This window comes from Phoca vitulina, unplaced genomic scaffold (genome assembly GCF_004348235.1).
Source record: "Phoca vitulina isolate PV1807 unplaced genomic scaffold, GSC_HSeal_1.0 scaffold40, whole genome shotgun sequence".
Classification (NCBI taxonomy): Eukaryota; Metazoa; Chordata; class Mammalia; order Carnivora; family Phocidae; genus Phoca; species Phoca vitulina.
In genome coordinates, this window is record NW_022589743.1 from 9159985 (window position 1) to 9232073 (window position 72089).

A 72089-nucleotide genomic window follows, 5' to 3' on the forward strand; every position below is an offset into this window, starting at 1 on the left:
AGCCCATCGTGGGGCTCAGATCCCAGGACCCTGGGATCATGACCTGAGCCGAAGGCAGATGCTTAACTGACTGAGCCACCCAGTCGGTTTTTACATTTACATTTTAACTAGAACATTTTATGTCAGAGCTTTCATTTTGTTGTATATTTACCAACTTCTACTATTTAAGTTTTTGACAATTTAATAGAAATGAAATGGTGTGATTTATTTTGCATCTCCCCAGTTATGGAAGTTAAACAATTTTCCATGTGTTTATATGCTGTTTGGATTTTTTCCCTGTTCATATTTTCAATTGCATTATTTGGGTTTTACTTATTGATTTATAGGAATTCCATGTATATAATCAATATTGATCCTTTGTTGTCCATGTAACAAATGTCTTCTACCAATCTGTGTGTTGGGTTTTGATTTATTTATAGTGTATAGTTGAACAGGAGTTTTTGCTTTCTAATGTAGATCAGTTAATGTTTTCTTTCATGGTTTGTGCTATTTTATGTTTTTAAGAAATCTTTTTTTTTTTTTTTTTTTTTTTTTAAGAGAGAGAGGAGAAAGGGGCAGAGGGAGAGAGAGAGAGATTCTTAATCAGGCTCCATGCCCAGTATGGAGCCCAATCCTGGGCTTGATCTCACAACCCTGAGATCATGACCTGAACCAAAATCAAGAGTCAGACGCTTAACCGACTGAGCCACCCAGCCACCCACCCACTCATTTCTTAAGAGTTAAGAAATCTTTTCTTAACTCTTAAGTCATAAAGGTTTACCTTTATATTGTCTTCTGAAAGTTTCAACATTTTGACTTATGCAATTAGTTCTTTATACATCTGTAATTCACATTTGTGTATGATATGATAATGGAATTTCATTTTTGTTTAAGGATAGTCCATTGTTCAAATATCATTTTTTTCTTTACCATTTTTTGTGACTGAAGTATAGTTGACACACAATGTTACATAAATTTCAAGGGTACAATGTAGTGATTTGACAAGTCTCTGCATTATGCTCTGCTCACCGCAGGTGTAGCTACCACCTATCACCATACGGTGCCTCCAATACTATTTTTTTAAATTGTCCATTCTCTCTCACATGCTAAGTTTCGGTGTGCGTATGGATTTTTTAGATGAAAAGCTGTTTCATTATTTATTTATTTTTCCTAGTCGGTATTACCATATTTTCTTTATATTATCCTCATATCTGATAGGGCAGTTTTCTCCCCCCCCACACCTTAAAAAGTTGCTTTCCTACTTTTTCAAATTGCTTGATTCCTATACCTTTACTGTGAAGTTTAGAATTGGTGTGTTAGGTTCCTTGAACACTCTTAATGGAGTTTGGTTTAAATTTCATTGGATTTATAGTTTAAATTGATAGAAATGGTCTTCTTCAAAATATTAAATATCCTAATCTATGAATAAGATATCACACAGGAGTAAGGACAGAAAACAAGAACTCTTCCAAGGTGTTTTAAGCAGAAAGGAATTTGATGCAGAGGCTTAATTGCTGGCTAGGTTCCTAGAATAAGTATGTATTTGTTTTGTTTGTTTAGTTTTCAAATATATGGGGGCAGGGATTAGCTATTTTTTTTCTTTTTTCTTTCTTTTGCTTTTGCATTGTCATCAAAGAATGATATATATTCTTTAGTGTTTGTTGAAAATATCCTCTGTGGCTTACAGGATCAACGATTTTAATGAATGTTTAATGAGAGTTTGTGAGGTTTGATGGAGGGCTCAGTCTCACCACCCTGAGATCATAACCTGAGCTGAAATCAAGAGTCAGATGCTTAACTGACTGAGCCACACAGGCACCCTGTAACTTTTAAAGAAACTGTCAATTTTCCAAAGTGCTTTTATCATTTGCATTCCGCCAGCAGTGTATGAGAGTTCTATTTCTTTCTTCCATGTTCTTGCCAATATTTGCTTGGATCAATCTTGTTAGTTTTAGCCATTCCAGTAGGTGCATAGTGGTATCTCATTGTGATTTTATTTTATTTATTTAAAGTTTTTATTTAAGTAATCTCTATACCCAATGTGGGGATAGAACTCACAACCCAGAGATCAAGAATCGCATGCACCTCTGACTGAGCCAGCCAGGTGCCTCCATGTTTTCATTTCTTTCTATCTCCCTGTTGCTTTCTAGAGAATTGCCTCATAGCCACCTTCTTATCCCTTTATTTGTCTGGAACAATTTTACCTCTCTTTTAAAGTTCTAATTTTAGTGACTATTGTATTTTCATTTGCAGAAGGTTCTTTTTCCAATTCATTTCTTTTTCTTAGTGTTCCATTTCTAGACCTTCTTGCTTTAGTTGTCAGAAATGCATATTGAAAATTACTCATATTGGCCTGTTGTTATCTGTAGTTCTTTGGTTCTGATAGTCCTGTTTGCACATCAGCTAACTCTCTCACGTGGAGAGTTGTTTCCTCAGATCTTCATAACTCACTTAGTGTATATACATCTTCCGTGGGTGTTGTTTTCTCCTGGGTAATTCCATGTGTCTCAGTTGTGAAAGTGTCCCTGGCTCTGATTCCCATAGGATCCATTTCAATGGTCCTGAATCAGATTTGGTGTTAATTTATCTCTTTGTGGCTCCCATACAGTACAGGTAACATGAATTTAGGTCCCATCTCTGGCATACACTTGGGGTTCAGTTTCTCCCACTTGTCTTTTTATTTCTTTCTGCTTAAGGCTTCAGGAAAAGCATGAGCTTCCTTGAGGCCTCCATGGTGTATAGGCTGGGGACTTTCTGGTTTCCTGGAAATGGAAGGGGCAGATCTTGAGGATCTGAGGGATCCAAGCTTTATTTTTTATTTTCTTTAGAGGGAGCAAGGGAGGAGAGGAGAGGCAGAAGGAGAGAGAAAATCTCAAGCAGACTCCACACCCGGAGCATGTGGAGCCCAACTCAGGGCCTGATCTCAGGACCCTGAGATCATGAACTGAGCAGAAACCAGGAGTCGGATGCTTAACCTACTGAGCCACCCAGGTGCCCCAAGGGATCCAGGCTTTATGAAGGAGTCCCCCATCCAACCTCCCACCACTTACCGCCCACTGGCATGTCTTCAGTCCCTATGTGAGTATTAGAACCCCAGCCCCAGCCCCTAGAGCTTCTGTCTGTTTGGAACTTAGGAAACTCCAAATTCCTCTCTTCTCCACCTGTGTTCTGAATCCATTTAGATAGATGGGGAAGTCTGACAATGGAAATGAGCATCTCACCTTTACTACAATGAAGCCGTTTATAGAGTAGAGGCAACAAAAGAATTACAGCACTGCCTATAACCAAACTTGGCCTCCAGGCACAGACACCATGGCAAAGTCTCAATTCTAGTAGTATAGCCTACACTCTTGAGTTTACTGTATAACCTAGGGCAGATGAGAATGCACATTTTCTATAAGTGGAGAGGTACCAGAAAGGAGCAGCCAGAAGGGCTTGATCCAGACATGCCTAGCAGTTCCTTTTTTTAAACTCATAAATCACCCCTCTTCTCACGAGAAGGAAGGAGCCAATGAGTGAGGCCAAGAGTATTACTCTAAAGGAAGGAAGTTCCTCCACTGAGAAACAAGGTGGGGGGGTGTGGGGTGTGGGGGGTAGTCAATCCCTTCTAAAGATACCCAATGTGCATGTGTCCCTGGCTTTCATTCTCTCTTTCCTTTCTGAAATCTGGTGTATACTCTTTATTTTCAGCTAAACTGTATATTTAAGACTATTTTTGGTATATTTTGCCCAGAATTTCCATGTTTGGGGCCAGGAGCTTCAGCTGTCATGTTGTTGGAAGTTCCTCTAGAGAGTGTTTTCACAAAGGAAACAGGATGGCCTATTAAAATAGGCAAGTGCTAAAGGAGACCAGGCTGATCTAGACCTCTCTCCAAGTGTTTTCTAGACCTCGGAGGTTGCACCAAATAAAAGCTATTTGCTAATATGATTCTTTCCTTTATTAACTATAATAAAGAAAATATGGGTATAGATCTCAACATACCCAAATATATGTGTATTGACTTGCTGAGTCTAGTAGGTAAACACACTTTTAAACATGTATAATGCATGCAATTTGAATTTCTGCCTTATATGTCATATCTTGCACAGTGTCATTTACACTCTCATGTTGTTTTCATTAATCTATTGTTATACAGTGATAAAGGTGCAGCTTCATCAAAGCATATCTTTATAATGGGATTCCTTGAAGATATTTGAAAATAGTTCATAGCCCATGGGTTTTGATGAAATTGCCTTATTCAAGCAATTGCATTTTAGTTTTACTACAGTTTGTATAAAGAAGAGAGAACTTAAAAGGCATTATAAAAACAGTAGGAAAGTATGTCTCTAATCTCTTGTGCATTTAGTCTAGGAAAATACCACATCCCTCCTCTCATCCTCATAAAGCAAGACAGAACCAGCACTGAATTGAATAAAAGAGTAACTTATCTATGCTGCCACATCTGATCTTATTTCTCTTCTTGGAAATTGGCATGAACATAGTTTGTCTTCAGGTTCAAGTCTAAGTTTAGAAGGAGAAACATTTCAATACAGTAATGTAAAATAAGTGGAAATTTTTATTGAACATTTAGTTACTTTGATAGGCATTGCCCAAACATGTGCAAACATGTTCTGTGTTTATTTTATGTAGTCACTTCCTCAATTCTCACTGGTTGCACAGTTCTTACCCCATTTTACAGATTAGGAAACATGAGTTTTCAGAATTTATTGGCGCCCATGTTATATTGTTTAAACTACCTCCTTTATCCAAAGCCAAATACAGTGTGCTGGTAGGACATATAGTAATACCCAAAGGACCTGAGGGAACAAAAAGATCTTTGAGCATTCAGTTTTAGCATCTGACCCTTGAATAGCATTCATGCTAGCATCTAGCATGCTTGAGATTTTCAAGCATATCTGCTCTGTCCATCTCACCTCCAGAGTGTACCCATCGCCTCAGGGACTTTCTTTCCCTGCCTTCTTCAGAGAAGGTAAAGGAGGGACAGACACCCAAGCAGGTTTGGAGGGTATGCAGGTGGGGAGGAGTATGAGATGGGCCCTGGAGAGGTTTCTGAGGTGACATTAGTTTCTTCCATTTCCCTTCCGTCTAGAAGCCTCTTCACTTAAAGACTAGCCCCTCCATCTTCCCCCATATCAAGTCCAATTTTTTCTGATTTTACTTCCGTTCCCAACCTGGCTGCTCTTGATCAGCCCCGCCCACCTCTCTGAGCCCGCCCCTCCGTGACCACGCCTCCCTCTAGGCTCCTTCTTCGCCGTAAGTCCCAACAGCTTCCCGTCACGCCTCTGTTCCCTGCCAATCACGCTGGACCACCCTCTCGGCCCGCCCCCGAACACATACCCGGCAGGTCTGAGGCCTCCCCTGCAGGCGGAGGAGCCCGGGCTGTGGAAAGATGGAGCGTGCGTCTGGCGGCTTCCCCGGGGAGGAGTTCCAGAAGGCCTGTGAGGAGCTCCAGCAGTTCGGGCGGGTCGGGAACGACTGGCAACTGCTGATGGAGCACGAAGGCTTCAAAATCTACAGGCGGCTGGACGAGGTAGCTTCCGGCCCTCTGGAGGACGCTGGGCTGTCACTCGCCAGGGCCAAGCCTCCCGGGGGGAGTGCGGGGCTGTAGCCCTGGAAGGCAGGGCCTGAGCTGGTCACGCAGAGCTGGGAGGAGCGAGCGCGGGGGCAGCGCCTGCAGCTGACTTTGCTCCCTGGTTGGGAGGTCATCCAGTTCAACCTCGGTTCTGAGGGCCAAGGTGGGAGTGGACTGTTGGAAGTTAAGGATAGAGTTCAAATGTGGTCGGCTGACTCTTGGCCCCCTGTACTTGCGTGCAAGGGACGTGGATCTCCCGGGTGGGTGCCGCTGGTGTGTGTGTGTGTTGGTGGGTAGGGCGAACCTTAGGGTTTGCATACAGGTGGAGAGGAGACTGGGCTTTTCGGAGACTAGGTTGGTGTGCAGGGTGACAGTGTGAGTGCGGAGCAGCGTGCCTGAGAAGGGAGCTACTATCATCTCATTTTAGTGGCTTCTTTTCGCAGCTGCCCCTTCTTTGCAAGGTGCACTTTATAATTTAGTCTGAAGCTTTAGGGAGAAAGATTAACTTCAAGGGTAGAAGGAATGGAGTTGGTTATTAAGGGAGGCATTCTGAACGCGTGTGCAGCAGAGCCACCGGGTGTGACAAGATGACAAGAAGCTCACAGCCCAGAGCAGGCAGAATTAATTTCTGGGTGTAATTTCAGTTGTTGCCTTGGTGCAGAAGTGGACATCTTTTCAGACAAAATCCTTTATTCTTCTGACTATTCCATTTTCCTTACCAGCCACATCCAGGCATTTGCCAGGTTTTGTCAATGCGACTGCTCAGACATGGCTGATGTCTGGCCCCCTTCCCTTCCCTTTTCTTTCCTTTGTGGCCGCCACTTTGGATGGTACCTCTCACCTAGAATTGCAGTGACCTCTTTAACTAGTTTCCTGGCCTTCCACCTCTGATCCCTTCCCTCCTACACGTTACAGTCTGCTCAAGCCCCTGAAGGAGAGGCTGTGGTCTTACCACTCCCCTTTCAGTGGCACTGTTGGTTGCAGAATTAATGCTAAGAATAACTAGTGTCATAGCTCACGCGTGGCCTGCTTTCTTATGTTCCAGGCACTGCTTAAGTGCTTTACAGGTATTGACTTACTCAATCGTCACGTCAGTCTTTTTATTTTTAATTTTTATTTTATTTAAATTGGAAGTAGTTAACGTATGGTGTATTATTGGTTTCATGAGCGGAATTTAGGGATTCATCACTCACATTCAACACGCAGTGCTCATCCCAACAAGTGCCCTCCTTAATACCATCACCCATGTAGCCCATCCCCCTACCCACCTCCCCTCCAGCAACCCTCAGTTTGTTCTCTTAACTACAGACTTTCTTATGGTTTGCCACCCTCTCTGTTTTTATCTTATTTTTCCTTGCCTTTCCCTTTGTTCATCTGTTTCGTTTCTTAAATTCTCATGAGTGAAATCATGATATTTGTCTTTCTCTAACTTATTTCGCTTAGCATAATACACTCTGGTTCAATCCATGTTGTTGCAAATGGCAAGATTTCATTCTTTTTGATGGCTGAGTAATAGTCCATTGTGTATATTTACCACATCTTCTTTATCCATTCATCAGTCGATGGACATTTGGGCTCTTTCCATATTTTGGCTATGTGGATAATGCTGCCATAAACATTGGGGTGCATGTGCCCCTTCCCATCAGCACTTTGTATCCTCTGGATAAATACCTAGTAGCCTCACGTCAGTCTTTTTTTTTAAAGATTTTATTTATTTGACAGAGAGAGACACAGCGAGAGAGGGAACACAAGCAGGGGGAGCGGGAGAGGGGGAAGCAGGCTTCCTGCCGAGCAGGGAGCCTGACGCGGGGCTCGATCCCAGGACTCTGGGACCATGACCTGAGCCGAAGGCAGACGCCCAACGACTGAGCCACCCAGGTGCCCCTCATGTCAGTCTTAATGTAAGATACTGTAATGATCACCTTTTTACCTCTATGAAAGCGAGTATGTGGAGAGGTTAAGTTGATTGCTGAGGGTTTGAATTAGGATCAGAGCTCAGCTGTCCACTTCCAGACCTGTGCCATAAATAGGCTCCTTCCTGTGTTCCCTCTCTGAGAGAAGGCAAATGCTTCCAGGTAGGCTATACAGATCTTTCTCACCTTATGATGGGTCTACATCCCGATAAACCCATCATAAGTTGAAAATGTCATAGGTCAAAAATGCATTTAATACACCTCATCTACTGAACATCATAGCTTAGCCTAGCTGATCTTCACTGTGCTCAGAATGCTTTCATTAGCCTACAGTTGGGCAAAATCATCTAACACAAAGCCTGTTTCATACTAAAGTGTTGAATATCATGTAGTTTATTGAATAGTATACTGAAAGTGAGAAACAGAATGATCATATGGGTGCAGAACAGTTGTATCAGTTGTTGACCCTGTGGCTCACTGTCCCTGCCCAGCAATAGGAGAAGGTACCGTACCACACTTCACTAGCCCTGGGAAAGATCGAGATTCCAAATTCAAAGTACAGTTTCTACTGAATGCATATGGCTTTTGTGCTTTTGTAAAGTGGAAAAATTATAAGTTGTACTGTCAGAAATTGTTGACTTTCTGTACTGAACTAGTTTGGTCCCAACTTACATTTCCAGCTTTATGTCCCTGACTGATCTGCACGCCCCCTGTCCTCTAGCCAACCCAGACTCCTTTACCCCTCCAATGGACCTGTGCTCTTTCGCTTTTGTGCCTGTGAGCTGAGACAGTGACTGGCTTTGTACTGTGTATTGTTTTCATTGTGTATTTTTATGTAGCAGGCCCACTTCTCTCTGGTGGGGAGGACATGAGTGGTCTTCAGAATAGTTCCCACCCCTATTAACCATACTATATGTCTTATTTCAACCTGTTCTAGGGATGAAGGCAGTCATGGTACACTGATGTAAATTACAGGTACTCCCAGATAACTTCTCTAAGTTTAAACGGCCATGGGATTCCAGTAGGTGTGCCCTTGAGCCTCAGCAGCTAGGATGAAGGGCCATCCAGGGCCACTTTGATTTCCATCTGTATTAAAATGTCAAGAGGCCCTGTTGGGTCAGGGTATGAGCCCTTTCCTAGAATCCATACTGGGTTCTAGCTTTTTCCAGCATTATTTGCTGCCTGGCCCACTTTGCTAAAGCCTCATTTTCTTTCCAGGTTGACTCGAGTCCCATGTTTTACCTTCCTCCTGGAAGGGAATTCCCTCTAATTTCTAGTTAGGAAATCTTTTCATCTGAATACCACACCTTATCAAATGTGAAATCAACTTGTCCCACACTCTGTGTAGACCTGCACCTATCTGACGCAAAGCCCTTTATCTGTCTTATGGTCCAGTGGTGTTTAATCCACCCTGCATGTTACCATTATATGTCTTTTCTTCCACCCACCCAAACCATTTTACCCACATGAGTGCGTATGGCCTTGGGTCCTCAGGTCCCCAACTGGGGGTCACACCAGAAGACTGGGGCCCCTCTGTCATCAATCTTCATCTTGATTAATCTACCTGACCATTTGTGCAGGTGATTCCAGGTGAGGTTTCTTACTGACGTCTTTGCTTTCTGGCTTTTTAAATTCCAACAACTGGGGTAAACAGAGTGGACTTATCTGGGACCCTTAACGTTGAAGGGCCACCAGGGGGTTCCTAATTTTCGAAGGTACTGCATTAAGGCTTTAGCCTCACCCCCATCAATATCTTTCTGCTTCATTCATGCTATTTCTTAATAGCCATCTAAAATTTCAACTCTATTGAGATGAGTGCCTTGGTCCCCCCCCTCTGTCTTTCCCCATTTTCTTGTTAATTACTCTAATTTTTCTTGGCATCTGTAAGACCCATAAAGGGAAAATGAGACTGGTAATCTGGTAAATCTTCTTGGATTACTTGAGTTTTGCAGCAGTAAGTTTACATGTAGTGCCCATGTGAAAGGGACCCTCTTTATAAAAGTATTTACCATGACTTGTGGAAGGAGCATATTCTTTTTTTTTTTTTTAAAGATTTTTATTTATTTATTTGACAGAGAGAGCGCACAACCAGGGGGGAGCAGCAGAGGGAGAGGGAGAAGGAGGCTCCCCGCTGAGTAGTCAGATGTAGGGCTCGATCTCAGGACCCTGGGATCATGATCTGAGCCGAAGGCAGACACTTAATGGACTGAGACACCCAGGTGCCCTGAGGACCATATTCTGTAGATGAATATCCCCATCGTAATAAAGCCAGTCCTACATCTGGATCATGTATAGCCATATATGTTGGTCCTTGGTGAGCTCTGATGATCATCTATTATTACATGTTTTGAAAAGATTGAAATAAGTATAGAGGCATTTGAGTTTTCCACTGTAACAAATAAATTATATTTTAAAATTTAAAAAGGTTGTAGCTTTCTTTTTTTTTTTTTTTAGTAGACAGGTAATTCTGAATCATGTTCTTGGACAGATGGCTACTTTTGATATATAGTATTTTGATACTTTTTCATTTTCTCCTTTCCTATTAAATCACAGAATTTTTGGACTTTGAAAGTTTCTTTGAAACCATTCTGTCCAACACCCTCATCTTTTCCGTTCATTTCTTTGCTCTGCTCTGTTTGCCTGCTCTGTTTCCATCTTCTCTTTTTTCCTCCTCATGTTGTAATGTTAATAACTTACCTTTACATGGTGATTTAATTTACAAAATGCTGTCACATATAAGTTTCCTTTATCCCTATAAACCAATCTGGAAGATAGGGACAGGCTTATTTTCCTATTTTACAGATGGAAATAAGACCACGAGTTGTGAAGTAAGCCACACAAGACCTCAGAACTAGTAACTAGACATGAACCAGCCTGCTTTGATAAGCTCAGCACCAAATTTACAGCTTGCTTCAAGGCAAGAACTACTTTCTCTTTCTGGAGACTAAGGAAAACTAGCCCAGAGCTGCCACGTGGTATTATGGGAAGAACACGGGTTTTGGAAGCAGGTCGTCCTCGGTTAAAATCTCCACTATTTCCACTATCATTCATTTTTTTCATTCAGAGAATATTCATCTAATGCCTCCCATGTGCTGTTGCCCTCACAACACTGGGGATAAGCAGTGAACAGGAAGATGCACCTACTGTTTCAATGAATGAGTTCTTAAACAATGAATGACATTCACTGATGAGAATAAACCCATAGTATATAATGAAATGTTGGGTGAAAAATGCTATGAAGAAAGTAAAGTGGGATGAAGGGATAGAGAGATGGTATGGCAGTGGTGGCCAGGGGTGATGTGTTGTGTTTTAGATAAGGGAATCTGGAGAGACCCCCTGCAGAGGTAACATTTGAGTGGAGATAGAAATGAAGTGGGAGATGGCATCATGCAAATATGGAGGAGAAATGTCCAGAGAGTGTTTGTCAAAGCTCAAGCACATTAGAATCACCTGAGGAGCTATAAAGACATGACCAAGCCCTATCCTAGAATCCCAGGTTTAATTGATCTGGGTTGGGGCTTGGGTAGTCCTTTTGAAAAACTCCCCTTTCATTATAGGGGTTGATCTACTTCTGTTTTCCCTACTTTTGTGTGTGTTTGAAATGTTTCATAATAAAATGATTTGTTGTTGTTGTTTTTAATGTTATAGCTTCCCATGAGATTCAAATGGACATGCTGGGTTTTAAATCACTGTAGTAGAGGGAACGCTGAGTGGGAGTCCCTGAGCCAGGCTGAGCTTGCCTTGTTTTCCAGGAAGAGCCAGAAGGGTACAGGACTGGAGTAAAGCTAGGGTTGGAGAGTAGCCAGGAGCCAGTCCCCATTTATTAGCAGGGTGATAAAGTTACTTTTTCTTGATGAAATCTCAGCTTCCTCATTTTCAAAACAAGGACAATAGTTACCTTTCAGGATGATATTGACCTCTCAACAATTGTGAAATGAAATGATATATGGCAGTGTGGTACCCAGACTTAAGCATGAAGCAGAATCACCCACAGGGCCTGTTAAAATTCAGAATCAAGACCCCACTCCCAGTTTCTGGTTCAGTGGATTGGTGTGGGGCATGAAATTTTGCATTATATTTCTTTTTTTCTTCTTTTGTTTGCGTTTTATTTCTAATCAGTTACCAAGTGATGCTGAAGCTACCAGTCCAGGGACTATACTTTGAGTATCACCGATGTATGGGAAGCATCCAGCATGGTGCTGGGAGACGGAGGGCGGGGGTTCTGACGTCGAGAGGAGGGGAGTGCCCTAGAGAAGCTGTAGAAACAGAAAGGTAAGAGTGGAAAAAGGAATATTTTAAGACAAAAGCAACGTCCATTTGAAGGCTCACTCTTCTTGATTTTTAAGTTAGGGCCACTTGGGAGTGAATGTTGACCTCTGAGTTGTGCTGAGAAGTCCCCCTGGTAAAGAAGGGCCACGGGTCACTTACAGAAGCATTCCCAGTGATCTACAGTCAGATCTTGTTGGAGCTTTGTGCTGTGTTACCATCCCAAAAGACCCTGTGACATGCCAACAGTCTGAAACCAGCCTGCCGAGCTTCACATCCTCAATTTAGACCAAGTAAATAGTGGTCTGAGCTGATCTGGTTAATGGCTTAACTTAATATTTTTAAATCTGAATGTCTGGCACTGTGAGAAGGGATTGCCTTGCATTGTGCTTTTGTCCTTAATAGGGTCTTCTAATCAAAGAGTGTGGTGAGGAGCAGACAGTTCTTTTCCAGGGACTGTTCTTTTCAATACTGTGCACTTACTGAAATACAAAACCCTGGTACTCTTGGGAAAATTGTGTTTAGCCAGGCTGGGTAACAGAAAGTTAGGCCTTTAGGAGGGAAACACAGATTTAACTCCCATGAGAACAGATTTACCTCAATGAATGAAAAGTTTCCAGTACCACCCCCACAGGTGAGATAAACGGATTTGCGTCATGAGTGTCTTCTTTCCCAGATTATAGGACAGTTCTGCCCCCTTCTCTCACCCTTCTGCCTCTCTGCCAAGAGGAGTTACCAACATGAGTGATAGAACAGTTATTGAACCTGAGACACTTCTCAAGCCATATTTTACTAGTGGGCAGGGCTGCCATGTTGAATGCCAAGCACCCATGTGTGGCACTCTTCTACCTGCCACAGATGGAGACTAGCTCTTCGGCTCTCTTGCTCATATTGTCTCTCTCTCCCTCTCCTTTTCCATCTTCCTGAGCACACAATGGGATGGATATGTCAGAGCCTCAGGTCTTCCCCTCCTCACTTCTCTCTCAGGAAGAGCATGTGGTATGAGGCTGTATGAGAATGTTGGTCCCAAGATTTAAAGTGGGGGACTGAGGGGAGAGGGGTGCGTAGGACCCCCCCCCACTCTGTCTCTGGCTATAAGCCAAGCTTCATGCCTCATCTTGTCTTTCACCAAGTTCCTACATGGGGTTCACAGGAGGTGACTATTAATAAAACAAAACTCTGATTGTCATTGGGCCTTGCGGACACTTTGAGAGGGGAAGTGACTTGTCAGTAAGGATTTGGACATTCTGGATCCTTGGACATGATACCATACCAATATCAGGGTGAACCAGGGGCAGACCTGGAGCAATGTGGAGTGGAATATTGTTCTTGCTTGGTCTTCCGACCTGCTGTTGACATTAGAGTCACTATGTATGGGTGGAAGGAGAATTCTAGTGGGCCTCCAGTGGGAATAGTTTGTTACTTCACAAGCTCACTGTCCCTTGACATTATTTTGTGAGGCTAGTTTATCCTTCAGGGAAATTATGCAAATGAATATATTTTTATAAGAAAGGGAGCATCTGTGCAAATACAAACCTTTGAATTTTAGCCTGGGACTTTTACTGTGTTTTTAAGACCCAGAAAAGCTTAGAGATAGACCTAACAACCTTATCTTGCCATTTAGTTTAGGATAGACATGTTTCCATAGCTACCTTTGGGTTAATGAAAAGAAAACTCCAAATTATTTGTTCATGTACTCATTCAAGTGGTCTTTAGGACCTATTGTGTGCCTGGCATTATGCTAAGCCCTGGTGATACCTGATGGGTAAGACAAAGTTCATACCTTCAAGAAGCTTGAAGACAATAAAACAGGTACTTTCTATGTTATGTAGATCTGAGTTCCTGACCTATATAATTTTTTCCCTCCCTTTGAACATCTTTTAACATTTCTTCCATAATAGGTCTGCTGCGGATGAATTCCCTCAGTTTTTATTTGTCTGAAAAACTTTTATTTCTCCTTCACTTTTGAAGGACAGTTTCATTGGATATAGAATTCCAGGTTGGTGGCTTTTTTTTCTTTCGGTATAGTATATATTTTACTCCACTCTCTTTTTACATGGCTGGTTTCTTTCTTTTTTTTTTTTTTTTGGTGAAAAAATTTATATTTAGATTTAGCCAGCTGGACTCAGTTTTAGATGATTCCAATTTTGTTGGCAACATCAAAAGCATCATAGTCAGGAGCCAGTCGAACATATGCCTTCTTCTCTCCATCAGGCCTGATCAAGGTGTTGACCTTGGCCACGTCAATGTCATAGAGCTTCTTCACAGCCTGTTTGATCTGGTGCTTATTGGCCTTGACATCCACAATGAACACAAGTGTGTTGTTGTCTTCTATTTTCTTCATGGCTGACTGAGTAGTCAGGGGGAACTTGATGATGGCATAGTGATCAAGCTTGTTTCTCCTGGGGGCGCTCTTTCGAGGATATTTGGGCTGTCTCCGCAGACGCAGTGTCTTGGGTCATTGGGATGTAGGTGACGTGCGGATCTTCTTTATTTTTGTGACTGTGGACGCCTTACAGCACCGCTTTCTTGGCCTTCAAAGCCTTTGCTTTGGCTTCAGCTTTGGGAGGGGCAGGGGCTTCCTTCTTAGCCTTCGGCACCATCTTCGTAAAAGCTACATGGCTGGTTTCTGACGAGATGCCTGGTGTAATCCACATCTATGTTACTCTACAGGTCAATTTTCTCTTTCTTTTCTGAGTTTGAATAGGATATCTTTAAGAATTTTTGGTATTTATCTGGTATGGTGTGCTCTAGATTGACAGATTTACTCTGCAGGGTGGTCTGAGCGTACGGGTAAACACCCACGTGATGCACAATATAAATATGAATCTTATGACACAAAACTTCCTCTCTTATATGTGTCATTGCAATACCACAGGAAACTGTACTAACAGTGACTTAAAGGGGTTTATTTTTCTCACTTAACAAGTTGGGCAGAGGTCACTAGTTGCTGGCACTGGTGTAGCTGATCAGTGATGCCAGTAATACGCTTGAGTCTTTTTACTTTTCCTCCTCCTTTTTGTTACCTCTTCATACAAAATAGCTGCTACAGCTCCAAACATCCATATTCAGTCCTGCAAAGTTAGCTGTGTACATTGCCATAGAGGTTCTCTTAGCAAGAAAGAAGGTACTGTATGCTATGCCACATCTTCTGTTTCTTCTGGTCATTGTATTCTACACAAGATATTTACTGATTCTCTACCACTGAATAATTTTTATTTCATTTATAAATGGAGCATTAGAAAAGTATGCACCGTGTTTTACAACATGATAAAGAAATGGAGACATTCTTAGAAATGGTTTTCTGGAGGAGCTTCAGGAAAGCCAGTAACCTCTTGAGTAAACTTATTTGGAATCATTTACTGAAGTACTAGTAATTTTAGAGACATATATGCAGAACATTTATATTTTTAATTTTAAGGAGATCTTACAGATCAGTAATAAAAACTTTGCCCAAATCAAGCTGAGTTTCATGCTTTTTCCTATCAAATTGTTTGTATGAACACGGTACCCAGTCCTTTTGAGATGCTCCTGTGCTACTGGCAAGAGTATAAATTGGTACAAACTTCTTAAAGGCTTATGAAAAGCATAAAGAACCTTAAAATGGTAATACCTTCTACCCCAAAATTTATCTCTAAGGAAACTTTCCTAATGAAAAAATTAGAATTATGGACCAACTTGGTCCGTATGAAATGATAGAGTATTCCAGCAATATTTATATTTTAAAAATATTGGAAATGTTGACTTATGAGAAGAATTAAATTAGGTGTGATCTCTCTATAGCTTGTTAAAATCATTCCCATTTTGTAACATGTAGAAGTATTTATGTGCTTAAATATGTCAAATATTAAACTAGGTGTTTGTGGATGATGGAGTCACGTGCCATTTTTTTTTCCTTACTCTTTTTTTGGCATTTTCCAATTCTCCTATAATGAATATTATTTCTACAATTATAAAAAATTCATTTTTTTAAAAAGACAAAATAAATATGTATGTTTGCTGAGTTCCTTTTTAGAAAGAAAGAATGGGTGAAAAAATGCCTTGATCCAAGAATTTGGGTGGGCTGTACATTACTTGAAAAGAACATTTTACTGATAGGAAAGTGGTACCGAGCATTCTGTTCCTCTGGAGCCCTGGCATTTCTCAGTTCTCCACGAAGGGAGTGTATAAGGAAGTTGTAACAATAGTTCATTCTCCTGTATTCATGTAAATCACATCGTTTTATTTTTCTCTTCCTCAGAGGGCTTTCTGTTTTTCTTTTCTGTGATGTGTATAGGACTGAGGTCACTTAGGGCAGTAACTAAATTCAGAAGGGGAAGGGAACCACTTTAAGGAAACAGTTTGTCTTAATTTATCCAGATAACCAAAGTTAACTCATGTAAACTGAGATCATTATCTCAACAATTACCCCTTCTGCTCAGTCAGTGTGTACAGAAAATGGGGCCCCTGTATGTTTGAACAGGGAACTAATGGTCTCTCTTCCAAAGTTGATTAATAAACCAGTGGATATGTATAAACCCTCACTACCTTCCCCTATGTGTGAGGGGAGGGGAGAGGAGGGAAAAGGAGCTGTTTCTCCTGCTGTCTGCCCTTCCTTTGGGGTATCCATGGCACAGCCCGTGAGGGGTTCAGATCTACTAGTTTGTCATTTGCTGGTTGGAAACCCTTGGAATAAAGTCATATACTTTTAGACCTGGAAGAGTTTTATGAATTCAGTTTCAATGTCATCTTCCATTTCTTACCAGGTACTTTAACATATCTATGAAGATTCCTAAACTAGGATGTGTTTTTCCCTGGGTTATGCTTCCTGAGCCAGGAAACCCTTGCTGCCTCAAGATCTCTAGAAAGCTTCACCATGTTTACCTCTCGACCTAACGTAACTCCTTGGCATTGGTTTTAAGAGTATCGCTTTATTCAAGTTCGGTTAGCCAATAACGTTTCTTTAGCGCATGGAAGAACATGTCATTCTAAAATCATTTTTGTTTGTTCGCTTTTGCATGGAAATTAATCTAAAAACCTTTGGGTTAATCTTAAGGATAGAGCCTTTAGGCAAGGGGAGGGTCAGGAATTGTTAGCTGCAATTGGACAGAAAGTGAAATGTATAGCATGGCCCGCTCTAGCCCAGAACTCTCACAAAGGAGGATATGGCCTCACCTGAAAAAAAAAACAAAAAACGGGAACTCTCTACTTTATTTATTTATTTAGACTATGTTCTATACAACAACAACAACAACAACAAAAGAACTCTCTTGTACTTTCGCGTCTAGAAATGGTCTTTTTTCTGAATAAAGGGGACTAATGTGATTTGACACTGCTGTTTCTTCCTTTTATTTACTGGTTCTTAAGTTAAAGGAAGAAGTTGTTGAAAAATTCTGTCTTGGAATTGATAAAAACAATGTGCTGGGTTTCATTATGCCCTGTGGATGTCTAAAATAGTAACCTGTCCCCTGATTGCTAGCTGCCTATATGATACTCCCACTGGGATTTGTAATAAGCATCTGAAATTCAAAAGTAGAACTCTTGATTTCCCCAGAGCATGGAGCTCCCATTTACCTGGTTGTTCAAGCAGAGGTTCTAAGACACAGTTCTTCGCTTTCTCTTTACACACAGGTAGTCTGCCAGCACTTCCTGCCAACACTACTTCTAAATATATCCCTAAATCACTGGGCTTCTCTCCATCACTGTCATCACCTCCTTGTTCAGATCCCCATCATCTCTTATCTGCATCCATTGCACTGGTTTTCAAATCCATCTCTTTGCTCCCTTATGATCTACTTTCTACCAAGCAGCAAGAATCATCTTTTTATTTATTATTCCCCCCATTTAAAGTAACTCATTGGTTTTCCTTAGTAGTTAGAACAAAATCCTTATCCCTTACCCTGATTTACAAAGCCCTTTGGAATCTGGCCCCCACTACCTCTGAGACCTCAGCTCCTACCACTCTCCCCCATCCACAGTTCTTTGGACACTGTGCCTTTCTCTTCTTTCGGCATGCCAGTCCATCAACCAGAGGGCCTTCTCCCTACCAGGAATGAGTTTTACTTATCTTCCCATGACTGGCTTCTTCTATATTTAGAATAAGATGTTCTCATAAAGGTTATCTCTCATAGAGGCCTTTTCTGACCACCTAATTATATAGGAAACCCCACCAAACCAGGCACCACTAAATTTATAACTTTCCTTATAACCTGTTCAGATTACCTAGATAGCACTTATAGCCACTACCACCACCAATGTCTACAAGCAAATATAAGACTCACTAGAGCAGGGGCCTCATCTGCTTTTTCATCATTGTGTCACCAAGACCACAGAGGATGTAGTCGGTAATGGTGTTGCATGAACAGTTTTTCATATGCTGTGTAATCCAGTTGTCTCTCGGTTTTGGAATCAAGAGGTTGTTTCTGCCTGTTCTGTTTTCATAGCAGACTGGACTTTATGAGTATAAAGTGTTTGGTGTTCTGGACAATTGCCCACCGGCTGTACTCGCAGATGTCTATATGGACTTAGACTACAGAAAACAGTGGGACCAGTTTGTTAAAGGTGAGTGACACCTATTATTTTTTTAAAAATCATCTAGAAAGTAGAATCTATTGTTATTCTAGCCAGTAGAAAGCAACAGGTTTAATTTCTACTGTGTTTTATTTTTAATTTTGGCAAGACAGTCTTAAGTGCTGGGCTGAAACATGCCTTTGTGATTCCTTGCATACTCTCAGATGCCACTCTCCAGTTTGCTCCAAGGCCTACTTTGTTCTCACTATAAGTTTGTCATCATCCCATATATCTAGGTAGTCACAGAAGGCTTCTTGGAGGAGGTGGTATCCAAGCTTTGTTTTGGAAGTTGAATCAAAGTTTTATAAACAACAGGAATGCAACAAACAAACAAACAAACAACAAAAAAACAAAAAACAAGAATGCATATAGGTGAGAAGCTGAGAGGGTGAGGGGGTGAGTGGTTTGAGGCTATTTGAGGCCCAGGGAACAGCCTGAGTAAAGCGAGGAAGGCAAGAAACAGGTGGCATGTTCAAAAACTGAGCAATTTGGTTTTACTGGGCTGTTGGGGTAGCAGAATCTAGAGCTAGGGTGGGAGGAAGGTCCAGATCCCCACGAGCCCAGTCTGGCCACCAGGCTACAGTGCTTAGATTTGACACTGATAGCAATGGACAGCTATGAAAGGCATGAAAGAGGTGATCCTCCTGTCACTTAGAGCTGGGAGTGGCCTTTGTCATTTAGTCACAGTGGACTAGAACTGCAGAGCGAGCCCAGGGGCGTGTCAGCTCTGAAAGACTTGCTAGAGTCAGGACCCTTGTGCAAGCAACAAGAAATTAACAAATGCCAGTGTGAGAAAAGGAAAGAGTTTATTGGTTCATGCCACTGAAAAGTCCAGGGGTTTCTGACTCCCAGGACACTGCATCCAGTGTTTAAATGTTTTCTCCATCTGGACTCCGTTTTCTCCTGAGTTGACCTAATTCTCAGGCAGATTCTTATGTCATGGCAAAGATGACCCCCAGACGATCCAGGCTTATAGTCTCACCGTATAAATAACCCACAGGAACAGGAATGAGCATTCCACTTTCCTACTCATGGCAGCCAGAGTCCCACAATTTGCTGCCATGGCATCCTGTGGATGTTTGTCATGGTTTTGGTCTCTTAGTGTTTTCAAATGCCCTTCCTATCTAGGGTGAATTGTGATGCTCCTCCATTCAAGAGAGAAGCCAGATGTTCTCTGTCCCAGTCTCCTTAGCAGCCATGGTTCAGTGGTATAATTCAGATGTTGCCAATAAGACAGCATGCAGCTTCAATTTGAGAGAGAACAACATGAGCAAGCAGGCAGCATCACAATTTTTTGGTGATGGTAGGGCTAAGGTATCTGACGTTGGGAGAGACCACTCTAGAGCCTCTGATGTTTGGTACTTGGCATCAGCCATTCATGCTATCGTATCTAGTCTAGTCACAGCAGTAGTTTGCCTTCTCTGGAATAATCCTGAAGTTCTAAGCCTAACTCTGGTCCTTCTAGATATTTGTGAGTTACCTGAGAGTCTTTACTGAACCACTTTTTGGCCCAAACTTCTTAGAGTGACAAGGTAAGACCCTGGCCAGATGCACCATCCCTGAACAAATCACTGGGCCATGTCTTGCTCATTTTCCCAGCCAGAAATTAATGCTGAGTTTAATTTAAGGACTCTGCTTAAACCACATAGTCAGGAGGAGGGAAACGATGATGCCCTGAAGGAGAATTGAAATTGCTGGTCCAGGAAGGGGGAGGTGATGCTGAGCACGCAAAGGCAACATGTCCACTTCTTCCCTTCCTCTCAAGGGCTGTCTTTAGCCTCTCATGGCACCAATGCCCTGGCAAGCTCTTTAATCCATGACCTTGCTTCTTATAGATTTTCTTTCCAAAGCTGAATTAAATAATGCATTTCCTTCATCAGGAGCTCCTCAAGGGGTTCTCATGGTTATTTCAGCAGCCTTGGCTTGGCTCCTTCTCTAAATGGTTGGTTTGAAGCTTACTGCACAGCTTGGGGTCAGAGGGTGTGTATGTCATTGAATTCCTTTGCTTTCTCCAGCTGAGAGTCAGCTGCTATTTGCACACAGTAGAATGATGGAATACTAAGAATTCTGGTCTTGTAGCTATGGTAAAATGTAAAGAAACAGGAGAGAAGGAAGACATTCAGGGTTAGCCACAGTTAATGCCACTTCCTAGCTGTTTAGGAAGGACACTGCCCTCTCTGGAACCTTCTTTTCCCAGCTGAACACACTAGACTGGGTGACTCAGACCCAGGCTAGCTGTAAAAGGTGAAGAAATCTAAAGAGAGGTCTCAAAAGCAAAACTATTGGGATTCTAGTGACATCTGGTGGTTGCCCTGATTTTAAAACCTGAACATCTATTTTTGGATGCCTGATTTTGTTTTATTGCATTATGAGAATCTTGCTTGTGCTATACAATGGACACATTTCGTTGAGTTATTTTCTCTTTTACCATGTTTTTATGTCTACTGGACTCTGCCCTTGGGCAACAAGCTTTCAGCATTAATGAATCTGTCTGATTTTTTCTAGAATTCTGTGCCTTCTTAGTGGTTTATCATATCCTCAGAAGTCATCATACCTAGGCTTCTTGTTAATTGGAGCCGAGAAGTTTCCAGATACATTAACTTCTTTTGTTTGCCTTAGAACTCTATGAAAAGGAATGCAATGGAAAAACCGTGGTCTACTGGCAAGTGAAGTACCCCTTTCCTATGTCCAACAGAGACGTATCCTTCCTACTTGGCTTTCTAAATGTTTCTTGTGCCCTTTGGCCATTGCCCAATGGTGGCATGCCCAGCAGGTGTGGACAGCATTGTTCTTGATTCTTAAAAAGCATCTGCTAAAACTGTTGCTTCTTGTGTGACTTTTGGAGACCTCAGTGTGTGATGTCTGGGCCTGACCATGTGGAGCCTCTGTGATTGTGGTCACTGGAGGGCAGCTTAGACTTCCCTGAGAAGTTTTCTAAGGCTTGAAATTGTTGGACCACAGAACTGGGGACCTGGAAAGAACTATTTATAAAGAGTGTTTAATACATTCCCTCGGGGCGCCTGGGTGGCTCAGTGTTTAGCATCTGCCTTCAGCTCAGGTCATGATCCCAGGGTCCTGGAATAGAGCCCTGCATCGGGCTCCCTGCTCAGCAGGAAACCTGCTTCTCCCTCTCCCACTCCCTCTTCTCGTGTTCCTGCTCTCGCTCTCTGTCAAACTAATAAATACAGTCTTTAAAAAACAAAAATACATTCCCTCAATCTAGAGGTGGAAGGCACCCAGAGAGGTAAAGTGACAGAGGCATACGTACAGATGATTAGTGGCAGAGTGGGGACTGGACCCCAGGCCCCCACTTTCCAGCTCTCCTCATCTCGCCTCCTGTTTTATTGACCCCACAGTGATCCCTACTCGACTGTTGGCTCTGGATACTGGGTGTATGTTTCTTACCCTCATTTATCGTTAAAACAGTTGAATGGAATGTGGGGAGTTTTAGTTGACACTCCAAGGTTCTAAGAAGCCCTCTTAGTTCTAGCCTAGGAAGGGGGATGGAAATTTGAAGGACAGGCAGGGTGGGGGCAGGATAGGTGAGATTTCTACTCCCTTCACTGTCCTCTTCAATCACAGCAGCTGAGTATGTTACACACTGATTTTCCATAGAAGATCCTGTCAACAAAGGGTCTTGTGGATTCAAAAAAAAAGAGTTTGGAAACCACCAAACTGGATGATCACTGGGATCTTTTCTAGCTTTAGCTTTGTATAAGTCTGTATTTCCTAAATAATTATTCTCTTGAAAGAGAAGGAGCATGTGGCTGTGTTTTATGTATATTGTTTGTGTTTTTGTGTCTAAGTGTATGTGTTTTCTTTGGCCCCAATTAGATTATAAACTCCATAAAGGGTTTATTTCTTGCTTACATACTGCTAGGTACTTTGTACAACATATGGTATGTATTTCAACAAATTGTGGATTACTCTAACCCTTAGATTTTATGTGGTTTTCCCTGATCCTGCCAACAACTGTGCAAAGTATCATCATTCTCATTTCATAGTCAAGGAAACTGAGGCAAAGAGAAGTCCAGAACTTTGCTCTGGTTCACACAACTAGTGGGTGGCAGAGGCAGGTTTGGGACCCATGTCCAGCTATTCCCAGAGATGGTGACCTTGACCAGGGCATGATCCCATCTCTCTGACCTCACTGTGACACTGCTGGTTAGGTCTTAGGGGTAGACACTTGGGCCTACTTTAAGTTCTATATAATTGTTTTTCCAATACCACACAATCCGATAATGAGTTTCTTAATCTTTCTATATGCATGTCTCTCCACTAGTGGTTAAATTTTTGAGAACAGAGAATAGTGTAGTAGAAAAGAACATTCGTTTGGAGCCGAAGATCCCAGATTGAATGTGAGCTCATTCTCTGATTTGTTGTGTGACTTTGGAAAAGTCCCTTCACTTCTCTGGGCCTCAGTGAACCGGTGGTTCTCTGGTCATAGGCCCTATGGTAGGCTGAACCTTCCAAACTTTCGAAGACCTCTGCCAAGTTTTAATCAATATATCAGATTGGTTTTTCCTTAATGGAGTGTCAGGTGGTATCTGTCACATGAGATGAGCAAGTTTTGGGAGAGAGTGGGACAATTTTTGCTGTGAGGAAAAAGTGAAAGGTCTTGGTGGCAGAAAGCCAGAGCCAAAGCAACATCATTTCTCCCCCAAAACATTTAAGAACTTTACTTGCCAGTCCATAGAGTCGGGAGCAGTAGCGCATCCTGCGGGGTGCCTGAGTGAGGGCTGGGACCCCTTTGGGTGCTGCAGAGACTCTGTGGTGGCATGGGGCTATCATTGTTGCTGTTACAGTGAGTATATTATGTTATAGAGTGATTTTTTAAAATTTATTTATTTTTATTTTTATTTTTTGTTGTTTAGGCTTTGAATTCCTTCTAGTGTGAAACCTAAAATTCTGTTGAGGCCCGTCCAGCTATGAAAGTCTAACTAGGTTTTGGAGCCAGATCTGGGTTTGCACTCCGGTTCCAGTTGAGCCATGGGATCTTTGGCAAGTTACTTTACTTCTCTGAGCCTCAATATTGTCATCTGTAGGATGAGGATACTTACACCAAACTCACAGGGACCTTTTCAGGATCAAAACTGATGCTATATGTAAGGCACATGGTAAGGGCTCAGTAAATGGTAACTCTCATTGTTTCTTAGGAGTAAATTATCTTCCCTATTACAGTACCATAGACATAGTGAGTGCTCTGTGTTTATAGAGATGAAATGGCTTTGTTATCCTGGGTGGTTAACCAGTGTTAACCCAGAGAGGACATCTGCCTACTAAATATTCAGGTACCAATGTTTCTTCCTCTGACCACTAGGTGTAAGTAACATTGCTTGACCATCCTCTGTGCATAGAGGTCACTAACTAGAGCTTTGGGGGAAGACAGGACAAAGGGGAATGATCCCAGTGTTTATGGAGTATTTATTCTGCCCCAGTCTTTCTCCAGTGCCCCCACCAGGCGTGCCTGCTGGGGAATCTAACCCCCTTAGCTTCAGAAAGGTTGAGTAACTAATGCAGAATCACACTGCTGCTGAGTGATCAGTCCTCTAATATCTCACAGTGCCTTCTTAGAGAAAGGACGAGTGGTTTCCCGTATAATTGAAAGCATCAAGGAATCATTCACAGGTAGGTAATGCATGCTGTCAGATGAGAATATCAACTTGTATGGGGTACAACCTTGCAGTGCAGGTAGGGAGACAGGGCAGGGAAGTAAAGGAACAGTATTCGGGAGCAAGTGCCAGGTGGGAGGAATAGAATCATCTCGCTTTGCTTCTGGCTTGTGGGGTTTCCTTCCACCCATCTGAAATGCTGGCATTGGTATCATGCCTTGACTAGCAGTATAGTATGTCTACATCCGGCAGCGGCGAGACCTGGACATGGACGGGCAGAAGATCCACGTGGTCCTGGCCCAGAGCACCTCTGTGCCACAGATTCCTGAGAGGTCTGATGTGGTCCGGGTGAATCAGTATAAGCAGAGCCTAGCGATCGAGAGTGATGGCAAGAAGGGGAGCAAAGGTAAAGCCGGGGAACGTGTTGGCAAAGCAGCTGGGGCCACTATACGTAGGCCATGCTGATTGTTAGGCATGTAAAATGCATGATGCTTTTTCCCTGAGGTCAGAGAATGGGCACGGGTGTAAAACAAACAAGGGATCAAAACCTGGGGAGAGATTCAGTTCACCCCCAGAAACCTGGCTTGAGTGCATGGTGGATGGTTAAATCTGACTCAACCCATTCTTTTTTTTTTTAAAGATTGTATTTATTTATTTGACCGAGAAAGACACAGAGAGAGAGGGAACGCAAGAGGGGCAGTGGGAGAGGGAGAAGCAGGCTTCCCGCTGAGCAGGGAGCCCGATGTGGGGCTCGATCCCAGGACCCTGGGATCATGACCTGAGCCGAAGGCAGACGCCCAACGACTGAGCCACCCAGGCGCCCCTCAACCCATTCTTTATTGACTCTTGCATTGTCTCGAGGAAATCAAACCAGAAAGTTTAAAAATTCACTTCAGGCTAGTCCTGGGGATACATACATTGTGCCTGGGGGTGGGGTGGGGCAAGAGGGCTGGCACGACTATCTCTGAGGACACAGCTCCTGCTCAGCCGACTCAGGACCTGCCTGCCTTGAGTTCCAGCCTGCACAGAGAAAAGCTGTGAGCAGAGTGGGGGCAGCCAGCCCCTTGTTGTATGGGAATCAGTGTGGCCTTGTGTGTGAGGTAACCTCTGAACCATAATTCTGAAGCTTTTCAGATCTGTCACCTTGGACACGCCACCCTAATTGCTCTGAGTCTCCATGTTGTCCTTTATAAGTGGGGGTTTAATTTTACCAACTCCTTTGGACTGATAATTAATGACAGAAATAATTTTTTTTTAAAGATTTATTTGACAGAGACACAGCGAGAGAGGCAACACAAGCAGGGGGAGTGGGAGAGGGAGAAGCAGGCTCCCCACTGAGCAGGGAGCCCGATGCGGGGCTCTATCCCAGGACCCTGGGATCATGACCTGAGCCGAAGGCAGACTATTAAGGACTCAGCCACCCAGGCGCCCCGATAGAAATAATTAAATGAGAGACTATATCCAAGTGTCTAGCACTTGCCAGGCATTTAATCAGTAGCAGCAAAATCTGCCTATGGCTATGTTTTAAAAAATGTGTGTGTGTGTGTGTATGTGTGTATAACATAATATATATTATAATATAAATATATATGTATTTATTCTGTGAGGCAAGGCAGAGGACAGAAGTCCTCCTGAATCCGTGTTGCCTCCCTCCTTACTTTCGGGGGCCTGAAGATAGAGGGGGAAGCTTTGCAGGGTTTGTTGTATTTCTAACATTTTTTTTTTCTCCTCCTGAATTGTCCTTTCTTTCCCTTCTAGTTTTCATGTATTACTTCGATAACCCGGGTGGCCAGATTCCATCCTGGCTGATAAACTGGGTCGCCAAGGTGAGATCCCAGGAGGCAGGAGGGGGAAGTGTGTTTGACAAATGTTGACTTAGCCCACGGGGCTGTCAGGCTGAAGAGACACCGTGTCTCAGGCCTAATGAGGCTCTTTTATTGAAGCAGCTTGGTTGAGTGACTACAGTTAGGACTGAGGTTGCCAACATCCAGGATGTAGAGGCTGGGACAAAGGAGAAAAATCCTTAGCTGGAATGTTAGACCCTCCCTGCTAGCAAGACCCTGCCAGGATCACTCTCTGCATCCTCCAGATAAAAGCCTGCTCCTTATAGGAAAAATGAAAAATGGTGCCTTTGGACCTTGTGTCTGCTTATGACAGGCCAACCTGGCTTGAGAGACGTGTCCAAGCCTGGAAGCCTCCAGTTTTGTTATTGTTATTTTGTTTCTCTGTAAGGAGAGGGGACTGCAGTGGTGGCCAGATCACTAGAGACCCCCAGAGAACCTGGCTTTATGGGAACCATTCAGTGCTTTGTAGGAGGGCTACTTACCGGTGGGAGGGCTCAGCACATTCCCTGGGAGAGTGCAAAGCGCACAGGCTTTGAGTCAAACACATGTGGTTTTGAGTCCTGGTCCAGATTCTGTTTGTATAATCTAGGGAAGCTGTTGATTTCTTCCCTTTCGAAAATGGGGACAGGTATTACCACCCTGTAGAGTAGTGGTAAATTAAGGTGGTGTCTTGCACAATGCTCAGCACTAACTAATAACATAGTCTGCCCTTTGCCCCCCACCCTCACCGTTTCCTAATTCTGTAAAAGAAGTCCTTTCTCTGATTCCTGGGTTAGAATCCCATAGCCCAACCCAATCCCATTTCCTGTGTTTTTCCTTTTCAAAAAATGGTGTCTCAGGAACATCTTAGCTTTTTACTAGGAAAAGCCAAGATACACAACAGTGTCCCCTGTTATCTAGTCTCACCTGTGCCTTGGGTCTTCTGTCATGATCTGTGGCCATGTTCTATAGAAATCGGACAAGGGCCCTATTGTCATATTTGTTATTCTCAGAGTCATGTTTGTTTACCTTTGCCATATCCCAAAGAATCAGGAGAAATGACCATAAGGACATAGAACTGATGGTGTCCTTTGTTTTGCAGAATGGCGTTCCTAACTTCTTGAAGGACATGGCGAAAGCCTGTCAGAACTACCTCAAGAAAACCTAAGAGGGGGGATCGTGTGTCCATGGAATGATGATCTGGAAGTGCCACAGCCCGCTGATGCTCAGCTTTCCTTTCACTTTCCGTCTTCAGAGGCCTGCAAGCTATCCAGCATGTCGTTCCTGAGTGTGTTTGCCTGATGCCTGGCTTCCTTTCCCACTCCCCACCCTGGGACTGGCTGCCTTCTTCCACTATTGAATATGGATCAGATTAGGGAAACTTGTGCTTGTTTATCTTTAAAAAGGGAAGTCCTCAATAGAGAACACAGTCATTCCATTGTGCCATTTTAGGGGGATGGGTGGGTGAGGAACCACAACAATCCAAGAGCAACCGATCCCAGAGAGCTGGCTCCTTCCCAGAATGTGGCTTCTCGCAACCCAGGAGGGGCTGCTGGGAGCCCCATCCCCTTCAGAGTGGACTCTCCATGCACCAGTACTGGAAGACATGGGCTAATGGCCATTTCCCTTATGCTTTGGTGTACTGACTTGGGTGGGATTTGAGGTGATAATCCAGTGACTCTGTCTGCCATTCCTACTTGTGTAGGATCATGAGCTGTTTTGATTTCAAACCATTCTGAAAAACACTGGAGGCCTAAGCACTTAATGTGATAACCATTTCTTCTCATCATCCATGTCTGGGTTTCTCTTTCCCACATGCCACTGGGGAGAGACTGCTCGTACCTCACTAACTCTGCACTTTACTGGAAAGTGAGGCATCGTGATGGCTCTGGCAGTTAGCAAAAGTCAAGATGCTCTGCACACAGCCCTGTGATAAAGTGTCTTTCTAGGCAATAAAATGTATTTCCCTTCTAGAATGTTTAGCGACATTGAACGGATAATAGTTCACAGTCAGGGAAATATTAATTAGTGGATTAGTTGACTCTACACCTTTTTCTCAGGAATTCTACCTAAGTTGCCTGCCTCGTCTCCTACCAAAAGACTCCCAGTTTTCTGTTTTCTCCTGAATTTTGGTAAGGCAAAATATTCTGTGGCTAAAAACACAGCCTTCATGATCTCAGGGAAAAATTTTAACCACTGTGTGTGATGGTACTGAACCTTGATTAGAGGTCATAGAAATTCAGGATGTAAATCCAGAAGCAGAGGATTTATTAAAATGGGCTATGTCGGACTGTATATCTTCTCTTTGGGAAAAACAGATTGAATACCAATAAATACAGAATGACTTAAATTGTCCTGCTTACAGCTTTCTTTCTACCTTGATCCTTCTGTGAGATGGAATCAGTAAGGTCTCATTTGTTTGCAAGGCACATCTAACCTTAACTAATGAACTTGAACATAAAAAAGAATTTTAGGTGCACTTGCATGCAAGACCAGCTGTAGAGTGGCCTCATGTTCGGGTTGATACAGGTACTCAAACTGACGTTAGAATTTGGCTACGTTTGTCTTCAGGTTATCTTTGATGTTGGGCTGTGTCTCGTGGCAGGACTGCTGCTGACAGCAAAAGGTAGGCCTACATCTTCCCAGGCTCATGCTGAACCAAAAAAAGACAGAATTTCTTTCCAGTAGATCCCACACCATCCTATGACTTTCTTTCAACCATGTGCCTGTCCCTTCCCCAGTCATTGCGGTCATATGGATAGATTTATGCAAATAACTGACTACCTCATACATTTACCATTTTAAAAAATATCACTATCAGTAATGTAGCTGGCATTTAATTTTAGATAAATGAAATCTAAATCTCTCTTGTAATAGAGGGCCAGGTTGAAATTTTAAGTATAGAGTCACTGAAACACAAATACTACAATTATAGTTTTTGAGCAGAGAATCAACATGAATTGGTGTCATGCAACCTGTATCTTTAAACAGTGTTTGAGAATTTGCTAAGAACTCTGAGAACACTACGAATATGGCATGTCTAAGTAAAGTAGTTACAAAAAAAGAAAGTTTGCAATAATTAGTAGAGTTTTGAATCTTTGGCATTTATGTGTGCTAATTTGGAGAAGATCGTTTACACAGCACTGAAATATGAGGTTATGGGGGAAACGGAGAACCCATGAGCCGGTAAGTAAATGCCAGAGGTGCAGAAAATGTAGAACAAATACTTCAGAGGTTGTACCTGATTCCTTAGGGTATGCCTCTCCACAAGGGCTGGGTGTATCCTTTGGAATTTGAAAGTCAATATTGTTCACTTATTTTTTCTATGCCTTTCTCTCCAAATAGACAATAAGCTCTCTGTGGGTAGAAAGAGTTATTTCACTTTGATTACTGCCCCCTAGGGGACTGTATAGTAGGCAAATGAGTGACTAAATGATTTAGAGAAGATGGACCAAATGACACACACCCAGAAGGCCAAACCCATCCAGATATGGAGGTTTAATTTGATTACATTAAACCACCATTACTATTACTTAATAATTTAATTCAGGTCCAATTATTTCCCCAACTCATCATTTTTTGGGAGAGGGGGGTTCTAGATTCCTAAGGTTCTCACTGGTCCTTTGTTAAGGGGTGGCTTTGCTGGTGTAGTTACAGATTATTTTTTAATGTTAATAGAAATGGCACAGTCTGGACTGAGTCCAGTTGAGCTTAATCAGAATTTCAGGATTTTAAAAAATCTTTATTATTTATTTATTTATTTTATTTTATTTTGAGAGAGAGCGCACCTGAGAGAGGGGAGGGGCAGATGAAGAAGGACAGAGAGAATCTTAAGCAGGCTCTACACCCAGTAATGAGCCTGATGCGGGGCTCTATCTTATGATCCTGAGTTGATGACCTGAGCCTAAATCAACAGTCAGTGGAAATCAACAGTAAGCAACTGAGCCACGTAGGCGCCCCAGGATTTCAGGATTTTAATGCAAAAAGCAGCACTACTGTTGGAGCTAAATTTTTTCCACAGGTGAATTATTCACACTGCAAAACAATTAAGTTATTAACCACACTGAAATTGAGGGGCTCCAGGAAAAGGTCTGTTCCCTTGAAAATGTTCCTATTTCACAGTGAGAGTCCTCACCCAGAGTCCCCATCTTCAATGCTGTCCTTCAAACCTCCTACTTCCCAGCTGGATTTGGGAGAGACAAAGCAGAAAGAACCCATTCAGTTCTCATGTTTCTGGTAGCACCACCCAGTCAGCTCAGAGAATTATCCTTAGAAGCGTTGAGACATGCTTTCACCTAACAGATAATATCATGAGTCTGGTGTCCACCTGGCAAGGGGACAGACATGGCAGTTCCTGTGATGAATGAGGCAGATTTGGTGTCCACCCTCAAGGAGCTTATGGTCTAGTGAAGAAACTGGGCAGGCTGTTGAAAGACTGGTGAGCTTTGACAACGGGCAAGTAAAGGGTGCCAGATGTTGTAAAACTGGGGGCACTAACTGAGTTTGAGGGGTCAGGGAAGAACATGTTGTAGTTGGCTACATGAAGGTTGGAGAGAAAACTGTTCTGCACGGAAGGAACCATTGGCATAAAGCTCCTCCAGCAGGAGAGCCAGTTACATGTGAGGAACTACCAAAGCCAGTATGGCTGAAGCAATGGGTGTGAAGGAGAGGCATCTCACCCAGGTCTGAAGTAGACGGGCAATGGGTGATTGCAAGAGCCATGATTTTCGACTTTATATCCAGAACACCAATAAGCTTTGAAGGACTGACCTAACATCAGCAGTGACCTGATGAGTTTATTCATTCTTAATGGCTGCTCATTTCCCCCCATGGTTCTTTCTTCACCATCTCTAACAGTCCCTCCAACACCATCATGGGGTTATTCTCCGCGGTGCTTTAAGACTTGTCATGTGGAATCCTCTTCACCAGCAGGCAGCAGGCAGAGTAGCCCACACCCAAATCTAGGTTCCAAAGTGGAGCATCAGCCCCTGAAACCTAACCAGAAAAAAGAGAGGCAGGGAACATCCACACACATCCCCTCTGTCTCTCCTGGCCCATTCTGGAGTATATGACATACCCTCCAATTGGCCGCATCATGCAGCCCACATGAGCAGAACCATTTCAAGATCCAGTAAAGGGAGAGAAAAAGGAAAGGCATCAAAAGTATAAGCAGGCCTGCTTTCTCCAAAGTTTCTTTTTCTGCACTCCTCCCCAGCCACAAAAAAAGAACTTTTCTTTCTTGAGAAGACAGAAATATTGTTTAGGTTCTCAGAATTTAGAACTAACCAAAAGGGAGGGCTTCAGAAAAATTATTTATATTGCTAATCCAAGTGTATTTTTGTATGTGTCTGCGTAGGTAAACATTGTATGTACTCCATTTCATAAGATATAATAACGGAACAACTAAGTGGAATTAACATGATAAGCCAGGTTCAGTGTTAGACAGTGAGGCCATAAAGGTAAAACGGATTCTTCCACTAGGGACTTAGCAGTCTAGAGAGGAGGTGACATACATGCACAGTTCATGATAATGAGAGAAAGCGATCACCAGCATATGAAAGGAAAACATGTAGTATTTTAGGAGTTTGTGGCAAACTGCTGTTAAAAGAAGACAACAGACACCTTGCTGAAGGGAAAAGATGACGGAGGAGCAGGGGACCCTATTCCAACCGGTCCCCGGAATTTAGCTGGATATCTACCAGACCACTCTGAACACCCACGAAATCAGCCTGAGATGTAAGAAGATAGATCTGGATCTCTACAAACAGAATATTGCAGGAGGTTGGTTTCGAGGCACGAAGCGGGGAGCCGTGATTCCACAGGCAGATATCGAAGGATAAACGGAAGGGGGAGGGAACCTGGCCATGGGGATCCTACACCACCGGTGAGCGATAGCTTCCCGCGCTAGGGATCAGGCACAGACTCGCAGACCAGTAGCAACGGGGAAAGGACTTTAGAGCAGCCCTCTGGACAGAAACCCGGAGCAATGGGGCTGCACCTGAGAACTGAGGGCGGCTGGCGGTTTTAGAGGCACAAAGGGCAGAGACATGCCCCGACCTGGAGGCAAGGACTGGGAGTGCTGCTGAGGAGCACACAACCCAGGACGCTGCAGTTTATAGCAGCACAGACAGAAACGGAGATAGTGTGGCCTGGAGAGCTCACTGAAGAACAGACTGAGATCTCTCTGCTCTGAGGCAGAGGGTTGGAAACCATCTCTTCTGCTGACTCACGGAAGAGATGTGGAAACCCGCTAGGGAAAGCTGCCAGAGAAAGCCGTCAGAGAACAAAAGCCCAAAAAAACTGGTTTCCACTGAGCCCATCCCCCGCCACAGGGGGCAAGGCAACTCTGCCCAAACAGGGTTGCCTGAGAAACAGTGCTGCAGGCCCCTCCCCCAGAAGACAGGCTGGGAAAACAAGAGGCCAGCAACCCTAAGGTCCCTAGAAAACAGGTGCATCTTGCTTGGGTTGTGGTCAGTAATTTGGACTCTATACATTTCCTCAACCACCCCTCAACAGAATGACTAGGAGGAGGAATCCCCGAAATAGGAAATACTCAGAGACTATGACTTATGCCACAGATTTACAAATGGATTCAGATATAACCAAGTTGTCGGAGATGGAATTCAGGGTAGCAATTGTGAAGACAATGGCCAGATGGAGAAATCGATTAATGTCAACATAGAGTCTCTAAGGGCAGAAATGAAAGCTGTATTGGCAGAACTTAAAAATGCTATCAATGAGATCCAATCCAATCTAGATAATCTAACAGCGAGGGTAAATAGGCAGAAGAATGAATTAGTGATTTAGAAGACCAATTAATAGACAAGAAGGGAAAAGAGGAGGTCAGGCAAAAACAACTCAGAATCCATGAAAATAGAATCAGAGAAATAAGTGACACCATGAAACGTCCCAATGTCAGAATTATTGGGATACCTGAGGGGGTGGAGAGAGAGAGGGGACTAGAAGATATATTTGAGCTAATCGTAGCAGAGAACTTCCCTAATCTGGGGAATGAAACAAACATTCCAGTCCTAGAGGCAGAGAGGACCCCTCCCAAGATCAAGGAAAACAGGCCAACACCCCGGCATGTAACAGTAAAACTTGCAAATCTTAGAAGCAAGGAAACCATCTTAAGGGCAGTTAGGGGGAAGAGATTCCTTACGTACAGAGGGAGGAACATCAGAATAACGTCAGACCTATCCACAGAGACCTGGCAAGCCAGAAAGGCCTGGCAAGACATATTCAGGGTACTAAATGAGAAGAACATGCAGCCAAGAATACTTTATCCGGCAAGGCTGTCATTTAGAATGGATGGAGATGCAGAGCTTCCACAACTGGCAGAAACTGAAAGAATATGTGACCACTAAGCCGGCCCTGCAAGAAATATTAAGGGGGGTTCTATAAAAGGAGAAGGACCCCAAGAGTGATATACAACAGAAATTTACAGGGACAATCTATAGAAACAAGGTCTTCACAGGCAACATGATGACAATAAATTCGTATCTTTCAATAATCACTCTCAATGTGAACAGCCTAAATGCTCCCATAAAATGGCACAGGGTTGCAGATTGGATAAAAAGACAGGACCCACCCATATGCTGTCTACAAGAGACTCATTTTGAACCTAAAGATACATCCAGACTGAAAGTGAAGGGATGGAGATCCATTTTCCATGCCAATGGATCTCAAAAGAAAGCTGGGGTAGCAATTCTTATATCAGACAAATTAGATTTTACACTAAAGTCTGTAGTTAGAGACACAGAAGGACACTATGTCATTCTTAAAGGGTCTATCCAACAAGAAGATCTAACAATTGTAAGTATCTACAGCCCCAACATGGGAGCAGCCATCTACATAAGCCAACTGTTAACCAAAATAAAGAGTCATATTGATAACAATACGTTAATTGTAGGAGACCTCAATACTCCACTCTCACCAATAGACAGATCATCTAAGCAGAAAATCAACAAAGAAACAAGAGCTTTGAATGACACACTGGACCAGAAGGACCTCATAGATATATACAGAACATTCCAAGTTCAGAACAGAATACTAAACAACAGAATACTCATTCTTCTCGAGCGCACATGGAACTTTCTCCAGAATAGACCACATACTGGGTCACAAATCAGGTCTCAAGTGATACCAAAAGATTGAGATTATTCCCTGCATATTCTCAGACCATAATGCTTTAAAACTGGAACTCAGTCACAAGAAAAAATTTGGCAGAAAGTCAAACACGTGGAAGCTAAAGACCGCTCTGCTCAAGAATGTTTGGGTCAACCAGGAAATCAGAGAAGAACTTAAACAATTCATGGAAACCAATGAGAACAAAAACACATTGGTCCAAAACCTATGGGATACTGCAAAGGTGGTCCTAAGGGGGAAATACATAGCCATCCAAGCCTCACTCAAAAAAAAAAATAGAAAAATCCCGAATTCACCAACTAACTTTACACCTAATGAACTAGAGAAAAAGCAACAAATGATGCTTAAGTCATGCATTAGAAGAGAAACAATTAAGATTAGAGCAGAGATCAATGAATTAGACGAGATCGGGCGCGTTCAGGGTGGTATGGCCGTACACGAGATCAATGAATTAGAAACCAGAAACACAGTAGACCAGATCAACGATACTAGAAGCTGGTTCTTTTAAAGAATTAATAAGATCGATAAACCACTGGCCAGACTTACCCAAAAGAAAAGAAAGGACCCAAATTAATAAAATTATGAATGAAAGGGGAGAGATCATGACTAACACCAAGGAAATAGAAACAATTACTGGAAATTATTATCGGGGCGCCTGGGTGGCTCAGATGGTTAAGTATCTGCCTTCGGCTCAGGTCATGATCCCAGGGTCCTGGGATCAAGCCCCACATCGGGCTCCTGGCTCAGGGAGGAGCCTGCTTCTCCCTCTCTGTCTGCCTCTCCCCCCTGCTCATGCTCTCTCTTTCTGTCTGTATCTCTGTGTCTCAAATGAATAAATAAAATCTTTTTAAAAAAAAAAAAAGAAATTATTATCAACAACTATATGCCAATAAATTGAGCAACCTGGATGAAATGGATGCCTTCCTGGAAACCTATAAACTACCAGGACTGAAAGAGGAAGAAACTGACAACCTGAATAGGCCAATAACCAGTAATGAAATTGAAGCAGTGATCAAAAACCTCCCAAAAAACAAGAGTCCTGGGCCTGATGGATTCCCTGGGGAATTCTACCAAACATTCAAAGAAGAAATAATACCTATTCTCCTGAAGCTATTTCAAAAAACAGAAACAGAAGGAAAGCTTCCAGACTCATTTTGTGAGGCCAGCATTACCTTAATCCCCAAACCAGGCAAAGACCCCATCAAAAAGGAGAATTTCAGACCAATATCCCTGATGAATATGGATTCCAAAATCCTCAACAAAATCCTAGCTAATAGGATCCAACAATACATTAAAAGGATCATCCACCACGACCAAGTGGGATTTATCCCCCAGATGCAAGGGTGGTTCAACATTTGCAAATCAATCAATGTGGTAGAACACATTAATAAGAGGAGGGAGAAGAACCATATTGTCCTCTCAATTGATGCAGAAAAAGCATTTGACAAAATATAACATCCTTTCCTGATTAAAACTCTCTAGAGTATAGGGATAGAGGGAACATTCCTCAAGTTCATAAAATCCATCTATGAAAACCCACAGCGAATATCATCCTCAATGGGGAAAAGCTGAGAGCCTTTCCCTTAAGATCAGAAACACGTCAAGGGTGCCCACTCTCACCACTGTTGTTCAACATAGTACTAGAAGTCCTAGCAACAGCAATCAGACAACAAAAAGAAATAAAAGGTATTCAAATTGGCAAAGAAGAAGTCAAACTCTCTCTCTTCGCAGACGACATGATACTTTATGTGGAAAACCCAAAAGACTCCACCCCCAAATTACTAGAACTCATCCAGCAATTCAGTAATGTGGCAGGATACAAAATCAATGCACAGAAATCAGTTGCTTTCTTATACACTAACAACGCAACTGTAGAAAGAGACATTAGAGAAACGATTCCATTTACAATAGCACCAAAACCCATAAGATACCTTGGAATAAACCTAACCAAAGAGGTAAAGGATCTATATTCTAGGAACTACAGACACTCATGAAAGAAACTGAAGAAGACACAAAAAGATGGAAAAACATTCCATGCTCATGGATTGGAGGAATAAACACTGTTAAAATATCTGTGCTATCCAGAGCAAACTATACCTTCAATGCCATCCCGATCAAAATTCCAACGACATTTTTCAAAGTGCTGGAACAAACAATCCTAAAATGTGTACGGAATCAGAAAAGACCCTGAATCGCCAAAGGAATGTTGAAAAAGAAAAACAAAGCTGGGGGCATCACGTTGCCCGATTTCAAGCTATTACTACAAAGCACTGATCACCAAGACAGCATGGTACTGGCACAAAAACAGATATATAGACCAATGGAACAGAATAGAGAGCCCAGATATGGACCCTCCACTCTATGGTCAAATAATCTTCGACAAAGCAGGAAAAAACATGCAATGGAAAAAAGTCTCTTCAATAAATGGTGCTGGGAAAATTGGACAGCCACATGCAGAAGAATGAAACTCGACCATTCTCTAACACCATACACAAAGATACACTCAAAATGGATGAAAGACCTCAATGTGAGACAGGAATCCATCAAAATCCTAGAGGAGAACATAGGCAGTAACCTCTTTGACATCGCCCACAGCAACTTCTTTTAAGATTCATCTCCAAAGGCTACTGAAACAAAAGCAAAAACGAACTTTTGGGACTTCATCAAGACAAAAAGCTTCTGCACAGCAAAGGAAACAGTCAACAAAACAAAGAGGCAACCCACAGAATGGGAGAAGATATTTGCAAATGACATTACAGATAAAGGGCTGGTATCCAAGATCTATAAACTTCTCAAACTCAATGTCCAAAAAACAAATAACCAAGTCAAAAAATGGGCAGAAGACATGAACAGACACTTCTCCAAAGAAGACATACAAATGGCTAACAGACACACGAAAAAATGTTCATCATCATTAGCCATCAGGGAAATTCAAATCAAAACCACATTGAGATACCACCTTACACCACTTAGAATGGCAAAAATGGACAAGGCAAGAAACAACAAATGTTGGAGAGGTTGTGGAGAAAGGGGAACCCTCTTACACTGTTGGTGGGAATGCAAGTTGGTACAGCCACTTTGGAAAACAGTGTGGAGGTTCCTCAAAAATTTAAAAATAGAGCTACTCTATGACCCAGCAATTGCACTCCTGGGTATTTACCCCAAAGACACAGATGTAGTGAAAAGAAGGGTCACATGCACCCCAATGTTCATAGCAGCAATGTCCTCAATAGCCAAACTGTGGAAAGAGCCAAGATGCCCTTCAGCAGATGAATGGATAAAGAAGATGTGGTCCATATATACAATGGAATATTACTCAGCCATCAGAAAGGATGAATACCCAACTTTTACATCAACATGGATGGGACTGGAGGACACTATGCTAAGTGAAATAAGTCAAGCAGAGAAAGTCAATTATCATATGGTTTCAGTTATTTGTGGAACATAAGGAATAGCATGGAGGACATTAGGAGAAGGAAGGGAAAAATGAAGGGGGGAAATCGGAGGGAGAGATGAATCATGAGAGACTATGGACTCTGAGAAACAAACTGAGGGTGTTAGAGGGGAGGTGGGTGGAGGGATGGGTTAGCCTGGTGATGGGTATTAAGGAGGGCACGTACTGCATGGAGCACTGGGTGTTACACGAAAAGAACGAAGCGTGGATCACTACATCAAAAACTAATGATGTATTATATGGTGACTAACATAACATAATAAAATACAATTATAAAAAAAAAAAGACAACAGATCCAAAATGGAATTGCTTATGCTAAGCCCCACTCACCAAACGAAGATTTAACTTGATTACAGTTACGGCTTGCCCAGAAATGAACTCTTAAACGAGTCCAATCAGGAATCACCTCATCAGCACTAGTTAGGTAATTTGCCTGATAACCCCTTGCCATTCCCTAAAGGAAAGTGACCTTGCAAATAACCAACCTGCTTTGTTGTCTAGCATAACTTCCTTGTTCTCCCTCCCTTCTGCCTTTATCTTCTATTTTGTACAGCTCCTCAGAGCTCCTTTCTCTCTGTTGGATTGGATGCTGCCCAATTTGAATCGATTTTTGTTCAAAAGGCTCTTAAACATTTTAATATGCCTCAGTTTATCTTTCAACAGCTCTGGTCAGAAGAGGAAACCAAAGGAGACCCTCCACTGCCCACAGGGGCAAGGAGCAACCAGGCGCACCTACCTGCTGCGCCCCCTGAGCTGGCGGCTTTCCCGCTGCCTCTGGACGTTTAAGTTCCTCTTGGATCCTGGCTCTGCAGCTTTTGCATGAGGCGCTTTCAGACTTGACTTGAGCATTTCTTCCTCATGACTGAGTCCAGTCACCGGCTGGAGTTAGACTGGCTCTGATTTAGAAACTGGACCAGGTGCCTGGGTTTGACTTAGGAACTAGAAAAGACTGGAGGCAGGCCGGGTCCAACTTAGACCCTTGCGTGCGTCTGAGAAGACTGGGCCGGACTTAGAAAACGGAGCAGCTCTGAGCCAGCCTGTATCGGTCCTAGAAACCGGAAAGGCACTGGGTCCCACTTAGAAACCGGACCGGGCTGGGGCGGACTGGGTCGAGCTTAGATGCCGGACCCGGTGGGCGGATTGGTTCCGTTTAGAAACCAAACCCGGCGGAGGCTGACTGGGTCCCGCTTAGAAATCGGACGGGATAGGAGCAGACTGGGTCCAGCTTAGAACCTTGAGTTAGTCTGAGAAGACTGGGCCGGACTCAGAAAACGGAGCAGGCCTGAGGTGGCCTAGGTCTGTCCTAGAAACTGGGAATGTACTGGGTCCCACTTAGAAGCCAGACCCGGCTGGCGCGGACTGGGTCGGCCTGGAAGTCAGACCGGATGGGGGCCGGCCAGGTACCTTTTAGAAGCCGGACCGGATGGGGGCGGACTGGGTCCAGCCTAGAAACCAGACTGGTCAGGGCACAAACCGGCGCCATTGTGAGGCCTCAGGTGAATAAAATGTTCTGAGGCTGAACAAGCCGCGAGCCTTACCGAAGGTAATCTTGAGTTACTATGGCCACAGTGGAGAACTTTTAACCTACCTAAGCTTCTCCACTTACGAGGTGCCCTAGAGCCAGGCACTCACCATTAAAGGGCCGAGGGAAAGCTATTTTTACTCCTACTCACCGTTTCTGGTGGCCAGGATGAGACCTGCTGAGACACTCCACTCACTCCAGAGCCTGCAGGTGGGATCCGGAGAAAACTGGCAGAAGCCCGTGGAAGGTAAGAATTCCGACCAAAGTTAGCCCTCGCATTTCCATCTGTGTCTGTGGTGTCTGGTTGAGAGAAAAAGGCAACATTTCACGTTGTCCTTTCCTTTCTAAATTCAGATTGGCAAGCAAAAAAAAAAGTTTGTAAGAGTAAGGTCTTTGAATTGGGACTGTTGAACGTGTACTTCGGGTACTCATTGGTGGTCGAAACCTTCCCTCCCAGGGACGGCTATTGGCTTCTTGTTTGTCGCATTTTGTGTCCTGAGAACTTGGCTGGCGACAGTCAGGTTGGGGACCCGAATAATATGGCTGTACAGAAACGTGGGTTGTTCTCCCTTTGTGGCTGGGATCCTACCGACTGTTTCCAACTCTCAGGGCAATTGTCTTTCTTTTGGGAGTGGCTGTGGATCTTGGAGGTAGTATCTTTGCCACTTGTTTTTATGGGGTTGTTCATTACTGCTGGGAAAATTTACTGCCTGTCCAAGGCTGAAACTTGACAAGATCTTCAAAAGGATTCCTTTTTCATTTTTCTTCTATTTTAAGTAGTCCTAGGGTCAGACATCGGCCAAACTGGAAGCTGGTATTCAAAGCCTGACAGGAAATGTGTTTTAGGCCTTCTCCCTAAGGTAAATGAAACTATGGACCCAGAAAGAAGGAAGAACATTCTGGAACCTTTGTGTAAGGACTTACTAGAACATTCCAGAGACACACAGCTCTGAATCTAGAACATAGGGATCTTTTGATTTTCACCTTCGTTGAAGGTCTTCTCCCTGAAATAAAGATGCAAATTGAGGATAATGTAGTCGGATGGGTGGAGCAGTCTCCGTATCATTCAGGTTGCAACTCGGTTCTTTGAGGAATTAAAAGCAGTTGTGCTTATCTTACAAATGAGTCTTTATAAGAACAGAAATGTGGTTCTGAAAACAACTCAAAGTCCACTTGTCTTTTTTTTTTTTTTTTTTTTTTTAAGATTTTTTTTTTTTTTTTGACAGAGAGAGACACAGCGAGAGAGGGAACACAAGCAGGGGGAGTGGGAGAGGGAGAAGCAGGCTTCCCACTGAGCAGGGAGCCCGATGCGGGGCTCGATCCCAGGACCCGGGATCATGACCTGAGCCGAAGGCAGACGCTTAACGACTGAGCCACCCAGGCGCCACCATCCACTTGTCTTTTTTACCAGTCCCTAAACCTCCTGTATTCATCTGAAAAGGCTTGCAGATACTGTAAAAGATCTGGACTTAGGGAACAAGAATCCTTTTGGATGGAACTTGCATTTTTCCTCTGTGCCTATTGTGATGTAAGTATTTTAGGTAGTTTTTTCCAGGAGCCAAGACAATTTTTATCAGGAGAGGAAAAAAGAAAAGGCTATTTTGAAAACTAGATCTATGAAAAATCTTAAAAGTCTCTTTCACATTAAATAAAAAGCTAGCTGAGCAGGTAAGCTTATTCCATCTGCCAGAAACACCATTTGGATCCAGCTGTCCTTTTATAAGCTCATGTCCTTTCATAAACTTTTGCGTTTCATACCTGTCTCATGGCTAAAATTTTAAAATGAAAGCTGTAGGATCTGTTCAAACTATTTGTGTATTTATGTCTAGTTATATGTATGCTATAGATACATAGGCGGGGTTTTTTTGGTTTTGTTTTGTTTTTGTACCTCTGATGGGTATCGCCAAAATTAGTTTTTTAAAAAAGTTTTTATTTAAATTCCAGTTAACATGCAGTGTGATGTTAGTTTCAGGCATCCATTATAGTGATTCAACACTTGCACACATAACCCAGTGCTCATCATAAGTGCACTCCTTAATCCCCATCTCCTATCTTCCTCATCCCCCCACCTCCCTCCCCTCTGGTAACCATCAGTGTGTTCTCTCAGTTGAGTCTGTTTCTTGGTTTGCCTCCCTCTCTCTTTTCCCCCTTTGCTCATTTGTTTCTTAAATTCCACGTATGAGTGAAATCTCATGGTATTAGTCTTTCTCTGACTGACTTATTTCGCTTAGCCTGATACTCTGTAGCCCTATCCATGTCATTGCAAATGGGAAAATTTCATTCGTTTTTATGGCCGAGTAATAGTCCATTGTGTATATATACTACATCTTCTTTATGCATTCATCAGTCAGTGGACACTTGGGCTATTTCCATAATTTGGCTATTGTAGATAGTGTTGCTCTAAACCTTGGGGTGCATGTATCCGTTTGGGTAGATACCTAGTGGTGTAATTGCTGGACTGTAGGGTAGTTCTGTTTTTGACCTGCCAAATTTAATTTGTAAAGAGTTCTACTTAATTGGCTTAAAGACAAATAGGCGTTATATAAATATACTCTCAGAAATATAGAAACTAACCCAAATATTTTGCAAGTTCACATGATCTAGGACAGCCCTCAGGAAATAAAAGCTAGTTTAAGTTTATTGGCTTAATTAAAACAGGAATGTCTTTAGAGTTATCAGTATTAAATATAATACTTTTATTCCACCTCAGTTTACTAAGAGTCAAATAGGCTCATGTTAAATTCACATCAAATTCTGTCACAGCATTTGTCAGCAAGAAAGGTAACTTTAGATGGTTAGCTGTTTCATGTCTCCTGAAATTTTCATGAGTAATCTAAACATAATTGTGATGAACAAGTAGATTAAGTATATTTAAGTAAGACAAAAGTTTATAAGTGAACTTTTCTACAATAACTATATTTTATGATATGTCTACTTAAAATTAGTTTCCAGAATTTTCTTGGGACAGCTCAGCCTGCCTTATCATGTGAGCCAATTTCTTATGATAAATCTTGCATTTGGACAGAAATTTGACAAAACTTAGTGAGGATTTTCTTCACAGACAAAAGCAGAGGCCGGAGAGTGAGAAACAGATAGATATGGGCACTTGGGGGTATTAGCTAGTAAGGGCTACCATTTATAGACAGCTTATGAAATGTCAGGCACAGGCTTAGCACTTCGCGTACATTAGATCATTTCACCTTTGTTCATGTATAAAGACTCTGGAGAGCAGGGAACCTTGTCTTGTTCCCAGCTATATTCTCAATATGCAGAATGCAAAAATTACTCAGACTATCTGCTGAAGGAATGAATGAATCCGTGGTGGAGCAACAACCCTAAAGCCCCATGATCTCAGTTTGACCACTATGCCAGAAAGAAGGGCACCAAAAAAATTTATGCTTAATCCTGTGTTCCACCTAATTCTCACCGAAGAGTGGGCTTTGAGAAAAAATGAATTTTCAGAAATTTTTTAAAGCTAGAATTGTTTTGTCTTTCAGGGTTGTTTTTGTTTTTTGCTTTATTACTTAAAATTAAAAAAAAAAAAATCCTTTTGCTACCCATTTGGATTCAACACCCTTGAAGGACTTATACTATCTGAAAGTCTACACACTGGAAAGGTCTTATTGATTGAACCGGGGGCAGGCGGGGGGTGGTGGGGAGAGGCAGGAGGCAAAGCAGAAGGAGAAGAGAAGAGCTTTTCATTTGCAGGCCAGAATCCTGAATGTTCAGAAAAACTGTATTCCCCCAGAGACAGATATGGAGGTTGGTTGGGGGGAAGGGGCAGCATACCAAGTCCATTTTCTCCTGTCTATTTTACCTGATTTCTCTAGTGGTTCATAAACTGAGAAAAAGCCATTGGATACCAAGCAGGACAAAAATGGTACTTAGAGCTCAGTGAAGGACATACAGCAACTTTTGTTTTCTGTCAGACAGCTTACAAGGGGCTGGATCTGTTTTTAAGTGGTCATGGATTCTGCTTACCAATGAATGTGGTGGTTCATTTTCCAAGGGAAAGTGAATAATGTCCTCATCAGGAGCCTGTATTTCAGGCCTGGTACTGAATAATTACTGGACTGCTGAAAGCTTCCAAGTAGAAGTTCACCCTCCATATACCCCTTGGCTCGCATTCCCATTTCAGCTACTTTAAGCTCTTGTAAACAGCATTTGTTTTCCATTACAAGCTAGGAAATGTGACTGTGCGGCAATGGTGCTGGGTCCCTGGAGAGGGCCTGCCAGGGAGGCCGTTTCCTCACATCTCCTTTCAGCTTGTAACTCGCTGTCGAGGTTGGGTAATCACTGAAGCTCCATGTCTTCCCATCCTATTCTGTTCCCCTAACTTATAAAACAGCCAGGGACCCGCTTGAGGACTAGCGGATCAACCAGATGTTTCCGGAGCACAGACAGTGTGCATTTCCCCTTGCACATCATCTTGTGAGAGGGGAGGCCTGGCAGGGCGCTCACCCTGGCTGACATCACTGGGCGAGGTAGCCTGGGGGAGAATTTCAAAGCAGAGCAGCTTGGCCAGGGAAGAGCTCAGCTGGCAGCCCTGTGCTGGGATTAACTGACCCAGATGACTCGGGAGAAGGAATCAGCAATTTAAGTGTGTTTGTTCTCTGGGAGGAAGTAGATCCTCCATTCCCTGAACACTCATGGGCTATGGGTGGACTTCCCCAGTGGCTCCACATACACAGTGAGGATCACCTTCACTGTATCGCTCCTCATCCAACTCCTTGTGTTCCCTGACTTTTGCTTGAAGTTGCAGTGGGACAGGCTCAGTTGATTGCAGTGAATAATCACAGAATCATAGTAAATAATGATGATGATAATAAATTAATGCATCCTCTTTCCCCAAATGCAGCAAAGGGGAGCTCACATGCCAGAAAATCTATGATTTTGAATCATCTTATAGATCACCAGCTTGTCAGATTCAGGGTGGTAGGAACCAATAAAATAATTTTTTAATGTAGAAACCAACTGACGTGGTATTGCCAGCTTCCCCTCAGAAAAGTAAATCAAACCAAACAAATAAGTGAATAGAATGTGCCATTTACTACCACCACGATTTCATAAAAGAAAGGTTAGTTTAACCTCTTCTGCTCAAATCTCTTCAAGGAATTTTCTTTACCGCTTATAACTGAATCCAAACTGCCAAGACCTGAACAGTTCCATGTGACCTAGGAACTGGCCCCTGCCTGCCTTTCAAGCTCTACCTCCTTTTCTTATTTCTCTCCAGCCTTCTCTCTGTACCTCAAATTTGCCTTGGTCTTTGCATTGCTATTCCCAACATCTGGAATGCTATTCCCCTAGATCTGTATACAGTGCTCTGCCCATGGTTGGCAGCTTTTTGACAGGGCTCCCAATGATCGCTACCTCCTGGTAGTCACACCTTTGTGTAATCCTCCCCCACTGCCCTGTATGTGAGCTGAACCTTACGACTTGCTTCTAAAGAGTGGGATAGAATAGAATAGGTTTTCTCTGAAGAGTAGCAACAGTGATGGGATGTCATGTAGACCTTTGTTATAAAAGACTGTCACTTCATTCTTGCTTATTCCCTCCGGCTCTTCTCGCACACCTTTTCCAGTGAAGCAAGTTGCCTTTTGTGAGCTGCCCTATGGAGAGGCTGGTATGACAAAGAACTGAAGGTGGGCTCTTGGCCAATAGCCAGTCAGAACTGAGACACTCTTTCCAACAGCCTGGGAGGAACTGAATCCTGCAACAACCTTCTGAGTGAGATTGGAAGCAGATCCTTCCCTGTCGGGCTTTGCAATTACTGCAGTCCCAGAGGACATCTTGATGGCAGCCTTGCAGGAGCTGCCGAGCCAGGGACACCATAACCAGCTAACCTATGCCCCGGTGCAGGCACTCTGAAATATGGAGATAGTAAAGGTTTTGTTTTAAACCAGTAAGTTCTGGGGTAATTTGTTACATGCAACAGATAACTAATACACTGCCTCACTTTATGTAGGCCTCTGCTCAGATGTCTCCTCTAAAGTAGTCTCTCAGCTGCAAAACAAAACAAATGACACAAAACTAACTGCACATTATTCTCTATCGCTTTACCCATCTGAATTTTTATTCGTGCAAGTTATGACCACTTGCATTTATATTATGTGTTTGTTTATTAGCTGGCTTTGCTACTAGAATGAAAACTCAGTCAACACCCGCCGTGTCTGAATATTGAACACTTATTCATGTTTGAAGAAGATGGACATTATTTGCCCTGATAGTGCTTAAGTTTATTCAACAACAAATACTTATTGTAGGTTACTATATGCCAGGCCCAGTGATTATAGGTTATTTATTCCTGTTCCCTGGGATCTGGGCCAGTTAATTTTAGTCTGTTGGCTAACCATTTTTTTTTTTTCTTTAAGCTAAGTTGCTCTGTTTTGGTAACTTATCTTTTTGTGCTTTTACTTAAGCATTTGATAAAAATGCCATATAGAATGGAATCAAGGCTAGAGCTGTATGTGCTTTATTGAAGTTCATTGTTGAATGAACATTGTTTTTGAGAAGTTCTTATTTCACACTGTGCTGAAGTCCAACTTCCTGCTACTTTCATCTGCTGGCCTTACTTAGCTTTACTCCCAGAAATAATAAAGAACCTATCTAGTCTTTTTCCACAAGCCCTGCTCTAATTGCCCCATGAACTCTGTTCCTTCAGGTATAAGTTTTATTTGTTGAATTGTCTCCTTTCATCCTCGGAAATTGTCTTGGCTATTTGGTGTTTCTTCATTTTGTGCTTATCTTTGTAGTTGAGATTGCAAGTTTGGCTTTCTGCTTGCTGGAGAGGCAGTGTGTGAGCTGTAGCTGTAACCCTTTCTCCACTCAGTTTCCAGTGGGCATGGCAGGACCTCTGGTGCCATCACATGGTCTCCTGCAGCAGCAGCACCTAGGAGCTACCCTGTCTGTCTGTCTCAAGCTCCCACATTGACCATTGGAATCTGGAGGCAGATTCCTCCGTTTCTGGGGTGCGTGAGTGTAGCGGATGGGGGGTAGAAGGTGGTTAACCCGCCTGGCTGCTCTCCTCCTCTTGTGGGAAATACCAGAGGTAGCCTACCTCTGAACTTGGGTTACCTTGTTGTGTCCCTATCCTTGACAAATGCTTTCTTCCCATGAGTCCTGACCTGCAGCTTTCTCTGCAATTTTATCTCATCTATGTTCTTTTGTTTCTGGTCCATGAAGTGTAATAGTCCTTATATTTCAGCCCTTATGTTTGAATCCCAATGAATGTATTTATGTGTGTATATTTTATTACATATTTAAAAAATACAAAATGTGACTGTGTATATTTTATATCCATAAATGTGTGAGGATATGTAGTCAGCTTAGGTGCCATCTGAGACCATTATCTCTACTTCCTTTTTTGTTGGCCCTTCAGATACTTGAAGATCATTATCATATTCTCCCTTGTTCTGTCCTCCTTAGTCTAAACATCCCAAGTTCCTTTTTCCCCCCAGCTTTTTGGGGAAATAATGGATATACATCACCATACACATTTAAGGTGTGCAGCGTGGTGGCTCAGTTTACGTAGATTGCAAAATGACCACCATAACAAGCTCAGCCAATATCCATCATCCTACGTAGACATAATAAAAAGAAAAGAAAAAACCATTTCTCCTTGGAATGAGAATCCCCAGGATCCATTCCTTCAACAACCCGCTATGTAACACACAGCAGTATTAACTATGGATACCATGCTGTACGTTATATTCCCAGTTCCTTTAGTGATTCTAACTACAATAATTTTCTGACCCCTTCTCACCAAAACCACCTCCTCTCTTCCTGTAGACATATTAGTTTATTGAATAGCACTGTTATGGCTCCCTGTGTTGAGAGGAATACTCAGAGTACAGTGGTACTATTACTTCTTATACTCTATGCTCCCTCCCCACCCCCGCTCCCTCATACTGTCCAAGTCTGGCAGATAATTTTTTTTTTTGCCACATATTTATACTATTGGCTCATAATAATCAATTCCCTTTCCACCTTCCTTCCAAATTTTAATATATAAATTCTCTCTAGCAACAGTTGCCCCATCCTCTACTTGTGTAATGATCCTTCACTGAAATGAATGACTTCACACTAATCTCTCATGAGTTTTACCATGTTAGTTTTAACCTCCACATCCTGGTGCAGTGTGTGTTGGGAGATGCAGAAAAGCTAGCTTCAGTTTATTCTTGCCTTTCTCAAACTGATACTCCTCTGATACATTGATTCCCAATGAATTGTGGCTCCTTCCATCTATAGAACATTTTCTCCTCTATTATTCATTTATCAGAGGACATGCTGTAGGAGCTTCTTAGGTGAAGCCTGTTTTTACTCACTGGGATTATGTTATCCATTCATTCAAAAAAGGTTTGTCAAGGGCCAACTCTGTGCCAAGAGCCAAGCTGAGCATTGGTTATACAGAGATAAACGAACAAACATGGTTCTTGACCTCATGGAACTTATGGTTTAGTATTTATATTTTTATAACCATTTGTAGACTTATTATTATACTTACAATTGCTAGTGATTACATAGTCAGAATTTTACTTTTTTAAAAAAAGACCAATCTTGATGAAGCAAAAACGGCACAGTGTTTGTTAATTGTACAATCTAGGTGGTGGGTTGATGGGTGTTCACTATATAATTCTTTCAACTTTTCTGTATGTTTGAAAATTTTCATAATAAAATGTTAGGGGAAAACTTACCTATCCTTCACAAGCTATATTTCTTTTATAGTCTTCAGCCATGGAATTGTACATAGCCCTTTTTAAAATTGTTTATATTGCTTTACTTTTAATGTAATTCAGGATACTGCAGCCTCTTTCCCCTGGGTTCTTGGGAGAAATTACCATGTTACAGAAGGAACACTAGTATTGGAGATGGACTAGGTAGGACTCAAACTGAGTCCAGCACCGATTGGCTTTGTGCCCCTGGCAAGTCACTAAATGTCTCTGAGCTTCGATTTTTCTCATCCCTGAAATGGGGGTAATCATATTCACACCCCAAGTTATTGTGAAAACTAAATAAAATTAAGTGCATAAGCAGGCATATTTAAAATACATCCTGCCCCACTTCTACTACCACTCCTTCCACTTATCTACCTTGCAGATACCATTATTTCCTTCCTTACAAATCTGAATTAAGTGGGTAACACACATTCATGCCTCTTTCTTCCTTTAGCCTTTGGAAAATAAAATTCCTAGAAACTCAAATTCATAATATATTAGTGATGCTTTGGGTTAGCAAATACGGGATCAGAAGATGTGAATTTATCCATCACCTTCAAGTTTCCTTTTTGTTCAGGTATGGGATTGATGTTAAGTGCCATTCATATCCTGACCAGGTGGTCTAAAATTGCTGCTGTGGTTGTAAATGCTTTGTTGCGAAATCCTGTCTTGATTTAGTCTGCTTATGCTACTGCCTGTGTGTCTTGATTGCTCTGTCTGCAGTATCTTCCCCCTTTGAGCCTGTGAAAGCCCCATACTTCCTTTGAGAACAAGTTTAGTACTGTCTTTTTGACTCTTGCTGTTTCCACTGTATCGTGTCATATCTGAAGATATCTTAGAAAGAGCTTACTACTAGCCATCATGTAGCCAGAGAAAAGCAACTCTTCCATCTTCGAGTTCCCTGCATATAGGACTGGGAGCACCTAGTAGAGATGATTCATGGTGCTTGCATGGATGAATGAGTAGAATTCATCATCCCTGGGTCTCAGTTTATTTCCACAAAACAAGAGAGATAGCCAGGTGACTTCAGAAGCCTGTTTGAGCCCCGAAATTCTTTGGTTCTTTGTTTTTGTATAATGTTACTCACATACAGTATACCTTTTTTTTTTTTTTTTCAAGTATTTGTCTTAATGCCAGAGCTTTCTCTATAGTCAGAAACTTCTTGATTTTTAAGCACCTGGGATTTGGAGGCTTATACATCCCCTCTCTCTGACTCTTTACCCTTAATTACACCAAAGGTATGCTGAGTTGATTTATCTAACCAGTCCCTGACATACCTCCCACTCCAAATAAACAAACGTGCATCTCCCCATCTCCTTCACCCTTCCATCCCCTCCGTCTCCCAGAATACCCAGTTTAGAAGATTTCTTTGGTCCTGTGACCTAGCTCTGAAGAAGGTTGAGTAGGTTCATGTCTCCTGGAGGAGCCTTCTGGGTTTCTGGATAAGTACTAAGATGGTGCTGGTTCTTTGAGTCTCAGACCCTTTATCCTCCAGCATCTGCAGAATTAGTTGCTTAGAAGATGTTTAAATTCTAAATTCTAGGATATTGTGAGTCCCCACTGATTATTCTGGAGAATGAGCCTCTCCAGAATAAAGGAGGTATGTCAGGGAGGTGTGAGACCACATCTTCTGTGTCCTCTCTCCTCACCGTTTAAGTGCCAGCATGCTGGACTTATTTCATGTTTTCACTTGTCTATTCTCTCTACTGGACATACTCTTCAATTCCTTTCCACTTTCTCTGGCTACTAAAGCTTATTCATCCTCCAGATCTCAGTTGAAAATACTACTTTCTACAGAGTTTCTCGAATCGCCTATTATAACACTTACTGCACTGTTGGTGATTGTCTGATTATTTTTGTGATTTCTTTACTTAACTAAATTTCACGTGGGAGGAGATACTGTCTTTCTTGTTCACTGTTGTATCCCTAGAGCTTAGCACAGTGCTTGACACACAACAGTTTCTCATTCTGTGTGCATAAGTAAATTAATGAATATAGTGGTCCCTTTTCTCATGGGAATTGACATAAGATGCACAAAATAAGCGCACAATGTTTATCATTGTATATTAATATACAATGCATAGTATATTAATGCCTCTTATTTTGCAACTCCTAAGGATCCTGTGGACATAATATTGTTTCTCTCATTTTGTAGAAAGAAATATTTATGCTTAGAAGTTATCTGATTTCCCAAGATTACACTACCACTAGAAAGTAGCACAATTGGATTTGAACTCTGATATCAAATTAGGTACTCTCTCCATAATTCTGCAACAGTGTGCAGCAAATATTACAAAATTGGTACAAAATTCTGCATTGCAGAAATGGGAGAATTCACTCCTAGATAAGATGATATTTGAGTTTGGATTTTAAAGACAAGTAAGATTTTTTTTTAAATTCTGTTCAGTTACCAAAACCAAACCAAGCAATTACCCTTATGCATTTTAATGAATTCAACTAATACAGATGTATTTAATGTAAGAAGGGAAAATTCTGCCCTTCTTATTCTAATTACATTCCCAAGATACAACCATCATAAACCCTATCTGTGTATGTATATATACACTATGGTGGTTTTATTTGCTTAAAAGAAATCGCACTGTAAATACTCTTAAGCATCCCCCCCCCTTTTTTTTTTAATCTTCAGTACAACTTGGACAACCTGGTATTTGGTACATTCATATTCACCTGCTGCATTTGTAATTGCTGCATTTCATTCTTTTGTAGGAATGTTTCATAGTTTGTTTAACCAGTCTCCTACTGTGGGCATTTACTTAGATGGTTTTCCATATTCTCCTTTGTAAATAATTCTGCAATAGTCTTCCCTGAATATATGTCTCTAAGTCCTCATTAAAGATTTTTTGGCCATCAGTTGCTTTAAAATAGGATCTCTTGTGTCATGGGTTATATGCAGTTTAAATTGTGAATGAAGCTGACAACAATGCATAGAATGTGCAAAAGCTAGAATTGGAGGGCAAAAATCATTCAAGGTGGGGAAAGTCCCATAAATAAAGGTACCAAAAAACATAAGTCACATTCCTTTATTGTTCCCAAGATGTTTCAGCATTTTGCCCCTTCGTGTGAGCTCTGATGACAAATTCCAGCTCCTGCCAAGAGACCAGAAGCTATTTGTCAGTTTGTCTCTTTATCCTCCCTCTTGTCCCTTCAGTGATGAAGTCCCTAGAGGGTAAACACTCTCATTGTTAATCTTACCACAAGAATCCCTGAAAACCAATGTTTGCTGCCCTTTGGTTCTTTACTTTAATGATGCCTTACCACACACAGACCCTTTATTGTGCTATTCACAACTTTCCAGATGAAACCAAGGGCTTGATTCAACTGTAGTCAAAGAAAATGAATTCTCCACAATTCCATACACATACATGAACTAACCCTGCTCTTTCCGCCAGCGACTAAAACTTAAAATTGAATGAACATGACATGAGATTTTTCTAAAGAGCTATCCCCTCACAATCAGCTTTATTAAAGGCACAAATGTGCAATCGCATTTAATGGTGTTTATTTTAAAACACGATGTTCACCCTTGAAAGCCTATTATGCATCTCTCACCTTACAGTGAACAAAAGGGCATTGTAACTTCATGTAGTCTGACTGCTTGCTTAAATTAGGTCTGCACTCAAATGAGAAAAATACTTGAGTATCAGTCATCTTGGAATCCAAGGGTCTTATTCATAGAGCATGTAGGGCTCTATTCATAAATGATTTATGTCTCTGCATAAAGGGGAGTGGGGGTTGTGTATGTTGCTCAGAGAACCATCGACTGCCTCTCCTGAGTAATTTATACAAGATCAATATTTATCAAAGTGAGCCAAGAATTGTGCTGTAACTCTCTGAGAGCCAAATACTTCGTTTACAGTTCCTTCACCCATGGAAGGGAGCATGACAGATTAAAATGTTTGCATAAAAGCTACTTAAAGTGGTCTCACTTGGTTCCTGTTGCTTTAGATTCAGTGTGATGCTTTGTCAGAAATTGCAGATTTCTGTCATGGATGTTGCTCAATGACTAACACATAGTAGATGTTTTTAAAAATCTATTTGTTGAATTAATGACTAAAGGGAAATAAGCAAATATTCCAAAAAGAAAGGAAGGTTCCCCACTGTATGTATTCTTTTAACATGTATTAATTAAGCACCTGCTAAGCCTTATGCATTGAGTGAGGACACAGTTATTGCCTGGAATGATCTCTCAGACATATGTGTAAACAATTAAAAGCATATTAATGAAAAGTAATGTTTGCTCTGTTAAAAGATTTTAAAAGCGTTTTGGAGATCCAGAGGAAGGAGCAACTGATTCCGCCCAGAGAAGTTTAGGAGAGGATAAGAGTAAGTAGGAGTTAAACAAGCAGATAGTAAATGGGGGAGGGAATTTTGGGAAGAAGTAATGGCATGAACAAAGAAAACAGGAGAGACCTTCAGAATGCAGGAATGTGGTAGATGTGTTGCCATGAGAGATTAGAGTACTTGTGTCAGTAATGGGAAATAAGTATGAAATTTTCCATTAGAATTGGATTGTTAAAAGGCCTTATACACTCAACTGGTGAGCTATTACTTTCTTTTGTAAGCAAGGGGAGACTTCCACAGGTTTTTAAATATAGAAGTGACATAATCATATTTCCCTTATCAGTATATCTCTGGTGGCACAATTTATACTATCTGTATACCTTCTGGTAGAGAAGGATAGAGAGGAGATGACAAATGGGTTTCAATTTCCTTATCAACTCTATGAAATTTATATACATCTGTGGGAAAACAAAGTATATCAGAACATGTGAAAAATAGCTATGAGAGGGACAGTGATTTTGATGGTGGTGGTCTCTTCTTGATTTCCAGAATTTTCCTTTGATATAGGAGTTAGGCTATAATGGAGTCTACAGAAATGAGCCTTGAACAATAGTATAATCCTAAATTGATAAAATACATGCTGATGGGTAACGGTGATTTTTTTATTGTCAGCATCACCACTGTGACTGCAACTTAGAAACCACCAAGTTTAACAGCAGCTGTTAATTGTTCATTAATGCTTGAACTCTCAGAAGTGTTTATAGAACTAATACAACTCACAGATTTCTACTGGCAGGAACTAGTCATCAACATTCTGGGTGTCTTAGCTTCTATTCCTTTTTCACATGGGGCTTGGCAAGACTAACATATGTATCAGAGCCATATATACAATTTTGGTGGAAGATGGACTGTCTTCTTCCCCTTCTATCTCCTCTGGCCATAGAAAGAATCCTTGGATCTTTATTGTTTTTCTCCCTAATCATACATTTAAGAAAACCCTGTTTTTTTGTTTTTTTTTTTTAATCTCTGACTAATACCCCCTCCTTTTTGATGGAATTCCCTATAGGAAATGTGACTAAACTTGTTAAATCTTCCACCTGAAGCCAACGATTAACTGAACAATAAATATATAGCTGACCTTTATAAATGCAAATATCATGGCCTGGAGAGGTTGGTGAAATGTGTTTCCTTTTTCTTTCTTTCTTTTTTTTGTCAATACGTTCAGTTAAATCTTTCAGCATTGTCAAGAGTTAAACCTCTGGCTAAGACTTGAATCAAGATAGTTCTGAAGTATACAGCAGTTACCTTGCGTTTAATTTATTATATTTGAAAATTTTATTTTTCAGTTCCCTCGGATTTAAAATAAATTGCAACACTCTTAAATTGCTTCTAGTTTGTTTTTGGTACAAGGCATTTTTATAGCCAGTATCTTATATCCTCCTAAAATGCTAAGAGTAAATAAAGTATTAGTGATAATAATAATTCTAGTATTGGTAAGAGTAATGGTTTTGATGATGACGATGATGATGGTAACTACAATTTATTAGAATTTCCTATGTTCTAGTATGAGGTAGAGAACTAGAAACCTAGATTGCGAAGTGATTTGTCCAGGTTACACAGAAAGTATTGGAACACATTTTGGAATTTAAGTCTTTTGTCTTCTGGTCCAAGCTCTTTCACCCATGTACTGCCAAATCTCATACATAAAATGCCCTTCCTACTCCTTAGGTGATACATCTCACCTCTACCAGAACTTGGATTAACCTCACCTCCTCTGAGAAGCATTCCCTGCCACTTACCAGCCATGTGGTTTTGAGCAAATTATATAACATGAGTTTACTCATCCTAAAAAAAGAAGTAACAATATGTGGCTCAGGCACTGTTGCAAAAATCAAGTGGCTTAACCTAGAAGGCCTAGAAAAGTCTGGCAGGAAGCAGGCATTCACAAGATTGTGGTTCATTTTTCTGCACTGGCCACTAGACTCTGTATGCCCTATCCTAATTATGAGGAGTACAAGGGATAATTAGAGAGTCATGTTAACCCAAGGCTCACAAACTTTGGATATCAGCACAAATCACTCATGTTAGCCAGCAAATTGCAATCTTTTCTCTGTTCAAAGCTTTCATCAGCATTGCACTAGACCTTAATCCTGCTACCACTAATGGGGAATAAAATGTCCTAAAGGAAGATGTCTGAAGAGGAGGGAAACACAAAGAACCCTGGTAGGTCAGTCTTAGAAGGAGCCAAAGCTTACACTTCGTCAGAACAAAGGATTGTACATTTTCCCTTGGCACATTTAATGTATAGTTTCTAAGAGGTCAGCTAAAAATAATGGAGTGTAGCCAATCCAATATCAGGCAACTGCTCCAACATATTTCCCTTCAGTACCTGATGAGCAGCAGTGTCTAAGAAACATCTAGGCAATACAAAATGAGCAGAAACCCAGCCAACCCTGAATGCTGCATCACCAGTCTCCTCCAACCTTGGGTTAAAAAAAGACAAAATAATATTCTACCTTTTTCCCTTCTCTGTCTCTAAATAAGAAAATAGAATTCTGAAATGAAAAACATAACATTAGAATTCTTCTCTTTTAGTCCTCAAAACAGTGGCTGTCTTTTCCATGTTTTCCTCCTCCTCCCATAAAAGTCTTTTTTCTTTTACCTTAAACAGACAAATAAAACAAAACTTTTTATAAATTGAGATTGAGTTCAGTCTTAGTTTTCCTTTATTTGAAAAGGTTCTCTAGATATGATTTTATATCTGTTATCTCTTGGCACTGTGATTCTCCTTAGGGTAAACAAGACTAGTCTCATAATCTCTATTTTGTAGATGTGGAAGGAAGTTTAGAAAATTGGGTAATATACCCAGATGTCTTAGCTAGCAGGCTGTGCGGCCAGAGCTAGAACCTAAAACTTCTGACTTCATGTTGTTTTTCAAAATCAGAGAACCTCAGAGTGTTTTTGGTTTTGCTTTTATTGTTGTTCTTAGAGTATGTGTGTGCGTTTTCCCTGTATATACCAAGTGCAGAATTTAGCTTTCTAGAAACATAAAAACAAAAAACAATGAAGCTATTACTACCTTGAAATTTACCTTCCAGCTGGTAAATAGACACTACCCAAAGCAGAAAGCAAAGTCATTGTAATTGAGTGCTGGAACAACTGTACAAACCAGTGGTAGAACTTACATGAGAGTCATCAGGGAAGAACTCTGGGAATATGTGAGAATCTATCCATCTGTGAAATCCAGAGCCCTGGTTTCACATCCACTGTCAGAATTTGGTGGTGGTGGTGGGGGGGGGGTTCTGTGCTGAATGGTCTGTGCTTCTAGGAGTTCCTTCATTGGGTATGACTTTAACAAGCTTTTATTACCTTCTACTGCCTTGATTGCAGGAGTGAGTTTGATCTGTTTATTTGTTGTCCTTAAACATGACAGGGCCTATGACAGCTTACCCACAATCTGCTCATTAGAGGGGCTTCCTGTGGATATTGTATTTGGAAACAAGATTCCAGAGACATGGATTCACCTGCAGGAATGATTCCCTGAGAGTCTCCTAGAGGAAACCATAGTCAGGAGGGAAATTGGAGTAAAAAACTTAATGACCAAACCATGTTTTGCCCTAATGGTCAACAACAGGTTAAAACAGTAGCTAGGCCATGACAGCAGAGAGGTCAGAAGAGTGAAAGCAAGGGTTGATGCATGAAGCAGGTGAAATCAAGAAGTTTAAGCAAATTTTGAAAACGGTGGATCTTTCTTTTTTGTGGGTTGAGTTACAACCAAGCTGCCAGAGTTCTTTGAAGACATCCGGGAAGGCTGGACAGTTTTTACGAAGCTATTTACCCTTCATATAATGCCCTTTCCCTCCTGTCCATGACTTTGACTCCTAAATTTCCTGCAAGGCTCAGCTCTAAGATTTTCTCCAACATAGAATTATTCCCAGTCACCCAGACAATAGGGATCTTGTTCAGTTTGTCATGTATTCAGACAGCTCCATATTATCATTTCATTTGTCATGTACAAAGTTTTTTCTCCAAAAAGAATATAAGCTTATGACAGCAGAGGTGAAAATGTGATGCCTTTGGAAAGTCCCAAACGCCTTAAGTAATCATTATCATTGTAGCAAATACACGTCCGGCACTTAAACTATGTACGATGCTCTCTTTTAAGCACTTTTTACACATTTAGTCCTGACAACAACCTACACAGCATTTCCTATTGTTATCTTATTTTATACATGAGGAAACAGAGTCCTAGAGAATTTAAGTGATATTTCCAAAGTTACCTTGGTTGAACCACTAAGATGTTGACCTCTGAAATCTTCCCAGAGCGATTCTCATAGGTACTTTCCCCTTGCTCAGCTGCCAAAGAAGTAGATGTTATGTGGAATCTGAATACAGCACCTGGCTGGAGAGGGTTGATTTTCTGATGATTCACACTTTTAAATAAAAATAATAAAACCCTTGGCTGGACAGCTTCACTTCCCCAGTCCAGCTGGGATGTGGTCACTGTGGTTCCAAAACACACTTGGGTGATATTCCAGCTTGAATAGCATAATTTGCACATTCGGTTGTCAAAGTTCTGCACGGTGGTCTTGTGATCACATTCCTCGTCCAGTGCCTGCCAAAAGTTCGCTAATGCTTTGGCTCCCTGTCCTGCTCTTTGCTGGAAGTGGCATCGAGGAGAGTGGGATGTCTTCTTTAGTTGCAAACATAAGCTAAAAAGGGATAAGTGGGGTGAGTGACCTAAACCTAAGTCCTGATTCAACCATTATTTACTGGGCACTTAGTATGCATCAAGCATTTTCTTATATCTTATTACATTGGATCTTCCCAGTAGGCCTCTGGGGGTGAGTGTCACTATCTGAATTTTATAGATGTGGCAGCAGATTCAGATGTGCAAAGTAAATTGTCAAAGGTCATTACTCAGCTAGTAGAATGGAAGAGATCCATTTTCTGTGGATCTCCAGTTTCTGTGTGCTTGCTGCTACATCCAGTTACTTGTAGCTCACTTTGAGGTGGATAAAGTGAAGAATGGAAGAACAGTATAATAAAGATGATGATAGTAATGACCATCACTACTAACATTTACTAAGTTCCTCACTATAGGGTAAGCACCATGAAAACACTTTATAAGCATCATTTCATTTCATCCTCACGACAACCATATGAAGTAGACACCAGTATTTCCCCCATATTACAAAGAAGGAAGATGATGCATTAGTCCAGACTAAAAAACGATAGCACTAAGATTTGAGCCTAGGCATTTGTCACTATAGCTTGTTATAATAGCTACACGTAAACATACCACATAGGAAGAGTGGATTGCATTCTTCCCCTGCCCTGGATCTTCATGAGAAAGTATGAGATGAGCACTTAAAAAAAAAAATAGGTCAGACTGACAACATTGCCAATGGAATCCATTCAACCAAAGTTAGAATTCTCAACTCTTACCTCCATGTTTTAGGGGTAACTTAGGAAAATTGCAGACAGACTGCAAGGCAAATGATGGGAATTATTGAGATGCAACCTTGGCCTGGAGTTTTGGATGCCCAAGCCAGTTACCTGTGTCAGTAAGTTCTTCCCGCTTCATCTTATTAGGAGTAAACTGGGAATGAGATGTGGATGCCTTGCCAAGCCTTTGGTAATCCACACCTCTGTTGTTGAGATATGAAAAGGACCTTTGGTTAGTAAGAGTTCTCAGACACCTCTTCTGGAAGAGAGTCAGTCATGAGTCCTCTGCAGCCATGAGGGTTGTCACTCCTTTGCATGAGGGGAATAGGCAGCCACAGGGAATCTGGGAGTGACAGCTACTCCCAGAGTGATTGAGAACAGAGTTATGCCTGGCAAGGGAGAAAGGGAAAAAGAAGAGGAATGGCAGATTGAGGATTAGTTTTATATCCAGTTATTAACACACCAAGCTAAAGGAGCAGGGTTACTTCGTGTGTGTGTATTACTTGTTACACTGTTTTCATTTCCTCCTCATTAAAAATAAAAGACATGGGGCACCTGGGTGGCACAGTTGGTTAAGTGTCCAACTCTTGATCTCAGCTCAGGTCTTGATCTCAGGGTCGTGAGTTCAAGCCCTGCTTTGGGCTCCACTCTGGGCCTGGTGCCTACTTAAAATAAAATAAACAAATAGACATTATTTAAACACTATTATAACAACAACAGAAGGATATTGACATTCTATTTTAGGTTTTATAATCCTTACTAGTTTTCCCCTATATATCACCCATTTTTATGTGACTGTAATTGTAAAAGAGAGTGTTTCTCCATGTTGGCCCATATTTCTTAAAAACATTTCTTCAGAAGCTAACTCCATGTGTAGAGGACACAAACCTTTTTTTCCTGTCTTCTCTTCATTGATATCCTGATATTTTTATCTCTAGAGTGTGAGCTTATTCATAACTATTCTAGAGGGTGAAGGCCTGAAAATCAAGGAAATGTAAATTTGTTTACAAATGGCTCCCATTAAAAATAAAACAGCTGTGGGGCGCCTGGGTGGCTCAGTCGTTAAGCGTCTGCCTTCGGCTTAGGTCATGATCCTAGGGTCCTGGGATCAAGCCCTGCGTCTGGCTCCCTGCTCGGCGGGAGGCCTGCTTCTCCCTCTCCCCCTGCTTGTGTTCCCTCTCTCGCTGTCTCTCTGTCAAATAAATAAATAAAATCTTAAAAAAAAAAATAAAACAGCTATCAGATAGGAGAAGAGGGAGGAAGGAAAAAAGGGTCAAATTGTTCATTAAAGTGAGTTTTTCTTCGTTATTTTCTGGTTAGGAAAACCGAAGGTGAAGAAATGCACTAACGAGCTGACAAACAGCTCTGCGCTGTGGAAGCTTGGCAGTGGCCCAGTAACTGCTCCCAAGGGAGGACACCTCTGGCAATGCCAGCAGCCATGCCAAGGCTGGGTGAGGCTGGAGGGGAGACAAATTCCTTGCATACCTTTGGATCTGTTCACTCATTGACTCAGGAAATAGGCCTGTGTCACTCAGCTGGTAGCAGCATTACTTTTGCATGGGAGGCCAAGGGTTCAAGTCCCACACCAGAAACTTGGCAGCTTCCCAAAGCCAATGCTTGCATTGTCATGGAAGGCAGATGGTGGCAAGCACTGGACAAGAGAGCTCTTTCTCCTTGGTTTTTCCAGGGAAATGGGGATCAGAGGAGTGAGGGTGGCAATACATCACTCAGCTGAGTTTGACCCACAAGCTTTGAAGAACTCCAGTATGGAACCGGCAGAACTATCACCCAGTTGCAGGCCCTTTCCAAGAGGAGAGGAAAGATTGAGCTCTCTGCCCATGGTGCAACATCTCTTTAACTCAGCCCTGAGCTTAGTAAATGTAGAAACCAAGAACAGAAAAAATGGTGACAAGTCTTGATTGTCAGAGTGAGGAAGCAGCGGTCCCAGTTAGTGAGGAAACCAAACCAAACCAAGGAATGCACATCCATACTCCTATAGAAAAATCTCTTGATGAACTTTTCTTTAAAATACTCGCATGCGGGGAATCTCGGTGGCTCGGTTGGGCGTCTGCCTTCAGCTCAGGTCATGATCCCAGGGTCCTAGGATTGAGCCCCGAGTCTGGCTTTCTGCTCAGTGGGTGTTCGGCTTTCTCTCTCTCTCTCCCCCTCTCCCTCCCTTCCTTTGCCCCTCCCTCCCTCCCTTTGCCCTTCCCCATCACTCGTTCTCTCTATACAAATAAATAAAATCTTAAAAAAAATACATGCAACACTGCTTGACACTTTAATGTGACCTATGAAAGCAATTTGTCATTTAAATATTTGAGTTAGTTTAAAAGTTTAAAAAGTATCACATTTAAAAATATTTGGAATTTTGCATATTAAATATACCTGATCAATTTGATTTTTAGTAAATATTGGAAATCGGGGGGATAAACAAAAAATGGTGGCAGAGAGGGGCCTGCCACTTCAGGGAAGGTGAAAGTGGTGATGGACCTTTTTAAATAAAATAAGCTTACTCCAATAAAAGATAAATCATGTAGGCATGAAATATAATTTCTTCTTCTGTCTGAGGAATTTCTATGACAGCTTGCGTGGCCTGAAAAATAGGCTTGTGTCATCTGTTCATGGAGTAGTATTTTAGCTTACAGGTTGCTACAGGGCTGGTTCTGGTTGATCTACTTTGTGCACAGCCCTGATGCCAGGGCCCTTTGCCCAGGAACATGGGAGGCTGAACGGGTTTGGGGATAGTGTTCTTCTGGTAAAGTTCTCTTTAGAATAGAGAGGCCTCAGTAACAGGAGCTGCTTCTCAGCCTGATGTAAAATCACCCTTCCCTCCTTTCCCCTTGAAATAAAATACCTTGCTTGTGATCAGCTGTAAGGGAGATACCGACTTGCACAGGGACTTCACTGAGGGGCCCCAGTCTGGTATTTCTGTTGCCAGAACATCCTTTGCTGTGTTCCCATGGGTTTCATTTCTGTTCAGTTATCAGAAGCTCTCTTCTCCTGTAAGGCCTTCTCTCCTACCTCCTGAACCTAAACATGCACCAAAGAGATTGCGATGGTCCCAGGAAAAAGAAAATCCTCCAAAGCTGGAAGAGAGTTAAGCAAGCAGTCTTGGATCTTCCTTAGCATTCTGTGGTACCTGTCTTTAGTTTTCTGTGTTTTCATTATTAACATCTTTCCTCTTTTTGTGAGGGAAAGTTTTTTTTTTTTTAACAGCTTTATTGAGGTGTCATTCACATACCATACAATTTGCCCATTTAAAGTTACAGTTCAAGGGTTTTTAGTATATTCACAGATTTGGGCAACCCTTACCACAATCAATTTTAGAACATTTTTAGTACCCCCAAGAAGACACCCCACATCCTTTAAGCCAGCATTCCCCAGTGCCCCATCCTCCCAGCTCAAGGAAACTGGGAAAGTACTTTTTGCCTCTTGGATTTGCCTATTCAGGATGTTTCATAGAAATGGAATCAGAGATCTGTTTAAGCATCCTACTGTCCTTCAAAAGAGCCTGGCAAAAGACCTTGTACCTAATAGGACTTTGAGTAAGGTTAAATTGTTACTTGTATTAGGTATATTAGATTACCTGGTCTTAGGATCAGTATAACGCATGAAGTAGGAAACTGGATAGTCCTAGATGAAAAGCCTCAAATGTCATTACCCAGAGTGTGCTAATGGTGTGAATATTATCAGAATGGAAGGACAACCTATGATTCATAGCTTCCCCTAGGTCAGATTCCACAGACACAGTCTCCTGTACTCCCAGTCTGTTCAACGATATAACACGGACGCCATAAACTCAACAATTCAGAAATCGATTTCTTAGAAGAGTGGAGTTCTCTCATGAGTTGGCACACCACACTGCATGTTAACAGGCAATAACACTAAAATGCACTAAAGACCATGTAATTTATTCCCAACATGCTGTTATTCTTTCCAAAACATTAGCTTTGGAGCAGAACGTTTGCTAAATGTTGTCTTTATTTCCAAAGCTTGGGGTAAAGATCGAATGCACCCAATGGCTGAGAGATAATTGGCCACTTTACAGTTTCAACCTCAAATGAACTCTCCTGTCTGAGTAAATTTCCTGGTAAGAGATCCCATTTTAATAGAATGTGAAAGCTGCAAGAAGGATGGAGCTTACAGATCGCAGTATGGTCTGTTAGATAAATGACCAGGGGTAATATATCTTAAAACCACATTTTGTAGACAGTTAACAGAAAGCCCAGGGGGGAAAAAATACCCAGTGGTTCAGCATTCATGCCTAAATGAAAATAACACGTGTGCCTTCAGCCCAAGGTGTGCCAGGGCTTGGAGGGAAATTGGGAAGGATTAAGACCAAGAACTTTTGGGAGCTGTTAGGCATTGTCATCCTGGGCCTGACCTCACAGCTTTCTCTTGGAGGAGAAAGCAAAAGGTGGCTGCATAAAACTTTGCTCTCTCAGTTGCCACAAAGAGCCTCAAAAAACACCTTGTAGCTGGCGTCTTTTCACTGAGTTGGCTTTGAGTCAGAAGTAAAATTACCATTTTGTTTAGTAGCTGAAGAAAGGGATGGTTGTACTATTTAATCTAAAAGTGGTCTCTGGCACTGACAGTGGGTCCCTAGGTGTTGAGAAGTACCTAAGAATATGAGGGTGCTCTTGCTCTGTATTTAAAGCGAGACCATTTGTTTCCTCCTTTGGATTATCCTCTTTCCTGAGGTCTTCCTCATGGTGACCTGGTGACTGTGAGTTGTGTTTGTGGACAGGTGGTTTTACTGTTTTAAGTTCAAATTTCATAGGCCTGAGCCCCTTGGTTTAAGATTCAGATTCTCCAGAATGGAAGGGAACAAAAGCCCCAACTGTTAATTTATTTCAGTAGAGAGATGGTTTAAACCTTCTACCAGAGACAGCATCTGTTTATAGGGGATCATCCTAAAGATTCAATAAGTTAAAAAAGAAATTGGGCCAGGAACTATCCTGGGAGGCAGGTTAGAGCTAACCATGGCCCCACCTTGAAGGCACTCATGGTTTATTGGTTTTTGAGGGGGGGAGGGAGGAGAACAGAAATGTGGTAAGTGCTGTGGTTAGGTATATATGGGATATAACAGGGCACAGCCTAGCGTGCATCTGAAGGACTTCCCAGGGAAAGTGATTCTTGTATTGGGTCTTAAAGTAGGAATAGGAATTGGTCAGGCATCTAGAAGTTGGCAGTTGGGTAGAAGAGAGTGTTTTTGAGGCAGAGATAACAGCATATCCAAAGGTACAGCAATAGAGATAGCATGATGTGGTTCAGCATGTGTTGGATGGGTAGGCCTGTGTTTTTGCAAGATAGGTCTGGACAAGTTGGCAAAAGCCAGAGCAACAGAAGCCTGTATTTGGAAAGAGACGTACAACTTTCCTAGTTCTTCCTAGCTATTTCAATATGGCAACTAATGCCCTGAGTTCAGTCTTAGTAATTACAACTATATGCATGTTCCTCTCTTTTGCTCCAGACAGACAGACTGTAATCAAATTCCGGCTCTGCCACTTACTATGTATGCAACCTCAGACAAATTGGCCACATGGAGCCTCTGTTTTCGGTTCTGTAAAATGGGACCAAACTAATAACAACACGATGGGGTTATTGTGAATATTATCAGGATCAAACAAGCACAATTGTGTGGCATTAAAAAGTTCTCATGAAATATTTGTGGAATCAAACTGGTACAGGAATAAAAAGGAAATTCTACTGCCTGGAAAACAGCCGTTAGTTTTCCAAACACCAGTGGCTGCCAAAGTAGTCTAGGGCACCCGGAAAGAGGTAGAAAAGGGATCTGAACCCTGAAGAAGAGTGACAGGAAGCCAGTGACCCAGAACCAGTAGACAGTAGGCCAGCAAAGCAGATTGAAGTGGAAGGGATGCGACTTGTGCCAGAGCAACAAGGGCACCACTAGGTCAGGAGTGCAGACAGGAGGGAGGAGGTGGCAGATGCTTGCTCATAGAGCATTTCAGGGAATGGGTGCACAGCAGCCCCTGGTTTCCTCTTTCCTGATGTCATACTGGTGTCCTACCAGGCTCTGGAAAGAAATCAAAAAAGGGAAAGAAGAGAGGAAAAAGGAAAAAAGAGAACAGCTTGCAGTTTTATATATTAACAGTAACACCCTTTCATGATAAAAACACTCAACAAACTAGGAATAGAAGGAGATTTCCTCAGCCTGATAGAGAACATCCAGGAACAACCCACAGCGAACATCATTCTTAATGATGAAAGGCTAAAAGCTTTTCCTCTAAGATCAAGAGCAAGACAAGGTTGTCTGCTCTTGCCACTTCTGTTCAGAAATTGTACTGGCGGTTCTTACTAGGGCAATTAGGTAAGAAAAAGAAAGAAAGGGCATCTAGATTGGAAAGGAAGATGTAAAACTGTCTTTATTTGCAGGTGATATGAAATATCTTGTTTATAGAAAAACAACCTTGAAAAGAAGAAAAAAGTTGGAAGATTCATAGTTTCTGATTTCAGAACTTATTACAAATTGACATTAATCAAGGCAGTGTGGTACTGGCATGAGGATAAACATGTACATCAATGGATTAGAATTGAGAGTTAGAAATAAAGCTTCTCATTTATGATCAACTGATGTTCCACAGGGGTACCAAAAAATTCAATGGGAGAAGTATGATCTTTTCAACAAATGGTGCTGGGACAACTGGCTATCCACATGCAAAAGAATGAAGTTGAACTCAAACCTCACACCATATACAAAAATTATCTCAAAATGGATCCAGGACTTAAATGTAAGAGCTAAAGCTATAAAATGCTTAGAAGAAAACGTAGGGGAAAATCTTCATTACATTGGGTTTGACACTGAAAGCATAAGCAGCAAAAGGAAAAATAGATAAATTGGACTTCATCAAAATAATAAATTTTCTGCTTCAAAGGATATCATCAAGAAAGTGAAAAGACAACCCACAGGATGGGAGAAAGTGTTTGCAAATTATAGATATCTGGTAAGGGGCTTGTATCTAAAATATGTAAAGACCATCTACAACTCAATAATAAAGGGACAAAAAACCAGTTAAAAAATAGAAAAGGATCTGAAGAGGCATTTAGCCCAAGAAGAGCTACAAATGGCCAGTAAGCATATAAAAGAAGCTCAACATCATTATCCATCAAGAAAATGCAAATCGAAGCCACAGTGAAGTATCACTTCATTCCCACTTAGAATGGCTGTAATGAAAAAGACAATACAAGTGTTGGTAAGGATGGGGAGAAGTTGGGAGTTTTCCTATACTGCCAAGGGAGTTTAAAATGGTGTAGGCACTTTGGAAAACATCTGCAGCTCCTCAAAAGGATAAACATAGGGGCACCTGGGTGGCTCAGTTGGTTAAGGGTCTGCCTTTGATTCAGGTCATGATCTCAGGGTCCTGGGATGGAGCCCAGCATTGGGCTACCTCTCAGTGGGGAGCCTGCTTCTCTCTCTCTCCCTCTGTCTCTCCCCCCTGCTAGTGTTCATTCTCTCTGAAATAAATAATAAAATCTTTTTTTTTTTTAAAAAAGGATAAAGATAAAGTTTACATCACCGTAAGATCTACCAGAGAGATATAAAAACAGTTCCACACATAAACTTGTACATGAATGTTGATTGCAGAATTATTCATAATAGCCAAATAATGGAAACAATCCAAATTTTTGATCACTGATGAATGAATAAATAAAATGTGGTATATCCACACAATGGAATAATATTCATCAATAAAAAGAAATGAACTGATACTTGCTACAACATAGATGAACCCTGAAAACATTATGTTAAGTGACAGAAGTCAGTCACAAGGAATCATGTATTGCATCATTCCATGTGTATGAAATACTCAGAACAGGAAAGTCCATAGGAAAAAAGAGAAGATACATGGTTGCCTATGACTGGGGGGAAATGGGGAATGACTTCTCATGGGTGTGGAGTTTATTTTTGTTATGCTAAAATATTCCCAAATTGATAATTGTGATGGTTGGGTAAGTCTGTGAATATATCAAAAGCCATTGAAGTGTATGCTTTTAATGCATAAATTGTATGGTATGTGAATTATATTTCCATAAAGCTATTATAAAAAATCAACATTAATAAAACAAATAGCTGTCATTGAGTATTTTCCAAATGCCAGGCACTGTGCTAAGCTTTATAATCTTACCTAAGTGTTATAATAAATATGCCAGGAAGGTTTTATTATCTTTCTTTACAACAGAAAAACATAAGTTGAGACATATTAGGGAACTTGCCCAAGGTCACAAAATTAGTAAGTGCTGTATTAGTTAGGAGTTAGGACTCTGACCCATTTTTATCTTACTTTGAGATTCGGAGCCATAGAATGGCTAAAATTAACGAGTCAGGAAAGGACAGATGTTGGTGAGGATGTGGAGAAAGGGGAACCCTCCTACACTGTTGGTGGGAATGCAAGCTGGTGCAGCCACTCTGGAAAACAGTATGGAAGTTCCTCAAAAAGTTGAAAATAGAGCTACCCTATGACCCAGCAATTTCACTACTAGGTATTTACCCCAAAGATACAAATGTAGTGATCAGAAGGGGTACGCGTGCCCCAGTGTTTATAGCAGCAATGTCCACAATAGCCAAACTATGGAAAGAGCCAAGATGTCCATCAACAGATGAATGGATAAAGAAGATGTGGTATGTATATATGATGGAATATTATGCAGTCATCAAAAAAAAACCCGAAATCTTGCCATTTGCAACGATGTGGATGGAACTAGAGGGTATTATGCTAAGCGAAGTTAGTCAATCAGAGAAAGACAAGTATCATATGATCTCATTGATATGAGGAATATTTAATCTCAGGAAACAAACTGAGGTTTGCTGGAGTGGTGGGGGTGGCAGGGATGGTGTGGCTGGGTGATAGACATTGGGGAGGGTATGTGCTATGGTGAGTACTGTGAATGGTGTAAGACTGTTGAATCACAGACCTGTACCTCTGAAACAATTAATGCATTATATGTTAAAAAAAAAAAAAAAGAGGATAGTAGCAAGGGAAAAATGAAGGGGGGGAAATCAGAGGGGGAGACAAACCATGAGAGACTATGGACTCTGAGAAACAAACTGAGGGTTTTAGAGGGGAGGGGGGTGGGGGGATGGGTTAGCCCGGTGATGGGTATTAAGGAGGGCACGTATTTAATGGAGCATTGGATGTTATATGCAAACAATAAATCATGGGACGCTACATCTAAAACTAATGATGTAATGTGTGGTGACTAACATAATAAAATTAAATTAAAAAAAAAAAGGTCTTAGGTGGATCTTGTAGGCCTTCTTGTGTTCCAAGTCCAGTGTTCAGAATATGACCACTACCAAACAGCAGGAGTTAGTGGAATCTCTGCTTCCAGCTTTCTCACCATGAGCTGTGGTAAGATGTTGGCCCCCAGTTGCTGCTGGATATGGATTGGAGAGGATCTATCCTTAGTTGTGTTCTCTGGCCTTCCAAGGGTACATTTGTTCTAGAGACTCCTTTAATTCCCCCTCAGATGTGTCACAGCTGTAATTCTGGGAGTGAGACTGTTGACCCTCCACCCCCAGCACCTGATTTTACAGATTGTGTCTTGTGTTTGAAACAGAGTCCTGTTACTCTTGGCTCTGTCTGCTTCCTAGTTCCAAGAAATAAAACATGAGAAGGAAGGTGTTAGGCCCACGAAGACAAAGACATCTAATAGGCTTACCAGGGAGAATTTGGATGAGTTTTGGGAAAATGACTCTGAAGTAGATGGATTACATTTTCTGTTTGGGCTCAGCAGTTAAGGGGAAAAGGGGAACCAAAGCCAAATGTCCTTGGGAATCTTGTCAAATTCCAAATGTTGGCAAACATTTCAGGATGTTTGACTGAGTTTGGCAGAATCAACACCTTGACTGTGCCCTTTCTTCTTGGACAAAGGTGACTGAAAAACCTACAAGAATCCAAGTCCAAAAGAAGCCACGGGCATGATTACCCTTGTATGGAAAGTAGCACAGTGGCGCCCCTTGTCAATGGAAATAGTTCAGTGAGGGTATTAACCATGAGCATGGTTATGATAACAGGGTTTTAGAAAGAGGGTAAAAATCAATTGAAGTAACAACTGAGGTCCTAAAGGGAAGCAGCATATCCTTTCATTCTGCTGTTTGTGATCAAGGGCAGAAGCTGAAAGGGGAATTGTGCCTTGTGACTATCCACAGCCCCTGATTTTGTGCATTCTGAAGTATTCCCAGGAATATTGTGGCCTCACTCTCATCTGTAGAATGGGCATAGAGAGCCCTTCTCTGGTTTTTGGTAAACCCAAACCCCCCATGATAGATAGTTTGAGTGGAAGGAAGAAGAAGGTGATGATGAAGTCCTGGCAACAGCTGAGCCCTTGTTGAAACACCTAAATGGGTATTAGTTTCTCTCATACTTCCTGAATTAATTCATTGATTCACCATATTTACTGAGTACTTACTACGCTGTATGCGCTAGAAAGACAACAGTAAATAAAACAGACCAAATTCCCCGCCCTCCTGGATTTCACATTCTAATGGATAAAATACCATTGTATTTGGGAAATATAATGTTAAATTACTAAAGCTCGTAAAGGTGAGTTGTGGAGTTGGCCAAGAAGGGATAGAATTTAATTTTCCTTCCTACAAGTAGCTACAATACCCTGTTGGAATTTTTACCCTAGTACTACAAATATTTATTCTGTTTTCCTGATAAATTTTAACATTGACTTTCATTCTTACTCAGATAGACTCTGTTGTCTTTACCATTAACGTGATGAATTATGTCCAAAGTTAAATTTTCTAAGAAGGAGAAGCAACAAAACTCATCCTTTAAAATCCACTCCCCCCCCTCCCCATAACTAAAACATTGAGATTGGGAAATACTTACAACAATATGGAGCTAAAGGTTTCTCCATAAATACCTCTTTTTTTCTCCTTGCTGTCTCATGATCCGATATTTTTTATTCACTGAGGAAGCAAAATTTGAAAGTAAAGATATAAATTAGAAGCTTATGAAAGAAGTAACCAGTAGCTTTGGATTTTTGCTTCAAGGTGAAAGGATGGTTTCCAGTCTCCCCTTCCTTCCATTTCTGCACATCGGTGTCATATATTATTTCGTTGTGGTAGGAACTGTTATTTTTTTTAAAGATTTTATTTATTTATTTGACAGAGAGAGAAACAGCGAGACAGGGAACACAGGCAGGGGGAGTGGGAGAGGGAGAAGCAGGCTTCCCGCAGAGCAGGGAGCCCGATGTGGGGCTCGATCCCAGGACCCTGGGATCATGACCTGAGCCGAAGGCAGATGCTTAACGACTGAGCTTCCCAGGTGCCCCAGGAACTGTTATTTTTAGTGGATTCCAATTCTGGCAGTTATCGAGGGAGCTCCTGTATGGTAACTGTTGTGGGCATGTGAAAAGATACAGCTTGTTCAGTGCTACATTAGCCTTAGACTTGCTTTCACTTCTTCTGGGTCCCCAGCTGGTCACAGCTGGTTCTGCTGATGCTTCCCAGCTGCAGGCTCAGCTCCCTGAGCTATTCCTGATGGAAATGGATAATGCAGCATGACTCCCATCCCAGGCTGGTATTATGTTATGCTCAGACCCAAGATTCAATGACTCCTGGTAACTGAGGGGCTCCCACACTGCTTGCTACTAATTACATCTGAGAACTACTGGCAGAATTAATGACCACAAGGGATCAGGTTAAGTTTGGAGCATAGCCCCCTTCACTAACGTCTTTCCCTGTATTCACTCAAGGCACAGACTAGAACTACAGCTTTGATGCCCTTTCCTTAGTCCATCCAGTTTACTTGTCTAGTTCACTAGTCCAGATTCTGGAGACCCTAGCTCTCGTGACCCAGTTATTGACCTGGTTTTCTTGTTTTGAATAAGACCCTAGAGAGTGTGCCCACCTGAGCTGTTAGAGTGGTCGGTATCCACCAGGCTACTTCTGGCCTTCACTGACTGGATGTGACTTGCTGGTACAGCCCTTTCCAAAATGAAGATGGAGACAAGTATAGCCCCATGGACACTGGGCATGATGGGACCTCCAGCAACTCTGGAACTATCCCTTGTTTCATCTCAGTGTGCATGTCTCAAGCCAACTCCTGCTCCATTCCCAGCTCACCTGACAATACTGTAAGGCATCAGTACAAAGTTTCTAAGGTCCAAGTCTCAAGTGGCAATAATCTGTAACCGGAGTTACTTCATGGTAAAGAGGGATGCTTTTGGTGTCAACATTTATTAGCTGTTAGACGTTCTCTATGTCACTTGGTCCCTGATTGTAGAGATAGGCAGATCTGGGCTTTGTATTTAACCCAGTTCCCTGAAGATAGTCAAGGCTTTGGAGCCAGGAATGACCTGGAAGTTCTCTGGGACCTACCCACAGCTCCATTAAATTCCCTCTGGGAACATCGTGAGATCGACAGCTGTAGATTCCTTATTGTACCCGGAGCATGACATAGATTTCCTATTATTGCCAGCCCCTTCCAGTATTTCTGCATCTTCCTTTCATTCCTTTTCTAATGGTTCCTTGAAAAAAATCCCACATTGGGTGTACAGTTGAATATGGAAGTGGGAGGGAGGCATCTGGGAGAGAAGGTGAAAGCGGAATGAAGAAAAAGCTTGTTTAGAGAACCAGATGGTGCTTACCTAAGGAAAGTTGGCTATATTCTCACAAGTGCGTACATTTTTTTACTGTCCTTTTTTTCCTTGTTTAAGAAAAACATAAATTGGTCCAAGTACATGACTCTTAGTTAAGTACAAAGGGTATTAGATGCTTATGTTTTCATCCATGCCCAGGGCCGGTTGAACTTGAGCTCTCAGAGCCCATTGAGAAGCCTCTTGGTTAGAGCTTGAGAAATGGCCATTCCCTTCTTTTGCAAATTCTGTGATTCTCCAAGTCAGTGCAAAATAAGGATGAGACAGGCTTAAGGCTGCTTCTGTTTTGTACTGAGGAAATGCATGCTTGATGTAGAGAAGCAGTAGGAAAAAGCAAAGGTGAAATGGTTTGATGAGGTTATAGCGAATTCAGTGTTAGATGTTACTGCCCTCCAGTGATGACTTAACACCTGGCTGCCAGGGGAAGGTAAAGACTCATCTTTGTGCTATAACATAACCTGGCAATCTCTGGAATGGAGGTAACAGGGCAAACTTCTGAATTACCAGAGGGAAGTAGTATGGTTTAAAAAAAAAAAGTCCACTCTTTACAGCTGTGAAAACAATGCGTCTCCTCATATTAAATTCTAAACCTCTGTGTCTATAATATTTCTGCTTTTGTGTATAACACTTCATTGGAACAATGAAAATGGGCTTTTAAAAATATATGACACCACCTTCTGTAACACATGTTTACATGTGGTCTCAGAGGCCACGTGTTACAGCACTTCTCCCTGTGTCTGCCCACAAGCCTTGTCTCTTCACAGAACATCACTTAATAAAGCTCTGTCTAATTCCAGGCATGGTCCTCCTCCCTCTGCTGTACTCACAGGGTACCAGGAGGGAGGTGAGGAAGGAAGAAGAGAAAGACCATTAAGTGATTTCCTACCTTGGACTAGGTGCTTTACAGTCATGGTAGCCCTCACTACAACCCCATAAGGTGGGATCATGCCAGTGTGAAAGAGGAGGAAATTGAGCTTCAGAAAGGTTAGGGGCAACTGGCCAGAAGTCACACAGTTGGCTGCACACAGCAGAGGTGGAGTTTGAACCCAGTGTGTCTGGACTCATCATCTGAGGAGCGTTTTGTGGCTTGGTAAGCACAGAGATAACTGTGTTGGGAGGGATCACTGGGTGTGGAGTAGGTGGAAGGTGCTCTCTGCTCAAGAAGGGAATGAGTCCAAGTATAGCTTCACAGGGCTTCCTCTGGCACGTGGACAGATGCCAGGAAGGCACAGATGCACGTGTGTGTAAAGGGCTGGCAGTTGTAGATGCACAAACAAGCCCACAGCTAGAGCAGATCTTCCAGAAACAGTGACTCTGGGTAACTTATTTCATTTCCTTCCACCCCCCTCCCCCCACCCCCGTGAATTGAATGTCTCATGAAGATGAAGGTAACCAGCCATCTGCAAAGGATTAAAATGGCAAGAAAAAAAAGATGATCTAAGCATAGCATTATCCATCCCTTTGGTGTATAGAGGAAGAACACTGAATTTGGTGGGCAGGATATAAGATAGGACTTAGGAAGTGAGGCTTAGCATCCCACTCTCTGGCTAGATGTTTGTTAACTGCAGATCTTATAGGACCACTCCCTTGCTACCAAGAGAGCTAAGTACAATGGGGTCGTTTTTGATAGAGGCTGATTTTTATGCCAGGAAATTTGAGGACGGAAGTGAATATGCATCTTTGTGTTTATTTCTCACTTGGAAAATTCTGAAGGCAAGAGACTTTTTGGAGCAGTCTGTGATAGTAGGCAGTCGCAGAAACCTAGTATATTAGTTTTTTACACAACTAATTAGGGAGGCAAAGAGGTATGAATTTTCTTTTTTTTTTTTTTAAAGATTTTATTTATTTATTTGACAGAGAGGGACACAGCGAGAGAGGGAACACAAGCAGGGGGAGTGGGAGAGGGAGAAGCAGGCCCCCCGCCGAGCAGGGAGCCCGATGCGGGGCTCGATCCCAGGACCCTGGGATCATGACCTGAGCTGAAGGCAGACGCTTAACGACTGAGCCACCCAGGCGCCCCAGGTATGAATTTTCTATGGAGAAGGGAATAGGTAGCTGGACTTGAACCATTTTGCCAGTACACTGTCTTAGTTTCCTAGAGCTTCTTTAACAACTTAACCAAACTAGATGGCCTGAAACAAATAGACATTTAT

At 41.9% G+C, this 72089-nt stretch overlaps 1 protein-coding gene and 1 pseudogene across 2 annotated transcripts; one reads left to right on the forward strand and one right to left on the reverse strand.

The window, feature by feature from the left end:
* Nucleotides 1–5237: 5237 nt before the first annotated feature.
* PCTP (phosphatidylcholine transfer protein) lies at nucleotides 5238–28140 on the forward strand. 2 transcript variants are annotated; one of them, XM_032428895.1, is made up of 6 exons: nucleotides 5238–5510; nucleotides 18154–18271; nucleotides 20900–20979; nucleotides 24127–24298; nucleotides 25651–25718; nucleotides 26818–28140. In XM_032428895.1, the coding sequence occupies exons 1-6, from the start codon at nucleotides 5370–5372 to the stop codon at nucleotides 26881–26883; spliced, it is 645 nt and encodes a 214-aa protein (XP_032284786.1). In that variant the 5' UTR covers nucleotides 5238–5369; the 3' UTR covers nucleotides 26884–28140. The 2 variants fall into 2 exon arrangements, with proteins under 2 accessions (XP_032284786.1, XP_032284787.1); XM_032428896.1 differs by having other exon boundaries at nucleotides 18157–18271.
* On the reverse strand, nucleotides 13818–17547 carry LOC116647485 (annotated as a pseudogene).
* Nucleotides 28141–72089: the final 43949 nt, after the last annotated feature.

What these genes read in the sequence shown, in the direction of transcription:
- PCTP (XM_032428895.1), top strand. Translation starts at nt 5,370, where the DNA reads ATGGAGCGTGCGTCTGGCGGCTTCCCCGGGGAGGAGTTCCAGAAGGCC. An exon ending in TGGCAAGAAGGGGAGCAAAG is followed by an intron (nt 24,299 to 25,650) that starts GTAAAGCCGGGG and finishes TTTCCCTTCTAG; the next exon opens with TTTTCATGTATTACTTCGAT. An exon ending in TGATAAACTGGGTCGCCAAG is followed by an intron (nt 25,719 to 26,817) that starts GTGAGATCCCAG and finishes TTTGTTTTGCAG; the next exon opens with AATGGCGTTCCTAACTTCTT.